Here is a 72089-nt window from a genome sequence, read left to right as displayed (position 1 = left end):
TCATCATAGAACGTCTACTCGTTATTAATAACAAGTCATACGATCATCATCCTCATAGTCATCGAACCAACCCTACTTAATTGTTCTTAGCACATGATCATCAGTATTAGGTAGGACCTAAATACCCTCTTTAAGGTAAAATAGCATAAAACAATATAGACCCTGACTCTCCATTATGGGGAATGGAGATCATCATGTCTCCAATTCTTGCGCTTCGCTTCCTTTTGCTTCCAAGAACCTCCTTACGACTGTCCATACATTTTTTCCATCCTTTGATTTTCATGTCTCCATTCCTTTTAGAAATCTGGTATGGACAGTTGAGATTCGTAGGATGACCTGGCTGTATGTTCAAAACATTAAGGCTACCTTTCCGATACATCAAATGAGGCACACAATTCTCTGGGATTATCTATTGAAAAACATAGTAATAACTTCATAGTTAGCAATGATGTACTAGTTTTAGAAGTATGCAAAAGATGCACGGATGTCGTAATAGTAAAAAAATCTTACCAGGGTATCTCCATGGTAGTTACCGTAGTTCAACACATGCACTAGTGGCACGTATTGACCATAATGTTGAGGAGTTTGATTGTAGATATTGTAATTCTCAATGTCAGTACAAAATCCGACCAGATGATTTTTCTCCTTGTAAGTTAATTCGGAGCCATCGGTGTAGTGGGTTTTGTCTACCATCTCCCGCACATTCTTTGAAGAATGAAAATAAGCTGTCAATGGAAATAAGCTGTCAACTATTTTGAAATAAACAATATAAATTAGCTAATAACTATGTTTGAGAAACTCACATAGCGGTAGAATTGGAGGCGTATCAACAAGGACCCAAATGTCCATATTGTCTTGCTTGATTTCAGGATTACCAAGATCCAGTGACAAGCATACCCTCATCAAAACCATACATCTTGCAAAGCGATTTCCATTTTTTGCAACAAAAATGGGTTACGCTCTCAGAATTGTACATCTTTACTTCATAATCCACATCATGATGTGTCCTTAGGTGAATTTTCTTTGTTTCGAAACTTTCATGGTCTTCAAAACCCATCCTCTCCAAGACATAGCGCCTTGCATGGCATGGGATAAGCTACTCGAATTGTAAAAGATGAAAATTACATGTTGAAATAGTTGTAGTCATGCTTAATTACGAAAAAAAACTTGTCGTCATTGCGTACCGTTTCAACATTGAAGGTCTCCTCGAGCTTAATGCTGAAGCGCCGATCATCATCCAGGTGAGGCCTGTCACGCAGACCTCGATCGTCATGGCACCAGCTGCACTCCCCTAGGAGACTTTCGTCGTCTAATGACGACATTTCCTACATTCATAATTCAAAGATTAAACTTGTACAATTAAATATATGTACTAAAAAAACTAAATTAGATCATTATTATTCATCACGGGTTGACTATCGGTCTGTCGAGTCTTTTCTCGAAAACGCTCAGCTCACGTGGTGTATATATTCGACTCTCGGTGATGGTCGCTCCTCACTTCGTCCCCGAGTGCATTACACCAAAATTTCTAGCACACGGGAACGAAGGAGAAGCGACCCCCACGATAACAGTCGGGATTCTTCGTCCTCTCATATATATATGGTGGAACTCTCCCTCACTGATTCCTCTCTGACATTTGCGACCGTCGGTGATGGTCGTCACTCCTTCTTCTAGTGCATAACAAAGGTCTAGCACCCGGAGAAAAAGGAGAAACGACCCCCACGACAACAGTCGGGATTCTTCGTCCTCTCATATATATATGGTGGAACTCTCCCTCACTGATTCCTCTCTGACATTTGCGACCGTCGGTGATGGTCGTTACTCCTTCTTCCCCTAGTGCATAACAAAGGTCTAGCACCCGAAGAAGAAGGAGAAACGACCCCCACGACAACAGTCGGGCTTCTTCGTCCTCTCATATATGGTGGAGACTCGACAGACTTAAAGTCAACCCGAAATATCATTTAATTATCTTTCTAAAAAAGGATTTGGTTGGTCTCACCTCGAGGTTGGAGGGGGTCGGTGATGGGGATGACGGCGGGGATGATGGAGGGGGGCTCCTAGATTTCTGCGAAAACAAAAACCCTATAAGCTATCAACTAATCATATGCATACGCTTTGCATAGTGCTCTCCAATTTTAGCATTCAAAGTAGGAGTAGTTTTCCAATTTGAGCATTCAATAAGCAAAATCAAATCGCAAAATAAAGTAGTATTCAAATTAGGATGCATTCAATTATAAGCAAAACTACATCATCTCTTGCGTCCGTACATCGTCGAATATTATCACTAATACACCTCGAATACTATCATACATATAACATCGCTAGTACAGCTAGAACCGTAGCGCCCGCCGGATATCGGCACGGGCGGTGGACACCCAAAGAGAAGGAACCATCATAGGATCACTCCAGTGAGATCCCTGAAGAACCTGCCAGGTATTGTCGAACCTGCCCTCCAACGCAACCATGTAGAGACGGACGTGCTTGTCCTCCTCACTGACACGGTGACATACCATCTCCGCGGTGTCCGGAAGCCTCGGCACCGTCACTGGCCCACGCGACCGCCACCAAACAAGGATCGGGTCAACGACGGGCTGGCTCCTCACCAACCTACGCCCCCTGGAAGGTAGCACATCCCAAAACCATCTCGGCGGAGCCCAGTCCCGGACATGGCCCCTCTGATCAAGCCGGCCTCCTCCGCCGAGTCGACGACGAGGATGCGGGATAGGCATCATCGACGTTGATGCGGGAATAATTGCTTGAACTAAAACATAAACTAGTTCTATTAATTTTCTTGATAAAAATAAACTACTTCCATAGTAAAATAAACTAGTTTTATTAAATCAAGTAGTTCAACTACTAGGCACTTACTATAAATATAATAAAGTAGTACTTACTAAAAATAAACTACTTCTATATATAGTAAAATAAAGTAGTTTTATTAAATCAACTAGTTCAACTACTAATTAATTAAGCACTTATTATAAATAAAATAGTTTTATTAAATCAACTAGTTCAACTACTAATTAAGCATTTACTATAAATAAACTAGTTTAACTAGTTCAACTACTAATTGACCACCTCCGCGGTGTCCGGAAGAAGAAAAAAAATACGAGAAGAAGAAATGATTAATAGAGGAGAAGATCAAAGACAAAAAAGAACAAAAAAGAGGAGAAGAAGAAAGGAATAGAGGAGAAGAAGGAAAAAAATAGAATATTCTATTTTTTCTTCTTCTCCTCTATTCCTATTCTATTTTTTCTTCTTCTCCTCTATTCCTTTCTTCTTCTCCTCTTTTTTCCTCTTCTTCTCCTTCTTCGTCTCCTTCTTCCTCTCCTGCTTCTTTTTCTTCTTCTTCTTCTTCCTTTTTTCCTTCTTCATCTTTTCTTCCTTTTCCTTATTTTACTTTTTCCTCTACACTAACCTAAAATGCACTAAACTAAAATCGATATGTACTAACAATCTAAATAAAAAAATTAATACATATATGAAAAAAGGGGGCTCACATTGGGGGCGACCGGCGAGGGCGACGACGGCAGGGGCGCGCGGAGGGCAATGATGATGGCGACGGGGGGCGGAGGGCGATGGCGGGGGCGGCGGAGGGCGACGGCGATGGTGGTGGGGGGCAGAGGGCGACGACGACGGCGACGGTGGGCCGCTCGGGGGGCGGCAGAGGGTGACGGCGACGACGGGCGGCTTGGGGGCGGCGGAGGGCGGGGGGCAACTGGTTGTGAAATTTTCACAAGACCAGCTTATATACCCAGAGCATTGGTTCTGGTTCGTGGCAACAACCGGGACCAATGCCCCCCTTTAGTCCCGGTTGGTGCCACGAACCGGGACCAAAGGTCAGTTTTCGGCAGCTCAAAAGGCGGGAAGCGGCGGCCTTTGGTCCCGGTTGGTGGCACCAACTGGTACCAAAGGGGGGCATTCATACCTGTTTGTGCCACAAACCGGTTCCAATGCCCCCCTTTAGTCCCGGTTGGTGGCAACAACCGGGACCAAAGGCCTCGTTCTGCCCGTGCCCAAATGTTTAGTCCCACCTCGCTAGCTGAGAGGGGCGCGCAGTGGTTTATAAGCCCCACTGCCGCACCCCTCTCGAGCTCCTCTCCGTTGCACGCTTTCTGGGCCTTATTGTCATTGGTATGCCTGATGGGCCTATTGGGCCTTCTGCGAGCCTAAATCCTGGCCCATGGATGGGTTTCTAGTCGTATTCAGGCCGTTGAGGCCCAGTAGGTGGCATATTTTTTATTTTTTCTCTGTTTTTTTGCTTTATTTATTTAATTTATTTCTACTTACAACAAAGAACTTATTTATTTTATTTTGTTTCTAATTACTTACTTATTATGTAATTTTGCTATTAAAGTTCCTAACAAAAGAATTTCTTTATGAAAATTCTTTTTGCTTTTCATGATTTTGAACAGAAAATACTTTGATAATTTTAGTTGCATCAATTTTATATGTAATTTTAGTTTCAATAATACAAGAGGTTGCTTATAATGTTTTGAACAGAAAATACTTTGATAATTTTAGTTTCATAAATTTTATTTATGTTATTAAAGTTTATTTTATTTTATTTTATTTTATTTTGTTTGTACTTATATATTTTATTAAAGTTTATATTATTTTGTTTCTAATTACTTATTTAATTTATTTTATGATAATTCTTTTTGCTATTAAAGTTTGTAACAAAAAAGTTCTTTATGAAAATTATGTGAATTCCTGACTTTTTGTGTGTTCAAAATGCACCATTGAGCTATAAGCCACATCATCAACAAAATTCTTTTTGCTTTTAATGTTTTGTACAGAAAATACTATGATAATTTTAGTTGCATAAATTCTATATAATTTTTAGTTTCAATAATACTAGAGGTTTGTAAAATGCAACATTCAAAGCATTTCAACAAAACATTCAAAGCATTTCAACAAAACGGACAATCTGTTTCGAGATATCAGGGTTTCATACGGAAACTCGTCTATTACAACATGCATTTCAAATGAACTAGGAAAAGGTTGAAATTTGGCATGGTATTATCATAATAGTTGTGGAGAGAAAGTCTTCACTTTTTCTTCGCTTATGTGCTTTGTTTATTGCACCATAACCATGGATAATCTTCATCATTTATCAGGATGCTTGGGTCAGCCTTGACTTTGAAGGGAGGAATTTCATGAAACTTTTCATAATCTTTGGACATGTCTGTCTTGCCCTCCACTCCCACGATGTCCCTTTTTCCTGAAAGAACTATGTGGCGCTTTGGCTCATCGTATGATGTATTCGCTTCCTTATCTTTTCTTTTTCTCGGTTTGGTAGACATGTACTTCACATAGATAACCTGTGCCACATCATTGGCTAGGACGAACGGTTCGTCAGTGTACCCAACATTGTTTAGATCCACTATTGTCATTCCGTACTGTGGTCTACCTATACGCCGCCTCCTGACAGATTGTCCCATTTGCACTTAAGCAAAGGGACCTTAAGAAGAGGGGTGTTCTATTTCTCAGTCCTTACGATATGCAAGAGGCAAAGAATCTATGAAAGAAAAAGGTATTAAAGCTGAAGATGTTAAGAATTTACCTCCTATTGAAGAAATACACGGTCTTAATTTACCGCCTGTTGAAGAAACATATGATCTTAATCCATTACCTATTGAAGAAGTACATGGTCTTGATAACCCGACACAGGTAGTAAAGGTAAATTCTCTCTATAGATATGATAAAGATGAAATCCCATTTACTAAGTTTGCTAGCCCATGCTTAGATGAGTTTGATAAATTTATGGCTAAGCAAGTAGATTTTAATGCTTATTTTGGTAGACAATTGAAATACAATTCAAATATGCCTGAACACTTGGTTGATTATATGGCTAATGTTAAAGGTGAACTTAAACTTATTAGCAAACATGATTCTATGGTTACCACTCAAGTAGAGCAAGTACTTAAAGCTCAAAATGATTTGCTCAATGAATTGAATAGTAAGTAATGATAATGTTGTTAGAATTATGACTAGAGGTGGTAGAATGACGAAGTAACCTTTGTATCCTGAAGGCCACCCTAAGAGAATTGAGCAAGATTCTCATAGAAATAATATAGATGCACCTAGTCCTTCTAAAAGGAAGAAAAAGAAAATGGATAGGACTTTGCATGCTTCTAGTGAACCTATTACTGAAACACCTGAGAATCCAAATGATATTTCTATTTCTGATGCTGAAACACAATCTGGTAATGAACCTGAAAATAGTGATAATGCTAATGATAATGTTCAGATGATGCTCAACCTAGTAATGATAATGATATAGAAATTGAACCTGCTGTTGATCTTGATAACCCACAATCAAAGAAAGAACGTTATGATAAGAAAGACTTTGTTGCTAGGAAACATGGTAAAGAAAGAGAACCATGGGTTAAAAAACCCACGCCTTTTCCTCCCAAACCATCCGAGAAAAAGGATGATGAGGATTTGAGAGCTTTGATGAAATGATTAGACCTATCTTTTTGCGTATGCGATTAACTGAAATGCTCAAAACCAATCCTTATGCTAAGTACATGAAAGATAGGTCTATCCTTTTGCGTATGCGATTAACTGATACCGGAAGCTGTCAATCGATTATATTTGGAGGTTTTGAATTTCCTCTTCCTACTGTCAAGAAGAAATATGATATTCTTATTATTGGGGATGTGCATATCCCCGTTGAGGTAACATAGTGTTATTCGAAATTTCTCCGGTTCCATGTGTATTCGGAATGAGTTCGTTAACAAGACTTGATCAACCTTATTAGTGGATTCCTTGTGATGATCATGAGATGGATGAAACTAGAAGGCACAACCTTCTGTACCCTCCTTTTACTTTCTGTTATTTATATTCAATAAAATAAAAATAAGTATTTTCCCGTCTATTATCTGATTATCCATGCAATATAAAAATACCCCAAAAATAAAAGTTCTCCAAATGGCCTAAAATTTAAATATGATTTTTTTCTAGAATATTTGAGAATATTTGGCACCAAGAACACAGCAAGGGGGTCGTCCACCTGGCCAGGGGGAGGGCGCGCCCCCTGCCTCATGGGCCCACGGTGGCCCCCTCCACTTATTCCTGCACCCACACACTTCTTCCTCCCACAAACACGAATATCCAGCTCAAGCACGAGTTCTAGCTCATTTTGCTGCCATTTTCGATCTCCTTGCTCAAAGCACCTCTCACAAAACTGCTTGGGGAGATTGTTCCTTGGTATGTGATACGTCTCCAACGTATCTATAATTTTTGATTGCTCCATGCTATATTATCTACTGTTTTGGACTATATTGGGCTTTATTTTCCACTTTTATATTATTTTCGGGACTAACATATTAACCGGAGGCCCAGCCCAAAATTGCTGTTTTTTTGCCTATTTCACTGTTTCGAAGAAACAGAATATCAAACGGAGTCCAAATGGAATGAAACCTTCGGGAACGTGATTTTCTCACCGAACGTGATCCAGGAGACTTGGACCCTACTCCAAGGATTCAAAGAGGCGGTCACAAGGGTGGGGGCGCCCCCCTAGGGCGCGCCCCCTGCCTCGTGGGCCCCTCAGAGCTCCACCGACGTACTCCTTCCTCCTATATATACCTACGTACCCCCAAACGATCAGAATAGGAGCCAAAAACCTAATTCCACTGCCGCAACTTTCTGTATCCACGAGATCCCATCTTGGGGCCTGTTCCAGAGCTCCGCCGGAGAGGGCCATCATCACGGAGGGCTTTTACATCATCATAGCCCCTCCGATGAAGTGTGAGTAGTTTACCTCAGACCTTCGGGTCCATAGTTATTAGCTAGATGGCTTCTTCTCTCTTTTTGGATCTCAATACAATGTTCTCCCCCTCTCTTGTGGAGATCTATTCGACGTAATCTTCTTTTTGTGGTGTGTTTGTTGAGAACGATGAATTGTGGGTTTATGATCAAGTCTATCTATGAACAATATTTGAATCTTCTCTGAATTCTTTTATGTTTGGTCTACTAGATTGGTTTTTCTTTCCATGGGAGAAGTGCTTAGCTTTGGGTTCAATCTTGCGGTGTCCTTTCCCAGTGACAGATGGGGCAGCAAGGCACGTATCGTATTGTTGCCATCGAGTATAACAAAGATGGGGTTTTTATCATATTGCATGAAACTATCCCTCTACATCATGTCATCTTGCTTAAGGCGTTACTCCGTTTTAACTTAATACTCTAGATGCATGCTAGATAGCGGTCGATGAGTGGAGTAATAGTAGTAGATGCAGGCAGGAGTCGGTCTACTTGTCTCAGACGTGATGCCTATATACATGATCATACCTAGATATTCTCATAATTATGCTCAATTCTTTCAATTGCTCAACTGTAATTTGTTCACCCACCGTAGAATACTTATGCTCTTGAGAGAAGCCACTAGTGAAACCTATGGCCCCCGGGTCTATTCTCATCATATCAATCTCCATCACTTTATTATTGCTTAGCTTTTTACTATGCTTTTTTACTTTTCACTTTGCATCTCTATATCAAAAATATTATCTATCATCTCTATCAGATCTCACTCTCGTAGGTGACCGTGAAGGGATTGACAACCCCTAATCGCGTTGGTTGCGAGGAGCTATTGTTTTTGTGTAGGTACAAGGGACATGCGTGCAGCCTCCTACTGGATTGATACCTTGGTTCTCAAAAAACTGAGGGAAATACTTACACTACTTTGCTGCATCATCCTCTCCTCTTCGGGGAAATCCAACGCAGTGCTCAAGAGGAGTATGTGACTCCTCCATTGGTCCAATTAGTTTTTGTTCTAGTACTTTATTCATTGCAAATTCTTGCTGCTTAGGTAACCCTGTTCTTGAGCTTGCATGTCAAATTTATATGGTCAAAATTAGTTTTGATTTATGATATAGGCTCTATGCACTTGTAGGAGTTGTTGCTATCAATATTATTGAGTTTGGTTTACTTTTACTTTGAAGTTACTAAAGTTTCAGAAATTTTTCAGAGAAAGAAACATATTTAGGAAAATATACCAAGGGGGGTCTTCAAGGAAGCAAGGACCCAGACTTGCAATGCGTGATGCTGATGAAGAGCCACCAAGGGATGCTCCAATGCGCCCTTGTGAATGGCCTTCATAAAATTTCATGGATCGAGTGGGGATTAAGGAAGAATTTAATGCATATTTGCATAACGCTGATCTTCTGAACTTCGAGGAAGAAAAGTGCAGCCTGTATCACTATCTCATTAACTCCTTTGTGAGGAGGCCAAAGGAAGATATATTATTACCAGAGAGGAGGCAGATGAGGACGAGAGGAGGGCGGAGGCCGCTCGTCGCCACACTGTAGCTCAGGAGGTGATAGCCGCTGCATCTCAGTACAACCCCAACTACTATTATGGATATCCGTCAGGCCAGCCGTGGCCATAGACCAACTTAGGCCTAAAGCCTATGCTTGGGGGAGTACATATTAATTTCGCACCGACATTATATTCATGCTCACACACTCATTGCTAGATGTCGGTGCTCATACTTTTTCATTGTATCATCCATGCTAGTTTATTTTCCTTTTTATGCTTTCTTCTTGTGTGTTTAATAAACCTTAAGAAAAACCAAAAAAATTAGTTGTAGCTTTTAATTGGTTTACTTTCCATGCTTGTAGTAGCAATTAAAAAGAGAACCCAAAAAGATTTCCTGTTTTTCTTTTGCTTGTTGGGAGCTTTCCTGTGTAAATAGTTTTATTTATTTTATTTTCTTTGGGGTCGATAGGAGAAGACCATAATTAAATTTTTGAAGAAGCTCTTATATGCATTATTGTTGATCTAACAAAAGAGCCCATATTGCCTTGTCTTCTCCTGTTTATTAAATGCTTGCAGATTCCAGCTTAGTCCAATGCGCGTGCACTATTATTATTATTCACATCGTTCGGTCGTGCAAGTGAAAGGCAATTATGACGATATATGATGGACTGACTGAGATGAGAAAAGCTGGTATGAACTCGATCTCTCTTATTTTTGTAAATATGATTAGTTCCTCGTTCCTGATTCAGCCTATTATAAATAAACATGTTTGCAATGACAACTAGAGATCATAGTTTCTTGTGCCATGCTTGTTTAGCTAGGAGCTTATAATGGTTTACCTTGCGTGCCAACATGCTTTTAAAATGGTTGTGATGTGGTATGATAGGGTGGTATCCTCCTCTGAATGATTTAAGTGACTTGACTTGGTGCATGTTCACGCATGTAGTTGAAACCAAATCAACATAGCCTTCACGATATTTATGTTCATGGTGGATTATATCCTACTCATGCTTGCATTCGGTGTTGATTAATTTCAACGCATGTTCATGACTGTTGTCGCTCTCTAGCTGGTCGCTACCCAGCCTTTTTCTAGCCTTCACCTGTACTAAACAGGAATACTGCTTGCGCATCCAACTCCATAAACCCCAAAGTTATTCCATATGAGTCCACCATACCTACCTATATACGGTATCTACCTGTCGTTCCAAGTAAATTTGTACACTACTAGGAAAAGGCCTGCTAGTGGAGCACCTGTTTTGGCTACTAATGGCGCACTATAGGTGCGCCACTAGCATCACGCCATTAGTAATTAATACTAATGGCGCACCAGATACTAATGGCGTCACCCATCCTCGCACTACTACAGCCCGAGCACGCTTAACTTCGCAGTTCTATCCAACCCCAGCACCAGCTCACTTCACAGGCACTTGTTGATATATCTATCATATCAATCCTATTAAACCTTGTTGATGTCTAGGACTTTGTTCATGTTCATGAGTGTGATGAAATTTTAAAAAAATATTTCAACCTTCCCGGTCATATTACGTATCATATTTTGAAAATAAAATCCAATTTTTTTTTTGAAACCAATTTTTTTCCTGTTACTAGTGGCGCACCTAGCAAATGGTGCGCCACTAGTAAGTTTGAATTTTAAAAGTACAGTGTATGTAACTTTTCGAGTAGATGATTTTTCATATAAAAAACTTTTTAATCCGAGTTCGTATGCAAAAGTTATGCCCATTTTACTAAATTCCAGAGAGATTTTACAAATAAAGTCGAAATTCATATTTGTAAATTTTCCCAACAACTTGACCACATATCACATGGGAAACGTATTTTCTTTTATTTTTTTTTGATATTTCCATCATTTTATTTTATTTATTTTAAAACTGAAAAGGCGGTCCAGGGGGGGTGCATTTAGCACCAGGGTTACTAATGGCACACCTGATGTGTGGTGCGCCATTAGTAGTTTTGAAAAAAAAAATTGTTAGTAATGGCGCACCAGTGGACAGTGCGCCAGTACTAGTTAAAACTAGTAATGGCGCACGATCCCGTCGTGCGCCATTACTAACAATTTTATTTTTAATTTTTTCAAAACTACTAATGGCGCACTATCCCATGGTGCGCCATTACTAACAAATTTTCTTTATTTTTTTTCAAAACTACTAATGGCGCACCACACACCAGGTGCGCCACTGCTATATAGCAGTGGCGCACCACATACACGGTGCACCATTAATGTCCATATCATCTATCGCCCTTTTCCTAGTAGTGGTATGTGCCAAACTCTAAACCTTCAAATAAATATCATGTTTTGTATGCTCGAATAGCTCATGTATCAACTAGGGCTGTCCATATCTTCCATGTTAGGCGGGTTATTCTCAAGAGGAGTGGACTCCGCTCCTCACTCATCAGAAAAATGGCTGGTCACCGGGATGCCCAGTCCCATGCTTTATGCAAACTAAATCAAAATAATTGCAAAAAAAACTCCCCCTGGGACTCTTGTTAGTTGGAGGCACTCGTTGTTTCGAGCAAGCCATGGATTGATGCTTGTTGGTGGAAGGGGGAGTATAAACTTTACCATTCTATTTGGGAACCGCCTATAATGTGTGTAGCATGGAAGATATTGCCATCTCTTTGTTGTTATATTGACAATGAAAGTATACCACTCAAAATATTATTCACCTCTATTTCAAAACCGAGCTCTGACACCTCTACAAATCCCTGCTTCCCTCTGCGAAGGGCCTATATATTTACTTTCATGCTGAGTCATCATCCTCTTATTAAAAAGCACCAGTTGGAGAGCACCGCTATCATTTGCATTCATTACTGTTAGTTTACATTGAGTATGACTTGACTGGATCTCTTTTACCATGAATTACAATGTCTAGTCAGTCCTTGATCTTTAAAGGTGCTCTGCATTTATGTTTTGCGGTCTCAGAAAGGGCTAGCGAGATACCATCCTTTTATATCATATAATGATTGTTTTGAGAAAGTGTTGTCATCCGAGATTTATTATTATTGCTCGCTAGTTGATTATGCTATTGATATGAGTAAACATGAGACCTATGCGTTATTGTGAATGTGGTTAGTCATAATCTTTGCTGAAAACTTGAATGCCAAGCTGGCTTTACATATTTACAACAACAAGAGCAAATAGAGTTTGTAAAAGTTTTTCTTTATCACTTTCAGTTTATCAACTGAATTGCTTGAGGACAAGCAAACGTTTAAGCTTGGGGGAGTTGATACGTCTCCGTCGTATCTACTTTTCCAAACACTTTTGCCCTTGTTTTGGACTCTAACTTGCATGCTTTGAATGGAACTAACCTGGACTGACGCTGTTTTCAGCAGAATTACCATGGTGTTATTTATGTGCAGAAACAAAAGTTCTCGAAATGACCTGAAACTTCACGGAACAACTTTTTAGAAATAATAAAAAATCCGCGCAAAAGATGAAGGCCAGGGGGCCCACCACCTGTCCACGAGGGTGGGGGGCGCGCCCCCTACCTCGTGGGCCCCCTGGATCTCCTTCGACTTCAACTCCAACTCTATATATTTGGTTTCGGGGAGAAAAAAATCAGAGAGAAGGATTCATTGCGTTTTACGATACGGAGCCGCCGCCAAGCCCTAAAACCTCTCGGGAGGGCTGATCTGGAGTCCGTTCTAGGCTCCAAAGAGGGGAATATGTCGCCACCGTCATCATCAACCATCCTCCATCACCAATTTCATGATGCTCACCGCCGTGCGTGAGTAATTCCATCATAGGCTTGCTAGACGGTGATGGGTTGGATGAGATTTATCATGTAATCGAGTTAGTTTTGTTAGGGTTTGATCCCTAGTATCCACTATGTTCTGAGATTGATGTTGCTATGACTTTGCTATGCTTAATGCTTGTCACTAGGGCCCGAATGCCATGATTTAAGATCTGAACCTATTATGTTTTCATCAATATATGAGAGTTCTTGATCCTACTTTGCAAGTCTATAGTCACCTATTATGTGTTATGATCCGTTAACCCCGAAGTGACAATAATCGGGATACTTACCGGTGATGACCATAGTTTGAGGAGTTCATGTATTCATTATGTTCTAATGCTTTGTTCCGGTACTCTATTAAAAGGAGGCCTTAATATCCCTTAGTTTTCATTAGGACCCCGCTGCCATGGGAGGGTAGGACAAAAGATGTCATGCAAGTTCTTTTCCATAAGCACGTATGACTATATTCGGAATACATGCCTACATTACATTGATGAATTGGAGCTAGTTCTGTGTCACCCTAAGTTATGACTGTTACATGATGAACCGCATCCGGCATAATTCTCCATCACCGATCCATTGCCTACGAGTTTTCCATATATTGTTCTTCGCTTATTTACTTTCCCGTTGCTATTGCTATCATCACTACAAAATACCAAAAACATTACTTTTGCTACCGTTACCTTTTGCTACCGTTACCACTACTATCGTATTACTTTGCTACTAAATACTTTGCTACAGATATTAAGTTTCCAGGTGTGGTTGAATTGCCAACTCAGCTGCTAATACTTGAGAATATTCTTTGGCTCCCCTTGTGTCGAATCAATAAATTTGGGTTGAATACTCTACCATCGAAAACTGTTGCGATCCCCTATACTTGTGGGTTATCAATGCCACCATGACGCCAGACAGCGTCTACCTCCTGCGTGAGTCCATCATCGCACATTAGACGCCTAATCTCCAGAGCGCCATGCCATCAAGATCTGACACAATCAATGTGTGTGATGAAACACCGCTCCTCCAGCCATCACCTGCTCCAAAACGATGTCCCCATGAGGGAAAGCGCTACTAAGAACGCCATCATCATCTGATCCGGGAGACCCAGACCTAGAGTTTCCCCTGGAGCACCCTGAGCCTAATGACGCCAACTGTAACAATGATGCCTCGACAAGGAAACGACATCAAAGATGCCGCCATCGTCCGCCATGACCGTAGTCGGCGCGATTTTCATCAACACTTGCGCCACCGGGCGTACGCCGCCGGCCTTGCTGGTTCCTTCGACCGTAGCAAACTCCAAAACAATGCCCTGAAGAGGGACTACGGCGCAAAAGCACTGCCATCGTTCGATCCCATGGAGATCTAGGGTTTCCCCCGGAGTTGCCCTAGTTGTCAAGGACCAGACAAAGATGGAATCCCGCAGGTCCGTCCAGCAGCCGACATGTCGCACTCGCCATCGTGCTGACCGTGACCCGGAGACCAAGCTCACGCCTGGGCCCAGATCCGGCCGCTGCCATCCCTGGCGACCGTGGTGCCCCAGATCTTGAAGCCGCCTGCCATGGGGAATGGGGTCGCCGGAGCGCTGCCAGCCCTCGTCGTGACGTCTGATACGTCTCCAACGTATCTATATTTTTTTGATTGCTCCATGCTATTATATATTTTTTTGGATGTTTAATGGGCTTTATTATACACTTTTATATTATTTTTGGGACTAACCTATTAACCCAAGGCCTAGTGCAAATTGCTGTTTTTTGCCTATTTTAGTGTTTCGCAGAAAAAGAATATCAAACGGAGTCCAAGAGGAATGAAACCTTCGGGAGAGTTATTTTTGGAACAAACGTGATCCGGAGGACTTGGACTGGACGTCAAGAAATCAACGAGGAGGCCACGAGGCAGGGAGGCGCGCCTGCCCCCTGGGCGCGCCCCCCACCCTCATGGGCCCCTCATGTCTCCACCGACCTACTTCTTCCTCCTATATATACCTACGTACCCCGAAACCATCCAGGAGCACCATGAAACCCTATTTCCACCGCCGCAACCTTCTGTACCCGCGAGATCCCATCTTGGGGCCTTTTCTGGCGCTCCGCTGGAGGGGGAATCGATCACGAAAGGCTTCTACATCAACACCATAGCCTCTCTGATGATGTGTGAGTAGTTTACCTCAGACCTTCAGGTCCATAGTTATTAGCTAGATGGCTTCTTCTCTCTCTTTGGATCTCAATACAAAGTTCTCCTTGATCTTCTTGGAGATCTATTCGATGTAACTCTTTTTGCAGTGTTTGTCGAGATCCGATGAATTGTGGGTTTATGATCAAGATTATCTATGAACAATATTTGAATCTTCTCTGAATTCTTTTATGTATGATTGGTTATCTTTGCAAGTCTATTCGAATTATCAGTTTGGTTTGGCCTACTAGATTGATCTTTCTTGCAATGGGAGAAGTGCTTAGCTTTGGGCTCAACCATGCGGTGCTCGATCCCAATGGCAGTAGGGGAAACGACACGTATTGTATTGTTGCCATCGAGGATAAAAAGATGGGGTTTATATCATATTGCTTGAGTTTATCCCTCTACATCATGTCATCTTGCCTAATGTGTTACTCTATTCTCATGAACTTAATACTCTAGATGCATGCTGGATAGTGGTCGATGTGTGGAGTAATAGTAGTAGATGCAGGCAGGAGTCGGTCTACTTGTTGCGGACGTGATGCCTATATACATGATCATGCCTAGATATTCTCATAATTATGCACTTTTCTATCAATTGCTCGACAGTAATTTGTTCACCCACCGTAATACTTATGCTATCTTGAGAGAAGCCACTAGTGAAACCTATGGCCCCCGGGTCTATTTTCCATCATATTAATCTTCCTTCAACTAGCTATTTTTGTCGCCGTTTATTTTGCAATCTTTACTTTTAATCTTTATCATCAAAATACAAAAAATATTATCTTATCATCTCTATCAGATCTCACTTTTGCAAGTGGCCGTGAAGGGACTGACAACCCCTTTATCGTGTAGGTTGCAAGGTTCTTATTCGTTTGTGTAGGTGCGAGGGACTTGCATGTGGCCTCCTACTGGATTGATATCTTGGTTCTCAAAAACTGAGGGAAATACTTACGCTACTTCGTTGGATCACCCTTTCCTCTTAAAGGGAAAACCAACGCATGCTCAAGAGGTAGCAAGAAGGATTTCTGGCGCTGTTGCCGAGGAGTCTACGCACAAGTCAAGACATACCAAGTACCCATCATAAACTCTCATCCCTCGCATTACATTATTTTCCATTTGCCTCTTGTTTTCCTCTCCCCCACTTCACCCTTGCCATTTTATCCTTCCTCTCTTTCCATTCGCCTTTTTTCGCTTGCTTCTTGTTTGCTTGTGTGTTGGATTGCTTGCTTGTCACGATGGCTCAAGATAATACTAAATGGTGTGACTTTGCCAATACCAACAACAATGATTTTGTTAGCACTCCAATTGCTGCTCTTACCGATGCTGAATCTTGTGAAATTAATTCTGCTTTGCGGAATATTGTCTTGAAAGATCAATTCGCCAACCTTCCTAGTGAAGATGCCGCTACCCATCTAAATAGCTTTGTTGATCTGTGTGATATGCAAAAGAAGAAAGATGTGGACAATGATATTGTTAAACTGAATCTATTCCCGTTTTCGCTTAGGGATCGTGCTAAAACTTGGTTTTCGTCTTTGCCTAAAAATAATATTGATTCTTGCAATAAGTGCAAAGATGCTTTTATCTTTAACTATTTTCCTCCCGCTAGGATCATCTCTCTTAGAAACGATATTGTGAATTTTAAGCAACTTAATCATGAACATGTTGCACAAGCTTGAGAGAGGATGAAATTAATGATACATAATTGCCCTACACATGGTTTGAATCTATGGATGATTATACAAAATTTTTATGCCGGATTGAATTTTACTTCTAGAAATCTTTTAGATTCGGCCACGGGAGGCACTTTTATGGAAATCACTTTAGGAGAAGCTACTAAACTCCTAGATAATATTATGGTTAATTATTCTCAATGGCACACTGAAAAATCTACTAGTAAAAAGGTGCATGCAATTGAAGAAATTAATGTTTTGAGTGGAAAGATGGATGAACTTATGATTTTTTTCGCTAATAAGAGTGTTTCTTCTGATCCCAATGATATGCCTTTGTCTACTTTGATTGAGAATAATAATGAATCTATGGATGTGAATTTTGTTGGTAGGAACAATTTTTTTAACAACGCTTATAGGGGAAACTTTAATCCTAGGCCGTATCCTAGTAATCCCTCTAATATTTATGGTAATTCCTACAACAACTCTTATGGAAATTTTAATAAGATGCCCTCTGATTTTGAGACTAGTGTTAAAGAATTTATGATTTCTCAAAAGAATTTCAATGCTTTGCTTGAAGAAAAATTGCCTAAGATTGATGAGTTGGCTAGGAATGTGGATAGAATTTCTTTTGACGTTGATTCTTTGAAATTTAGATCTATTCCACCTAAGCATGATATCAATGAGTCTCTCAAAGCCATGAGAATTTCCATTGATGAGTGCAAAGAAAGAACCGCTAGGATGCGTACTAAAAAGGATTGCTTTGTGAAAGCGTGTTCTTCTAGTTTTCATGATAATAAGGATGAAGATCTAAAAGTGATTGATGTGTCCCCTATCAAATCTTTGTTTTCCAATATGAATCTTGATAATGATGGGACTGGAGATGAGTCAACTTTAGTTAAAAGGCATCCCAATGATTCAGAGTTTTTATATCTTGATGCAAAATTTGGTAAAAGTGGGATGAAAGAGGTCAAAACTTTAGATAGCAATGAACCCACTATTTTGGATTTTAAGGAATTTAATTATGATAATTGTTCTTTAATAGATTGTATTTCCTTGTTGCAATCCGTGCTAAATTCTCCGCATGCTTATAGTCAAGATAAGGCTTTTACTAAACATATCGTTGATGCTTTAATGCAATCTTATGAATAAAAGCTTGAATTGGAAATTTCTATCCCTGGAAAACTTTATGATGAGTGGGAACCTACTATTAGAATTAAAATTAAAGATCATGAATGCTATGCTTTGTGTGATTTGGGTGCTAGTGTTTCCACGATTCCAAAAACTTTGTGTGATATGTTAGGTTTTCGTGAATTTGATGATTGTTCTTTAAACTTGCACCTTGCGGATTTCACCATTAAGAAACCTATGAGAAGAATTAATGATGTTCTTATTGTTGCAAATAGGAATTATGTGCCTGTAGATTTCATTGTCCTTGATATAGATTGCAATCCTTCATGTCCTATTATTCTTGGTAGATCTTTCCTTAGAACGATTGGTGTAATTATTGATATGAAGGAAGGAAATATTAGATTTCAATTTCCGTTAAGGGAAGGCATGGAACACTTTCCCAGAAAGAAAAATAAATTACCTTATGAATCTATTATGAGAGCTACTTATTAATTGCATCCCAAAGATAACAACACCTAGATCTATCCTTGCCTTTATGCCTAGCTAGGGGCGTTAAAGGATAGCGCTTGTTGGGAGGCAACCCAATTTTATTTTTGTTTTTTGCTTTTTGTTCCTGTTTAGTAATAAATATTTGATCTAGCCTTTGTTTAAATGTGGTTTTATGTTTGAATTAGTGTTTGTGCCAAGTAGAACCTTTAGAATAACCTACGATGATAGTTATTTGATTCTGCTGTAAAAAACAGAAACTTTGCGCGCACGAGATTAGTTTTCATAAATCATAGAAACGTGATTTTCAGTTGACTCTTTTTGCAGTAGGTTAATCACTCATCGACCCCGAGGACAACGACGACGACGACGCCTAGGGCGCGCTGGCCAGCGCGCCGCCTCATAGTTTAGTTTGTTTTAAATTTCTTTTAATGCTAATGTGGACACGTGGACTCTCGCCGGCCTTCCTGGCCAGCTTAATGTTTAATTAAGTTGTTTTCATTTGAAATATGCTTGCACCGTTTTTTTTCCAGCTCCGTCAAAATAGGTCGGGCGAGCGTTGGGCACATACGCATATCCAAACGCGGAAGTGGACGTCCGTGTCCGTCTGGCCAATCCAAACAGACAAAAAGCGGATGAAATCGTCGTCCATTTGGGTCGCCCGTTGGAGTTGCTATAACATATAAAAAAAAATCTGTGGCGAAGAACGAAGAATCTCAGGGGTCGGGGACGGAAGTGAAGCCATCAAGCTCACTGCTCCGGAGATGGACAAGGCACGGACGCCTTCAGAGGAGAGGAGGCCCCCCTCCGCTGTGTCCTTGGTCTGCTCTGCATTGCGGTGGCCGGAGCCCACCGCTAGCTCGCCTGTTCCTCCACACCGGCCGGCAGAAGGTGCGTAGCGTACGCTCCCCCATCTCATCTGACGGCCTTCACTGCGCTCCAGCGTGAGAGATTAAATTCATGGTCGGCCTCACATGGCCCTCCATCTGACGCGCCTTCAATGACTCCCCTCCCACAGCGCCAGCGATAGAGATTTATTAATTCCTCCTTCCTTTACCCCTTGCCGTCACTCCCACCCCAACCACTCTCTCTCTCTCTCTCTCTCTCTCTCTCTCTCTCTCTCTCTGGTCTCGGCCGTGACGGTCAGCTCACAAGAGGTGCTTCCTCCAACATTGCGCCGGGGCCGTAGAAGGTGAGGACCCCCTTCCTCTTCGTCCCAGCTACTGCCTCTTCCTCAGATCTGAAAAGAACCTCCAGTTTTGTTTTTTAGTCTCAAGCTTTGAATCTGATTTGTAAACTAGAAAGCTTTTATTCTGATTTGTGTACTAGAAAGTTTCTGAAGCTTTAATTTGCGTAGCATGGTAGAAAGGCTACGATTTCTGTAGTACAAAGCATGCACCTTTGTTTCTGCAACTAATTACTTTGTTCTCCGTTAACCACACCAACAGTGCACCGGGTGGCAAGTCCGCCTAGCTATTTCCAAACAAAGAATCAACACCAACAAGCCCAAGTTTGCGTAGGTACGAACTGATTTTCTTGGATGCTTCTCATGGTGGATTTATCTAAGCATCTATGTCCAATTCTGCTAGCTAAATTTTACCTGGTAATTTCCAAAACGCACACATTGTTTCCATGTACTAATTAGGATGGAGGAGGAATGCAATGTGCTGGAGAGTATACTTGACGGAAGCATGAAACCGACGGATCTACGGTTTTCCCTTCTCGAGAAGATTACAGCAAATTTTTCTGAGGAGCGAAGAATTGGTGTGGGTGGATTCGCAGTGGTGTACAAGGTAAACTTTACTTTTCAGAGAAAATTTGGTTTACACTTACATTTTTCTTTTGACGCAAGGAAAACAGTTTCTTTACTTTCACAAAATAGTAAAATAGTACTAGTATGTTTCTGTGGTATACTGCCAAGCCAAATTTTTTTGGTGGTATACAGTACCAAAGTTGGGCTGTAATCAAACTAGTACCAAGTTTTCTCACAAATTGTTTGTATATTCAAACATGCTCTAACATGATGCAGTTTTGAACAGGGTGTCCTCCAAAATGACGAAGTTGCTGTGAAGAGGATTATGAACAACATGACGATTGATGAGACACTATTTCGTCGGGAGGTCAATAGCCTGATGCAGGTCAACCATCAGAATATAGTCCGGTTTCTTGGCTTCTGCTCCAATACAACACATAAACAACTGAAATATGAAGGACGATACATTTACGCTGAGAGTAGAGAGAGATTACTATGCTTCGAGTACATAAAAAAGGGAAGCCTTGATAAATATATTACAGGTACCACAACATGGAATGTGATTGCAACTCTTCTCTCTTTTTTCACTTCTACTCTTCAATTAAGGTCCACAAATTGTGCGGATTAACAGTTACATCGTTTTGTATGAAGTTTCGCCTGCACAAATCAAGGGAAAGATGTCATGCTCCTTTTTTGTTTTTTGTTTTGTTTTGTTCCACAGATGAATTAAGGGGACTTGCATGGAATACACGGTATAATATAATCAAAGGAATATGCAAGGGACTGGAGTATCTTCACATGGATAGGCATATCGTTCATATGGACTTGAAACCAGCTAATATACTATTAGACAATGATATGATGGCCAAGATTACTGATTTTGGGTTATCGAGAATGGACGAAAGTTCAAGAACCACAAGTACAAACCGCTTTATTTCACCGTGAGAAAAATACCAAAAGAACAAACTACCTTTTTTGGTATCTTTCATTACGTTTCATTTTCTGTCTTTCATAATGCATCAAACAATCGCCATTTTGTCATGCAGGGGATACTGTGCTCCAGAATATCTACTCCATGGAAAAATATCAGTCAAGTCTGATGTGTATAGCCTCGGTGTTATAATAATCGAACTGGTGACAGGGCAGAGGCATATTTCTGATAAAAATAATGTGAGTTTGTTTTATACCGTTGTGCGGATGACCCCCTTATAAAGATTTGTGCAAAAGTATGTCTGTTCCATGATGACTGAAATTAGCTTTTACAATAATCAACAAAAGTATGCCTCTTTGCAAGAAACAAGTTTTATTACTCACCTGGGCCATTGCAGCCAAAGTTACACAAGTTTAAAAGACCGCCTGGTCCAGAACCTATCCAGACTGCCGTTCTAGGTTCAGTTTGACCAGAAGTCTCCATGGAATCACTAGCATTTTGTTGACTTCAACTAATATGAGTAATATGAATTACTTTGCTTTAAATATTTTGTCAATATTGTATATTGTAAATTGCAGGTACTTAGAAGATGGAGGCATAGATGGAATATATCAGGGCAAGAAACACCATGCATATATCAACAAGTAGCTAAAGTTATCGAAATTGGGCTACTCTGCAAGGAAAGTGACCCCTATAAGAGGCCCTTTATATCTGAGATAATATGTGATATAAATGAACTAGAAAGCACAGATAAGCAAATCAGCAACGCCGATGAATCTACTGTTGGGCAGGTAAGCTCATGTGCTCCTTTCAGGAGACCCATTCAGCTTTAGACTTGTACTCTTTCCTCTAGTGTGGATTTCTACACTCCCAAGTACTCAAGATCTGTGTTTTCTTAGTAATTCCTCTTATTTGTTTCTTCCAAACAAGAGAACATTTGACATTGAAACTTTGCAGGTCAATGCCACACAAGTACCACTCTATGAATACAATGTTTCCTATTCTTTTGATGCATAAAAATTTATCCAATTAAAAATTTCGAATGATCATTTTATATATTTCTGAGTTACTAAAAAAATCCGAACATAGTTCTGCGCATGGTAGTACTTATCTGATGTTGAGCAAATTCACAAAGTTTCAAGTTCAAATATTTTCTAGTTTAGGAGAAACAAAAAGGAGAAGTTTGTACGCATGAATCTTGATGCAAAAATGAATGGTCTAGATAAGAGGTGTAGGTACACGGCAGCACAACTACAACTTTCCCCTATAGGAAAGCTGGTTGTCTGTTAGCAATCTAATTCGGAAGGAAGAGAGAATTAAATGCCCACATTTACCAGATTTTTTTCGTACTTTATGTTTGGTATGTAAGTCATGATTTGGCAACAATATGCTGCCTCTTGATTTGAAGCCACTTTTACCCGGATTAATTTTTAAGTGGAAAAGGATACAATAACGCAAATATTAACGCCCACACGTGTGGCACGAAGCAACATGGCCCAAACGCCTCGGGTATCATTCATTCTGTCACATCAAAACAGATGACATCAGCGGAAATCTTTTTGCTTTTCGGCTTAAAAATGTTTTATCTCCTAATTAAAAAGTCCGATTAAAAATCCCTTTTCACCATTAAATCCGTCTCGATGAGATCTTCAAAACTAGATCCCATGTTGATATGTTTCGACAAATTTTTTCTTTTAACCAAAAGTTGCCATGATGTTTACACTGTAGTTGGCATAGTGTTACACTAAAGTAGTCATGTGGTAATTTTAGTTTATAGAGCATGGCAATTTTAGTATTTTGACCATGGCAATTCCATTACTTTGACCATGAAAATTATTTTTTTATGAACCATAGCAATTTTAAGTGCATGTATCATGGAAATTTATTTTATTTTTAATGGCAAGTCTAGTTTCTTAATTCCCTGTTTTCTAATACGTCAAAATTTACTTTTAAATATAAAAGAAAATAGCTGTAACATATCATGGCAACTTCCGTGTAAACACCATGGCAATTCATGTGCAATAGATATAGCAACTTTTAACCTAAAAAAAAGTTATCAAAACATATTAATATGAGATCTAGGTTCGAAAGATCTCGCCGTGATGGATTTAATGGTGAAAACGGATCGTCGATCAGATATTTCATTTAAGAGATAAAACATTTTAAGATTTTCACGTGCATGCATGCGATGACATGGCAATTTGTTTACTTTAAATACGTGTGGTGCGTCTCTCTTCCTGCCACACGTGTGGTAGTTATCGACGTTCTACAGTAAAATGTATAAATTCTTGTCAAGGCAGATGGAGCCTAAGAGAAGAACTGGGTAAAATGGTATAACGTCCTATCTATATGTAAATATTTCACAAGAGACAAACTAAGAAAGATGATGCTGCCTTGTAGGGGATGACCCTTGAACACATGCTCCCTAACGCAGATGCAGCCATATATACGAGAGCAAGTTGCATTATTTATACTAGCCAGTTGCAACGAACCAATGTTTAAGTGCCATCCACATATTCCTTGATTGCCCTAAAGGACACCAGTTTGCAGATACTCATGCGTGGTGCAAAAGACATTTTTTTTCTTCTTCTTTCAATGAAGCCTTTTTGGTTTCTACCTTATTAGAGCATCTCTAGCAGATCCTTCAAAAGGTATATTTAGCTTTTGAGGCGAAAAAAATTCGTTTTGAGGAATTAGACCCATCTAGCGGATCTCCTAAACCATTCGTGCATCAAGATTATATGACTTCACCCTAAAAACTTGCCCCATTTCCAAATTTTTAGTCCTAGAGGGACAAGTATCACTAAAAGTGAGGAGCCGCTTGTCTCCCACAGTAATGGCCGAGCGGCCGGCGCGCCGCCTTATTCGACCACCATCGAGTATAAATGTCAATGCCGCACCCCCAAACCCTAGTCCACACCTATTCCAACCCGTTTCCATCGCCACCGCCACCAATTGGGTATGTCGTCGCAGTCGGCATCAAGCGCGAGTTCGCTGCCGCATCCAACCTTGTGCCTCCTCCGCAAGCTCCCACCCCTCCTACTCGAGCTCCACGCGACCCTCCCCCCCCTCCCCCCGTTGTCGGCCCCAACTCATTTGTGTCGCTGTCTTCCCCGATCTCTTCACCTCCATGGTGTGCACAAAGATCACAACCTACAAGATGCTCACACGCGATCAGCATGCAAATATCGCCGCCAAGGAGCGCGTGCACGCATCGCCGCCGGCTAGCCTCTGAGCTCACAGCCAGGTTTGAGGTGGTTAATGCGGCGGCCGGGGGCAATGGCATCCGCCTCCTCTCTGTGACCGAGGCGGAGCAGCGCCACCGTCAGTCGAGGAAGCGAAGGAATAGCGTGGACGAGACCGGGGAGCACTGGTTGGGCTAATCCCCTGGTGACTAAGTTGTGGCCGCACTCAAGGCGACGAAGAGGTCATTGTGGAGAGCGTGCGCATGATCGAGCGCATTCGATGTGATGTCAAGTTTACAGGATTGTGCGAGCAAAGGCGAAATCACCGACGACAAGGAGGAGGACGCCGGGGTGTTTGCTCCCATGTCGTGGACTTGTCCTACCACCAATGATGACGAGGCCGGTCCCTCTGATACGAGGGTGATCAACATCTCCTCTTATGTGGAGTTTTTTTATCAATCTGTAGTGATGTTTTTGTTAGAGTAATCTTGATTGATTAGATGTATATAGGTGAGGTCCAAGTACTAGTACGTTAGCAAGGTTAGTTTGGCTGTTTGGGTCCGGCTGTGGTTAGGCTATAGGATAATTAGTATTAAGTAGTACTCCCTCCATTCCTAAATATAAATCTTTATAGAAATTCCACTATGGACCACATACGGATGTTTATACATACATTTTAGAGTGTAGATTCACTCATTTTGCTTCTTATGTAGTCCATAGTAAATTTTTTACAAAGACTTATATTCAAGAACAGAGGGAGTACTACAACTGCATGAGCATTGGTACATGTCCAAGTCATAGGAGAGTCCGGTCATGATTTGTATCATGTGTGTTCGTGTAGGTGTAGGACACGGTCTAGTAAGGCTGCGTTGGTTGTGTATATAAACATAGCCAAGCCATGACTTTTGTAACACCGGTGCAAGAAAATAGAAAATAAAAAGAGGGAAAAGAAAGGCACGACACGTGCCTTTGGCAAAAGTTTTTGCATGCGCGTGTTCATTGTGATTTGACGTGATCGATCCGTGGACGAAATCCCAACAATAGGTTAAGAACAGAAAATAAAAAGAGAAATTTAAGGATACGAGACGTGCCCTTGGCTATCAGTTTTTGTCTGCGCTCGTTCGTCGTGATTGAATGTGATTGATCCTGATGGCCGAGTTCCAACAATTGGTATCAGAGCTAGGTCAAGGCTTGGAAGCTGCGATTGCCCTGGGGTGGCGACCTACTAGCGCCTTGGGGCAGGCAATGTGGTCGCTGGGTGGTGCAGCGACGAGGAGGATCGGGCAATTGTCGTTTGGCGGAGCGACATGGAGGGAGACGGCGAGCTATCGTCGGCAAGGCGGTGAAGGAAGATTGTTGACGGGAGCGGTGGTGCTGAGGTGCGGTGCCGGAAAGTCGTCAAGATTATCGTTCGCAGGATAGATGAGTTGGGGAGTTGTGCGAGTTTGCGCGACGGGTCGTCGTTGTGTCAGTGAGACGTCGTCGTCATGTCCAAGTGCTCATCTCTGTGAGGATCAGTTGAAAATGAAGCGTGTCATGGTCGATGGGCTGTCTGATGTGGTATAGCACCAATGACGAAGACGTGAAGTGGAGATCAAGCTCAAGCGTATAGTGGGACGAGGACCAGTAAAGGGGGGCCTCTTCAATGAGGACCTGTCTCTACATGGGACCGTGTGTGATCCGTTGGCATGTATTCGTTAGATGTGGGTGGTGTAGTCCACATGGCAGCGTGAATGAGAGTCTGGATCATACGTTGAGATGAATCGTCAAGTCGTGGATCTACAACGAGCCAAGATCAGAAGGAGTACGAAGATATGACAAGTCAAGATTAAGGGGAGATTGTTAGGTAATCTTAAGTTGCAATCTGTTTAGTTTGGAGTTAGTTTCCTATACGTGTTTGTGTCTAGGTCACGTACATAGGTGAGTACTAGTAGTCCAGGTAAACGCCAAGGTAAAATCCGGCTAGGACTAATAGTCAGGTCGTGAGTACTAGTTTAGGCCAAGTTGAGTCCAAGTACGCATAGGTTTTCTATGGCCGGCTGCTCGTGTATATATACATGAGCAGGGCTAGAGATTTGTAACCACGTGGAGTTGAGAAAAACAGAAAATTAAAAGAGGAATTTAAGGGTACGAGACGTGTCCTTGGCTATTAGTTTTTGTGTGCGTTCGTATTGATTGGATGTGATCGATCCTGAGAGCCGAGTTCCAACAGTTTTAGCGAGTTCAGTGTCGATGTAGTAGTAATGTACTAGGTAACAAACTGTTCTATTATGCAAGATTTGATGTTAACCTAGTACTGTGGTTTAATTATGAAATGCTTGTTTCAAATGAATTTGTGTTCAATTTTTTTAGCGGATTAAGTTGGGGATCTGCTAGCTGAAGAAAAGTTTAATCCCTTAATTATTATTTCACTCCTTAGAGCTTACACACGAGTTTTTGGAGAAGTGTGTCTCATTGTGGCAATGCATCTTGTTATTCTTGCAGATAAGCCCCTACCCAGAGGATGACATGCTTGGAATTGAGTCGCTCGAGTTGCATTTTCCTTTTGAACTCAACAAGCAGACGTCATGCTCACTTCGACTGACGAATGAGACAAATTCTTATATTGCCTTCTCCATCCACACGACGAGCCCCCTTCCATATTGTATAGAACCAACCGAAGGCATTGTGGCACCACGATCCATTTATACTGTCAACATAACATTGCAACCACTAGACAAGGCACCACAAGATAAGCATCACACTGGCTATTTCGCTGTGCGGAGCACCAAATTGAATACATCTGAGAATATAACCGAAGATATGTTCAAGGAACAGAAGGGTAAATTGGTTGATGAGGTGAATCTGACGGTTACGCATGAGCCTCGTGAGCCCCACATGGATCTGCCACTTGAGATGCTAACAATTTCAGGTACAGGAAATCTAAAGAGTCTAGAGGCATCCAGTGCGTTAGCAGAGGCAAAATCCAAGGTTTGTTCAGTTACTAAATTAAGGATGCAAATAATTAAATTCTATCCTTAGGAGAAGAAAATTGTTTAAGTATTCGAAGCATGTTCAGCATTATTCTATGGTATAACAACATCACCTTTGAGAAAAAAAACTAATAATCAATTAACATGGAATTGTCCAAATATGTGTCCCCTTGTTTTTCCTGGTTAGCATTAGAAATCTACTCCTCAATGTGGGTTCTTTCATTTGATAATGTCAGCTACGAGTTTTATGCATTTTTTAAAATTTGTATAAATCAAGGTTCATCATTGAGCTGTAGATCAGCTAATCAATGTGGGTTCTTCCAAATTTTGTCACCTTGGTTTTCAACTAGTAACTAATCCTCAATGTGATGTATTTGATTTGATTATTCATTTGTAAGTTTTATGTATATCAGACTATGTTTGTAAGTAGATCAGCTAATCTAGCTGGTCATCTCTATGCAAGACATGATCTAGATGTCTAGTCATCTGTGTGTCTGGTTCATTGTGACACCTAGTTTCCTAGAAAGCTGCCATAGGTTGATTAACCCTACTGATATGTAAGACATGAAACTCCAGAGTCAAATATATGCGAAAAGATAGTTCTAGTGTAGTATTTGGGAATTTTTAGCCTCGTATCGCCGCAACACCTCCAACTTCGAGTGATGTCGACGGGCCGCCCAATCTGCACCACGCACAGCACGGGCCGAGCGCCTCTAGAACTGTCCTCCGGAGCCTCGGATCTGAACTGCAGGCGGTGTTAGGAATGATCTTGACATGCAGGATGGAGGCTCGTCGTCTGGCCGCATGAGTTGGCTGCGAGACTTGCGTCTGTGCCTTCGGTCAGTTGGCGCAGTGTTGGTGTGCTGGCCGAGAGCAGCGGCTGGGCCATGCATGGGTCAGTTAGTTGGCGTCCTCATGGAGTGATTCAAGGAGTTAGTTGCATGTTGTTAGTGCCAACGTGGTGGCCGGGTCATGTGGTAGTGGCTGGTGTAGCACATGCGTACGTGGGTTAGTGGTGTGTGTTGCCACTGGCCTGGTGTGAGTCCGGCTATATAAGCCATGTATTGGTATTGTGTAGAGGGTAGAGTAGCTAGGAGAGATGTAGTCTTGATAGGATATGGTAGGGGAAATCTCGATTACTAGCAGCAATTCCTCACAGAGGTTCGATTTAGTGGCGATTACACGGGCGATTACACGAATGTGGTAGCTAGGGTTCGTGGCGAGGAGGAAGGGGAAAGGGGATAAGAGCCGAGCCGCCGTTGCCGTGATCCACTGGATGCCCTTCCTCTCGGGCGCGTCTCCTTTAGTAGCTGCTGCTGGGTGCTTCAGTTGGCCCACTCTGGCCCATGGACTCTTGGGTTGGGCCGAGTGGGTCTTGGAGAAGCCTGGTGGGTGCGGTCGTAGCTGCCTTGTCGGTCCCCGTTGTCGGGGGTGCTGACATCCCCTCCTCCTTGGCAAGGGGCTTGCCCCCAAGCCTCTGCATGCGGGAACCGGGCCATTAAGCTTGCTTTATCTTCCCAAGTGATGCCCAGATTGGAAGCAGCTGACCATTGTATCTTCACTTGCTCATGGACGCCGTCTTTGTACTTGCGCCAGCGGGTCTGAAGAACAGCTTCCGGCACAGCGAGCTCATCCAGGCAGTGTGGAAGATGAGTTTCAGCAGTCGTACCAGGGAGGAGAGCTTGTCGGAGGAGTGAGACGTGGAACACAAGGTGAACTGTTGCTTGCGGAGGCAGTTGCAGCTTGTATGCCACTTCATTGATCTTGTCGATGATGGGGAAAGGCTCGTAGTACTTGTAAGCCAGTTTGTGATTTGCTCTTGGGGCGACAGAAGATTGTATGTATGGCTGCAGCTTGAGGTAAACCTTGTCACCCACTTCGAATGCTCGAAAGGAACGCTTCTTGACAGCTTGGTCCTTCATCAGCTGTTGCGCTCAGTTGAGGTGTTGCTGCAGTAGAGCTTGTACAATGGTGTGCTCATCAAGCCAAGATTGAAGTTCTGATACTAGGCATGTACCTTCTGCTGTGATTCCCTAGTGGCGAGGTTCATAGCCGAACATGGCTTTGAATGGTATCATCCCGATGACTGAGTGATGCGCGTTGTTGTACCAGAACTGTGCCAATGGTATCCAAAAGCTCCAGCATCGCAGGCATGCTTGTGTGAAGCAGCGCAGAAAGGTTTCAACACATTGATTGACTCTTTTCGTTTGCCCATCCGTTTGAGGATGGTTTGTAGTGCTTAGTCACAGTTCTGTTCCTGCCCCTTTGAAAAGTTCTTGCCAAAAGTGGCTTGTGAACACCAGATCTCTGTCAGACACAATTGCTGCTGGCAGACCGTGGATCTTAGACCTGGTGCAGGTAGAGTTGCGCGACTGATGCTGCCGTGTAGGGGTGAGCAAGAGGTAGAAAGTAGGCAAACTTAGTACGTTTGTCCACGATGACTGGCAGTCAATTGAACTTGCTGGACTGGGGGAGGCCGTCGACGAAATCCATTGATATCATCTCCCATGGCTGACTGGGCACTGGAAGCGGTTGGAGTAAGCCCAGTCTGGTTTGGCTTGTTGGCAGATTTGACAGCAGCGCACGTACTGCAGGATATGCGCCTTCATCTTGGGCCACGCAAACAAACGCCGGATGCGACGGTACGTCACAGGAAATCAGGAATGCCCCCCCCCCCCCATCGGGCTGTCGTGGAAAGCACCAATGATGCATTGTTGTATCTGCGTGCCTCCTCCCAGCCAAATTCTGCCACGGAAATGGATGATCCCTTTCTCCAGAGAAAAAACGGCCTTTCGGGTCCTTCTGAAGTGTCAGCTGTTCAAGGAGACGAGAGGCATGTGGATTGTTGTTGTAAATGTTGACGACATCTTCGAGCCAAGCTGGTATGCAATAAGTAATGATGTTCAGAGAATCAGTTGAGTTCGCCCTCGATAGAGCATCTGCTCCTGTGTTCTCGACGCCCTTCTTGTATCTGATGCGATATCGCAGGCCGAGGAGTTAGGTAAAAGCCTTCTGCTGTCATGGAGTGGTTAGCCTCTGTTCCTCCAGGTGAATCAGGCTTTTCTGATCGGTGAGAATGACGAACTCAGCATGCTGGAGGTAGGGATGCCATTGATCCACCGCTACTACTATAGCGAGATATTCCTTCTCATAAGTGGAAAGGCCTTGATACCGCTGGCTGAGTGCCTTGCTCGTGAATACTATAGGATGCCCTTGCTGTTGCAAAATTGCCCCAATGCCGCAGTCGCTAGCGTCTGTCTCAATGACGAATGGCTGTTTGAAATTGGGCAGTGCCAGGACCGGAGCTGAGATAAGTTGTTTCTTCATAACTTGGAAGGTTGTTTCCGTGGTAGATGTTCACTGGAATGGTACTCCCTTCTTCAGCAGGTTGAACAAGGGACGTGCGATGACACCAAAGTTTCTGACGAATCGCCTATAGTAGCCTGCGAGCCCTAAGAAGCTGTGAACTCCTTTGACATCTGTCGGTGCCTGCCAGTCCTTCACGGCTGCAATCTTGGAGGGGTCGGTGGACATGCCCTGTGCACTAATGGTGTGGCCCAGGTACAAGATTTGCCGTTGACCGAAGACACACTTGCTCATCTTAGCTTTCCAGCAGTCCTTTCTCAGCAGCGCCAGCACTTACCGCAGGTATTTAGCATGTTCCTCTAATGAGAAGCTGAAAACCAGGATGTCGTCGAAGAAGGACAATACGCAGACTCGGTTAACTGGCTTGAGTGTTGTGGTCACTGCTCCCAAGAATGTGGCTGGTGCGCCTGCGGGTCCGAATGAAACCATTCTGAATTCAAAGTGTCCTTGGTGCGTCTGAAACGCGGTCTTGCATTCCTCCCCTGGTGCCAGACGGATTTGGTGGTAACCTGCACGGAGATAAAATTTGGAGAACCACTTTGCGCCGTGAAATTCATCCAAGAGTTCCTCGATGATGGGCACGGGGTACTTGGCCCCACTGTAAGCGCATTGAGCTGTCTGTAATCGATACAGAGTCGCCACGTGCCATCTTTCTTTTTGACCAAAATGACTGGGGAAGAAAAGGGGCTGGTGCTTCGCTGAATAACTCCTGATCTCAGTAGTTCTTCCACTTGGTTTTAAATCTCCGTCTTGTGTTCTGGCTTGTGACGGTACGGCCGGATGTTAACAGGCTGGGCTCCAGGAATAAGAGGTATCTGGTGATCGCATGCACGTCTTGGAGGGAGGCCTCTTGGCTCGGTGAAAACATCTGGAAACTCATCGAGGACGCGCTGGATGCAATCAGGAACTGGTGTTGAAGATGCTGGCGCAGGCACGACCATGCACAGATGCACCACATGCGAGATAGCGCCTCGGCCGCAGAGTCCTTGCAGCTGAATTGCGTTGATTGACTCGCAAGTTGTTGCAGACGCGTCGTGGCCGGCCACGCGAAGTGGGCCGGCTGGTGTAGGAATCTCAATGAAGTGAGCGCGCTAGTCTACGACCATGGGACTGTGCTCCTCGAGCCAATCCATGCCCAAGATGGCATGGTCGGTACCCAAAGCGAGAACCTTCAAGTCGGTGAAGAACTCCTGGCCTTGAGAATACCAGGAGCAGTTGGGGACGAAAGCGGAGCAAGTGAGCTCGCTGCCATCTGCGACGTAGACGCGACCGGGCCTTGGTAGAGGTTGGACACCGGTGAGTGTCGCAGCCAGACGCTCGTCGACGAACGAGTTGGAGCTGCCGGAATCCACCAGGAGTAGCACTTCGTGCCCTTGAATCCATGCGCGTAGATGGAATGCCTTCGGGGACACCCCTCCTGTGATCGCAGATAGGGAGATGGCCATGTCGGAGTCGTCAGCATTGCTTGGTGGTGGCACTTGCGTGTCGATGATGTTGTCGAGGCCGAACAAGTCGAGCAGCTCCTCGACGACATGTAGCTGCACTGAAGTGGGGCATGTGTGGTCCTGGCCCCACCTCTCGCCGCACTTGAAGCAGAGGCCTTGGGCTCGCCTGTAATCCCGGAGTGTCTTCAGCTTGGATGCATCGGCACGGGTGGCGTCGATACCGCGGCGATCGGCCGCAGGTGCCGCTGGTACCGTGCGCGCTGGAGGTAGCGGCAGCGGCATAGGTGTGCCCGGCCTTGGTGTCGTGTCTGGTGGCCGCGGCAATGTGCTGAAAGCCCCGTCCACCACTTCTTCTTGCAGCAACGCCAGAGCACAAGCTATGTCTAGATCGGGGGGGCTCTGTACGAGCACCACCGCGTGGATATCCTTCCGCAAGCCCTCGACAAAACGAGTCAAAAAGTAGAATGGGTGAATAGTATCCGAATAAGATGAGAGGTGATTTATAATTAACTCAAATTGCTCAATGTAATTAGCGACTGTAAAAGTTTTGCGGATAGTGTAGAATTGTCGAATCAGCGTTTGATGCCGGTCACGCCCAAAGCAGGTACAAAGCAAACTGGTAAATGATTCCCAATTGAAATCAGCAAGTCGTTTTTGAATTGACTGTAACCACGCCGATGCTGAACCAGAAAAATTCAGCGCAGCCATCGGCACCCAAAAGGACTGTGAGATTACGAACATCTAAAAATACTACTCGCATAGTGTTTTCCACAGGTTCGGGTTGTCGCCCGTAAACTGCGGGAACGAGATGGATGGGTGGGTTTGCCCCAACCCGGAGAGAAGTTGACTGGCGTGCGCAAACGGAGACAGAGAAGAAGGGGACGCCGTCAAGGCGTTGTACTGACCCATTGCCGGGGTTGGCGGCGGGGTCTGGAAGGACGCCGCCGCGGACCCCCATGGAAGATGAAGCAGGCCGTGGCTCACTGGCCCGTGTGGAACATCGACTGCGCCAGATCCGGCCCCCATGTGGGCGCCGATCGTCGCAGGTGGGGCATGGTTCGGTGCGGCTGCCCGCGTCTCCTCGCCCTCCATGGTCGACGGCGACTGTGCCCGTTGAAGCACCGCCACCGCATCACCAAGATCGGCGACCCGCTTCTCCAGATTGGGCCGCCATGCGACAAGCTCGTCGATCTTGGCCGTCGAGAGCTGTATCTCCGCGATTGCCTTGGATTGGGCCTTCATGTTGGTGTCGACGTAGTCGAGGAATGCCTGGATCGATGGATCCATGGCAGTTAGTAGAGAACGCACTTGTTGCACGCGACGGGTTTCGATGAGCTGGTCCAGAGTGGAGCGGGGGGGGGGGGGGGGATTAGGGCTAGTCTCTGATACCAGATGATAAGATATGGTAGGGGAAATCTCGATTACTAGCAGCAATTCCTCACAGAAGTTCTATTTAGTGGCGATTGGGCGATTACACGAATGTGGTAGCTAGGGTTCGTGGCGAGGAGGAAGGGGAAAGGGGATAAGAGCCGAGCCGCCGTTGCCGTGATCCACTGGATGCCCTTCCTCTCGGGCGCATCTCCTTTAGTAGCTGCTGCTGGGTGCTTCAGTTGGCCCACTCTGGCCCATGGACTCTTGGGTTGGGCCGCCTGGGCCGAGTGGGTCTTGGAGAAGCCTGGTGGGTGCGGTCGTCGCTGCCTTGTGGGTCCCCGTTGTCGGGGGCGCTGACAAGTCTCGAGTAGTCTCTCGTGTGGGTGTGGTGCCGGTATGAGCCGAGTCACAGTATGCTGTCGGGTGTCGGTATGTGCCGAGCCCGGGTATGTGCCCAGAAAGATTAGGCCGTTCATGCGGCCGAGGCGCCGTTTGTGCGGCGAGGCGTTTGTGTGCTGGAATTTATTTTTGTCTTCTCCTTCCAGCTTCGTCCGAGGGAGGGAGGGAGGGAGGGAGGGAGGGAGGGAGGGAGGGAGGGAGAGAGAGAGAGAGAGAGAGAGAGAGAGAGAGAGAGAGAGAGAGAGAGAGAGAGAGAGAGAGAGAGAGAGAGCGCTATCCGGGTTTTGTCGCAACGTTGGAGCTCCATCCAACAAATGCACACGACACTGCTGCCCGCGCATGAACGGCGATCGCTGCCGCTAGTGACATAAATGAGCAATGGGGGCAAGTCCTTGCGTTACCTTGTTGCTCGCTGCACCTAACTTCCCTGCTGCACAGATGAGGGAGCCTCCACAAGATCGGTTGTCCAGGGTTGTCGCCCAGCTTCCGCCATCGGTCCCGCGAGCAGGCCGTGTCGGACATGGCCATTGCTCCGCTGGCACTGTTGGTAGCAATGAAGAGAGAGAGAGATCTTGCCCTCAGGGCGTGTGGAGAGAGAGAGAGAGAGAGAGAGAGAGAGAGAGAGAGAGAGATCTTGCCCTCAGGGTTTGTGGGTTTGGACTCCCACGCCACACCATGCATTTTTTATCTTCTAACATTGATGTACGTGGTCTGGTTTTGCCTTCCTAAATTGGTTTTGGCGTTATTCAATCAAATAAACGAGTTTATGGCCTAAATCTGACCATTTCCCCACTTTGTCGTCTAAAGGATGTAGTAATAATGGACTAAAGGTACATTTCACTTATTTATTTCAGCAGGACCCAAATGTTGAAGATGTGCTCTCATGCATGTTTCTACATATACGAGTAATCCATATTTATGCTCATTTTGCAGATAAGGTCGCAGACCTTAGATGAGCTTATCCAGTTTGATCCCCCTGAGATCGGATTCCCTTTCTTGCCAAACAAGACCCTGATGTCCTCTGTTTCTATAGTCAACATTACGGATTCCTACGTTGCTTTCAATGCCAGCATATGTGATAAAGTGGTGTATAGTATGCAACCAGACAAAGGAATTCTGTCACCACGGTCCAGTAAAAAATTATTGGTGGTAAGGTCGCCAATGGAAATGGAACAACAAGACATGCAGTGCAATGACAAGCTCTTTATGTGGAACCGCGTGGTGACTGAAGGTGTCGAAGCCAGCGACATTGTTGATTACTTAGGTGATGATGAACGTAAAAAGTTGCCCATTGTTCTTAACAAGGTGAACTCCCTAACCATGCAACGCATAATTTTTAATTTTTATTACCTTTTTCTTTGTCTTACTCAACAATCTACAACTAAAAACGGGTCACATCCTGAACCATGTGGTTGCCAAGGAAATGGAATCTTATTATTTTTGCTCCCCTTTGGAGATCCGTGCGCCTGTTTCTAAATATTAGTGTGTTTAGCCTCTTATGTTTTCTTCAAAATAATACTCCCCCCGTTTCGGTTTATAAGGCTTAGTTCAAAAATCTCACAAAGGTAGATGATGAGTGGTGGAATATTTTTTGTAGTTTGCAAAAGTACTCAATTAATACCCTCATTTTGCTCAAAAATTTATGTTTATTAATGCATTAATTGCAATGCATGACCCAAATCTTTTGAATGCATTGGCGAGTTTTCTCTTAATCCTTGCATGCACCGATTTAATGCACCTTGAAATCTGAAGGTGTGATGGAGAGCGATGAAAATGAGACTCGTAAAACAAAAAAACCTTTTATTTGAGATAAGCCCCATAAACTGGAAGAGATGGAGTACTATTACATTTATTGATTTATAGGATCCAATGCACTTAACTTAATTTCTCTAGCCTTTATTAAATTTATCGCTTGGAGCATGACCATTAATATTACTGCCATTGGCCATAGTCCTACGTACTTTATACACATCCCCGGTTAGTAGCTTAGTGCGAAAGCAAAACAAGATGGTAGACCATCATTTGAGTCAACAAATCAGCCATGATCCATTTCTTTTGTCATGATTGTTATATGATAAACTAATAATATACTCCACTTTGCACCATAATCAATAATTAATAATATAATATATGGCAGTGGGCATCACACGATGCGTAGGCCAAGGGATTTTCCCTCTTTTTTAAGAAAACTTTGCTCCATCATGATCGGTTTATTCAAGTACAAGTGAAGTGAGGACGATGTTTTGCCTTAACATATTAATGCATGTACCCGTGTGCTCATTTTTTTGGCAGACAAGCCCACCATGTACCTCAGAGGAGCTGATCCGATTTGACCCACCTGAGCTTTGCTTCCCATTCATGCCAAACAAGACAATGGTGTGCTCCATTAATATGGTCAACAATACAGAGTACTCTGTCGGTTTTGGTAATTATATCAACAAAGAAACTTTGGCATCATACTACACAAAACCGCAGAGAGGAATCATGCCACCAAGATCTACTCAAAGACTTGTAGTAAGAAGGGTACTAAAGAAAAATGAACTAGGAGAAGCTATACAGGGGGAAGACAAGTTCTTTATTGGGAACATGATTGTGACAAAAGGCGCCGAAGCCAGTGACCTCACTGATTTAGTGTTTGATAAAGGCAATACGCAGTTGCCCATAGTCTTTGAAAAGGCAAGTACCTGAATTATGTAGTACAACGGTTCAAAATTTGTGTATTATATATTGTGCAAACACTAGATTACGGCCGCTCGAAGAATTTATTTCTCTTTTTTTTTGTAGATAAGCTCATTAAGCACCTTCGACGAATTGATTCAGTTCGATCCTCCCCAACTCCGCTTCCCGTTCATGCCAACCAAGAGGGTGCTTATGATGTGCTCAATTAAAATAATCAATGTTACTGATCACCGTGTAGGTTTCAACAATTGGTACCGGAAGAGCAATTCAGCATGCTACATCACAACTCCAATCCGAGGAATCCTGGCACCACGCTCCACACAAGAACTCAAGGTAATAAGGGTACCAAAGGAAAATGAATCACATGACATGTCGTGCACAGATGTGGTTGGTGTGTGGAATGGCGTTGTGACTGAAGGCATCGAGGAGACAGATCTATATGGTTATATAAGTGATGAAGAGAGTCAGCAGTTTCCCATAGTTTATACGAAGGTGAGTTTACTAAATATATAATTTACAAGGGTTTCCCTCCCAACCCATTCGAACACATCTGAAGATATATCAAGAGTTTGATCCTATTCTTAATCACGATGGTTCTAGCAGTGGAATTGCCTATCAATTAATAGACGTACACAGGCAAGACAACAGATTAATGAGTACTAGATCATGATAGGTGCACGTTGCCGCGCCCGTCCATTTTGACAAAATATTGGTAGGAGTATTTCAAAAATATTTACATTCAAGCATCACCCCTCAAATCATGTGAGAATTATTACAAACAAGCTCAAGGTAATAAAATTTGTGTAAGCTGCATAAAAAAGAATAATGACGAGAAGAAGAAACACTATGTGCATGTAAAGTCTTAGTTCTTAGAGCCAACATAAAGTAATAATTATAAAAGGAAAAATTCCAGTTCGATAAACCTAAGAGTCCAGGAATTTAGGATGAATGGTGCAGGTATAGCTTCAAGTATTAGTACTAAGTAAAACCACTATGCCCAGCATAGTAGCAATACTTCACTACTAGGGAAAAGCCTAGCAGTAGTGCGGGTCTAAGGGCTATCAGTAGCGCGGGGCACCGTGCTATAGATACGGCGCTACAGCTAACATTTGGCAGTAGCGCGGTTTGACACGCGCTATTTCTGTACTATTAAGTGCTTTTTCGTGTCCAGCGCTAAAGAGCGCTAGTACTATATTTTTTCATATGTTTTTTTTGCTGCGTATTTGCAATGTTTTTGCACAGGTTTATACAGTATTCTAATCATATCATAAACATGCAATATGCTCATCATATCATACACATAATAGTCTCCTCATATCATCCAACACAAATCATGTTGTCACATCATAATCACGATATAGCTATAGAAGTTACATGACATGTCCCATCATACATAATATAGTACTTCTTGATGCGTCGGTTCGTATCCCTCTCTTATCCCTCTCTCGCACTAGTGTGAACCTAAACTAACTACAGGTTGTCGCTCGGAAACCGGTACAGCTGGGCCTGACACTCCGGCCACTTGTCGTATACTCCTGGCATAGCACTTCTTCGTCATCGATGATCTATGCACCTGCATCATCACATGAGTCGATGATATGCAACATATATAGTTGAGCAACAGAAAGAGACAGACTTGGCAAAAATAGAATCAACATATCATAAGCATAAATAACAAAGTTCATCATACACAAAATACCGGGCACTCGATATTTCCTAGTTATTTATAGCACAAGTCATGCCGAAATTCACGGAAAATTTCGACATGACATTTGCTACAAATTGGACAAATAGGGCGCCTAAAATTTGCCAGAACGAAAATGAATCAATACTCCGGCAAAACATAGGCCACTCGGAATCATTCCCTGCAAACAACAAAAGGCCACTTGGACACAATCGGACCACTTCAATGTTGCATATAATAGGACCACTTAAGAACCTGTACATAAGCAACTACAACAATAGATATACATGAGCAAACACTATTGAGGAATTTGCATATAACCTGACCACTTCAAATTTGCATCTCCTAGTGTTTGACACTTCAAGAAAATCTACACAAATCTCATGCTCTCTCAAACTCAATTCAAAAACAAATATAGATGGATGAACCCTAGAAACCTAGAACATTTACATATTTCTTTCCTAAATTGTTGTCCTAATAAAAATTATGTCCTAATATAAATTATGAACCCTAGAACTCAATTTCTATTCTAAATTTCACATTATGAACACAAGAACTCAATTCAAATTATGTCCTAAATTTCTGTCTAATAAAAAATCAATACAAATTAAGAACCTACTGGAGTTGCAACACTAATAGAAATTTATATTTTCATATATTTTTTTTTCTCTAAACTAAACACTACTGCCCTAATTAACATCTAATTCAAAAATAAGTTAAAGAAAATTCAGTTAACTACTAATAGAACAAAATTCAGTTAACTTTAGTGCTCTATAATGATGAAATGAAAAAAATAGTTAACTACTAATTACATTCATTTAGGTCATTCATTTAACTTTACCTAATTAACCTAATGTACCACTACTACTAGCAGCACTACTAACCTAATTAACCTAGTGAAACCCTATAGCCCTTACTAAAAAAACAGCTAATTAACATCTACTGGTACCACTCCTGCCCTAACCTAATTAACATCTACTAGTACCACTAAATTTTTGCTCTAACCTAGTCAACCTAGTTTCCCTAACTAGTTAACCTAATGAACCAAATTAACATAGCTACTTCACTTAGTTACTTAACCTACCTAGTTAACCAACTTAACCTAGCTAAGTCCTAGGGTTCATAACTAAATTCACCTAAGTAAATTAACCTAGAAAGGAGGGGTGGGGGTTCACAGAGAGGGTGCTCGGGGGAACGGTTGCGGGGAGGTGCTTGGGGGAGACGGTGGCGCGGAGGGCGTCGAGGGTGGCTCCGGTGGCGTCTACGGCGGCTCCGGTGACGGCGAGGGATGCAGGGGCGTCGAAGGAGGCAGGGCGGCGAGAAGCAGACGAGGGTGACTCCGGGGGCGTCGAGGGCGTGCGGCTCCGGTGGCGGCATCGGTGACGGCGACAGAGGCAGGGACGGGGAGGGACGGCGAGGGAGCAGGGGCGGCGAGGGAAGAAAGGGTGGCGAGGGAGAGGTAGGGGATACGCGAGAAGAATGGGAAATTGGGGGAAGGAGGAACGCCCGCATAGGGGCAAGTCAAACTTAGTAGTAGAGCTTTTTCCCGACAAGCGCTATAGCTGCTATAGATAAGTTAGCCATAGCGCTTGTTCGTGAAAACGCGCTATAGCTAAAGCGCTTCGGTGAAAACACGCTACTGCTGTTGCTTGCATTTTTTTCCTTTTCTTCAATTTCCTTTTCTTTTTTTCTTTCCTTTTTTTCTTTTCTTTTCCTTTTCTTAGTTGCAGCACTGTCACCTTAAAACATGCTACTACTATTTTGTTAGCAGTAGCGCGTTCCTTAGAAGGGCGCTAGTACTATACCAAGTCTGGCGGCAACTGTGTAACAGTTATAGTAGTAGCGCTTTTTATGAAGGACGTGCTACTACTATTTATGTAGCAGTAGTGTGACTTTTCAGGCCACGCTACTGTCAGATAGCAGTAGCGCGGTGTTTTAACCAGCGCTACTGATAAGTATCTGTATATAAGCTTTTCCCTAGTAGTGCTTGCAGTTGGCTGAAAAAAGACTCGTTAAGTTGAGAAACAACCATAGATTTATCTGAAAATGATGGATATATAAACATTTAATGAAATTTGAAATTGCAATGCCTCAATAGAGGTGGCATGGTCTATTTATATGAAATTATAACTGATCCACTACCATAAATATTTTATTTCTTCACATATTCTAACAACACGAAACATATTTTTCCAAAAGGGTGCTACAATCACAGAGCTGGATTCTAAATCATCTCTTCTCTCAAGCTGTGTAAATATGCCATATCGGCATTGGAAAAGCGCTTTAAAAATCATTGGAGAAGCCAAAATCCTGTACTTCAGCGCTTTGCGAAGGAAGCACATAGAAAGTGTCATAACAACTAAAAATTCATAAGGTGAATACGGTGTCAAATTACCTGAATACACAATTTTCACAAATTTGTAAAGAAAATACCATTATGAAGGTCATGTGCTTATCCTCCTTTGTAAGCCATGAACATCAGTAGCACTGCTAATCAAATTCGTAAGACATTCATGGCAACCCAGAGACCATCAGGATCAAAACCATCTAAATAGGATTTTCTAGCACTAACATGAGCATGTAGTGAGAGAAAACAAAATAGCTTCATTAGAAGTTAATTGCACAATTAGCATCAAATTAATGTGATGGACCATAACTTGTAATTAACATCAAGCCATAACATAGATAAAAGTCTTATGAGAGTTGGGAATCTGCCATAACTTATTCAATTCGACTTACCTGGCCACGCAGGGTTGGTTTCATCAGTTGCGAGCCTTCCATCTTTAGTGGTACCAACTGGAGTCAGGACTCAGGAGGCTCACGAGAGAGACAATAATGTTTCAAGTCAACCGCATGACCTCTCAAAAGATATTTGATATACATGTGGCTCAAAGTAACTATTGAAATATATATATGTATACAAACCTCACATGGAAGGACAATGACTCATCTTATAATGGAGAAAGATTTGTCCAACTGATCATGGATAAATTATCTACCTAGCTGCCCCTTTGAATGCATTAATCAAAACTACCCTTTTCCCACTAAATCAAGTCATACATAGGTACCATGAGTATATAAGTGAACAACACTTCAACAAACTAGCAAATTCAAGAAATCACATCATTACTTATTCCAAATTGTAAGCATACAAACAATTACCAGGAGATGAGGCATAATAGATTAGATAATAAAAGTAACCCAACCACCACCAGATTGATTAAGCCCATGTCACCTATGTTAGCTTTTCATGGAGTGCCGTGAGGCTGGAGGTGTCCATCCACAAGTAGCTCTAGTTGAAAACATACTTTTGTCGCAATTTAGAGTCGGACGGGTTGGTCCTGGGGTGTGGAGGAACATGAGACTTGCCGACTCGTTCCACCCTGTACACAATGTATCTAATACATTCCTCTAACACACTAAAAACATGTATAATCCAATCAAACTACTTATTGCATCCGCCGAGATCTAAGTTCAACAAAGAAGTAAGAAAAAATTATGCAATGTGGTTGGTGGCAATTGGGAGGCCCCCAGAGGCCTACAAGCTTTGGACATGGGTGGAGGCGGGCGAAGGAGCGGCTTGTCGGCGTTGCGAGGTACTGGATGCCATGGAGTTGGGTCGGAGTAGCACCGATGCTGTGGCGTGGTTAGGCATGAGGAGTTGGGTGGAGGAGCACAGGGAGGACCTCGGCAATGGACTGAGATGACGCCGGTAGACGAGGAGGTAGACCTCGATGGTGGGGACCTTGGTGGCGGCAGACGTCGGCCCAATCTGCTCCTTCGGGCCGACAACGAACTTCGGCTTAGCGTAGCGTGCTACACATGGAAAAGTAGCTGCGATGTGGAGAGGAGCACTCGGGGAGGGGCGCAGGATCGCCATGATGTAGAGGAATGGGGATGGCGGGGCGGCAGTGTGTCTAGGTTTAACATAGCGAGCGAGAGAATGGATGGTCACCCCTCAGCCACCGTTCGCGGTAGCTCGCCCCTCTCTCACAATGATGGCTCCTCCGGCCTCTCTCAGTGACACGGGTGAACCGTGCGGACCGTGCGGACAGTTAGCTAATTGGGCTGAGAAATGCCCTCTTGGCCTAATGGCTACGTTTTAGTCCCCACCGTTGATTCAATTAAGGGGGGAGGGATCCCACAAGTGCAGAAAAACCTAGCTATGGCGTGGAAAAACGGCCTTGCTGGCGTGGACACCCGGCGCCACCAATATGTCACCATTATTAAGAAATGGTGGCGGCATTGGAGTCCACCTCAGCAGTATTTTAGATACCGATGGCGTTAGATATAGTTGCACGACAGCAGTATAATATGTGCCTACAGCGTTTCGAATTTTCCCTATGCCATAAATAACCTTGGAGGCGTTGCATTTCCTCCGCATGCCATTATTTATTTTGAAAGTATCGGAAAAAACGCTACCACGACAGCGGAAAAATGGTGTCGTGGCCCGTGACAGCGTTTTTTCTGATCAAATATATTGTAGAGCGACGTTGGCATGCCAGAATAAGGAAACATATAACATTAGTTAAAACACATCCACGATAATTATGTATAGCACTTAATTAAGATGGATAGGGAAAGTTTTGAAGTACGATAAGACAGAACTACATGTAGTTGATCAAGTAGTGTACAGAACCACAACAACATATAGCTAGATGTCACTATCCTATTACATTAATTAATATGTAATATGATCAGAATAAGGATCATTAACGTATTTCTCTGACTGATCCGCAAGAGAACAGATGTACTGAAGTTGTGGCTAGCCGTTTTTCCACTAGTATGTACTGAAGCACAAGTGTAAATTGAAATGTCTGATGGAGGTCCATATATACAACAGATATGATGGCCAGAAACATCCAATCAGTAAAACGGATGGCCAGAAACGTAGAGGACGTGAGAGGTTTGGGATTAGGTGCAGTTTTACTGTCCTAAATAAGTTTAGCATTTCATATTTCGTTCTAAACATGGATATAGGTGCAACTATTACACAAAAGCTACACTTTAGAAACAGAGGGAATATTATTTTACTTTATCTTTTTGTTCCGAGTGATCTCACTTTAAATTCACGGGAACTCATTGCAATATGCCCTACTGAATTACATTCTACTTGACTACTCGGTACATGTGATGTGTGTAATTGCAGTTCCTTGGACGCAACTTTTTCCAATGTAATTCTGTTTTTCAATGATTTTGAGCTACGGGACCACTGGCTAGTCAGCTTAACTGCACTTAGCATCACAATTTAGCTTCGCTCATCTATACCAATTTTATCGCAGACAAGGTTATTGTGTCCTATGGATCATCAATGTTCCAAAGATGAAGCATTTTTTGGAGCATGGTATAAACAATATGGGTCTAAAAGACATTGCTTAAGAGTATAGTTTTGTTACATTTTTAATATAAATCATGTTTGTTTGTTTAAGTTACTAGTACGCAATATCTTGACCTGAGCAATTAAGAATAAGAAAAATTTGGACTGTACATATATCCTTCTTAATGCAAACCGATCTTTCCTTTATCCAGAAAAAGAGAGCAAAAGTAACGGCACTACCAAACCCCAACTTCACACTTCACATCCACGGTTTGTGCAAAAGCAAAATAAGATGGCAAACCATCATTTGAGTCCAAAAATCAGGCATGATCCAAGTCTCGCACCATAATTGTTGTGTGGTGAACTAAAAATTTAGTCCACTAGTGTTGATGATGATGTTGTATGATCCCATGGTTTACCCGACCAAATTAAACACCGACTTGTTCATTTTTTGGCAGACAAGCCCACCATATACCTCAGAGGAGCTGATCCGATTTGACCCACCTGAGCTCAGCTTCCCCTACAAGCCAAACAAAACGATGGTGTCCTCTGTTAATATGGTCAACAATACAGATTACTCCGTCGGTTTTAACAATCATATCGACAAAGGAACTTTGGTGTCCTACTACACAAAACCGCAGAGAGGAATTATGCCACCAAGATCCACTCAAAGGCTTGTAGTAAGAAGGGAACTAAGGAAAAAGGAACAAGCAGAAGACATCCAGGGGGAAGGCAAGTTCTTTATGGGGAACATGATTGTGGTAGAAGGCATCGAAGCCAGTGACCTCACTCGCTTGGTGCCTGATAAAGAAAATACAATGTTGCCCATTGTCTTTCAGAAGGTAAGTATCTGAATTATATAGTACAACGGAAATTTCTGTATTATATATTTCGGACCAGAGTATTGTGCAAACACTATATTTCGGGCTCCTCGAACAAATGTGTCTCTTCTTTTTTTGCAGACAAGCTTACTAAGCACCTCAGACGAGTTGATCCAGTTTGATCCTCCCCAACTCCGCTTCCCCTTCTTGCCCAACAAGAGAGTGTGTATGGTGTGCTCAATTAAAATAGTCAATGTGACAGATCACTATGTTGGTTTCAACAATTGGTACAGGAAGAGCAATTCAGCGAGGTACAATGCAACTCCGGTCCGAGGAATCCTGCCACCACGGTCCACACAAGAACTCAAGGTAATAAGGGTACCAAAAGAAAATGAATCACAGGACATGCCGTGCAAAGATGTCTTTGGTGTATGGAATGGCGTTGTGATGGAAGGCATCGAAGCTACAGATCTATATAATTACATGAATGTTGAAGATAGTAAGCAGTTGCCCATAGTTTATACAAAGGTGAGTTTCCTAAACTATCTAATTTAGAAGGTTTTACCTCCTAAAACACTTCGAACATATCTGAATATGTATCCAGAGTTTGGTCCTGTTCTTGATCACGATGGTTCTGGCAATGGAACTGCTCATCAATTAATAACCGTAAACCGGCAAGGTTACAGTTTCGTGAGTATAAGTTTAGCATTTGACTGTTTGATTCTAAACATGAATGCATGTGCATAAATTACACTAAATTATTTTACTTAATCGTTTGTTCCAAGTGAGCTCACTTTAAACTCACGGAACTCATTGCAATATATCCTGCAGAATGACATTCTGTGTGGTTTGTTTAATTGCAGTTCCTTGGACGCAACTTTTTCCGAAAGTTATACTGTATTTTCAATGATTTTGACCTACGGGACAACTAGCTAGTCAGCTTAGCTGCACATAGCATCACAATGTAGCTTCCTGATCTATACCAATTATATTGCGGACAAGGTCAGTGTGTCCTATGGATCATCATTGTCCCAAAGATGAAATATTTTCTGAAACATGGTATAAATAATACAGGTTGAAAAGTGATTTCTTAAAAGTATAGAATCGTGATAGTTGTAATATAAATGGTGGTTTGTTTGTTTAAGTATTTAGTCCGTAATATCTTGATCTGAGCAATTAATAATAAGAAAAACTTGCACTGTACGTATGTCCTGCTTAATGCAAATCGATCATTCCTTTTTTGAGAAAAAAAGAGAGAGCAAGGGTAACGACAAACCAAACCCCAAATTCACATTTCACATCCTCTATTCGTGCGAAAGGAAAAAAAGATGGCAGACCATCATTTGAGTCAAAAGGAAAACATTTCACAACCCCGCCTTCTGTCATGATGGTTGTGTGATGAACTAACAATATACTCACTTGTGTTGATGATGATGTTGTATGATCCCATTGTTCACCTGACCAAATTAAAGCACCGATGTGTTCATTTGTTTTGGCAGACAAGCCCACCATCTACCTCAGAGGAGCTAATCCGATTTGACCCACCTGAGCTCAGCTTCCCCTTTCAGCCAAACAAGACAATGGTTGCATCCGTTAATATGGTCAACAATACAGATTACTCAATAGGTTTTAATAATCATATCGACAAAGGGACTTTGGCGTCGTACTACACAAAACCGCAGAGAGGAATTATGCCACCAAGATCCATTCAAAGACTTGTAGTAAGAAGGGTACTAAAGAAAAAGGAACAAGCAGAAGACATCCAGGGGGAAGACAAGTTCTTTATGGGGAACGTGATTGTGACAAAAGGTGTCGAAGCCAGCGACCTCAGTGATTTAGTGCCTGATAAAGACAATGCCCGGTTGCCCATTGTCTTTGAGAAGGTAAGTTCTCGAATTGTGGACGGCAAATTTTAATTACAATATATTCTTGCCCTGTCCAACAATTTTTTTTTGCAGACAAGCTTGTTATGCACCTCGGATGAGTTGATCCGATTTGATCCTCCTGAACTCTGCTTTCCCTTCTTGCCAAACAAGAGGGCGCCTGTATTGTACTCAGTTAAAATATTCAATGTTACAGATTACTGTGTTGGTTTCAACACATGGGTCTACCCGCGCAATTCTGCAAGATACCGCATAATTCCCTCTAAAGGAATCCTGCCACCACGGTCCACACAAACAGTCAAGATCAAAGGGGTGCCAAAAGAAAAGGCACCAGAAGACACACGATGCAAAGACGTGATTGGTGTGTGGAATTCCATTGTGACTAAAGGTGTCAAAGCTAGCGATTTCATTAATTACATGGATGTAAATGAGAGTAAGCAATTGCCCATTGTTCTTAAAAAGGTAAGTTTCCCAAGTATTATCTACATTATCGTTCTTAAATTTGCATTTTCATACCATTGTTCTTTCCCTCACAGACCCTTCAAATGTATTCGAATATCTATCCTAACTATTGATCCTATTCTTCCGTATCGAAATATTTAATCCTTTTCTTAATCATGATGGTTCTGGCGATGGAATTGCCCATCAATTAATAGATGTGCACCAGCATGATTACAATTTAGTGAGAATAAGCTTAGGGTTTGATTGTCTTCATGGTAAACCTGCACACATGAGTAACTATTACGCTAACTGTGCCATTATTTAGAAACGAGGGAATATTGATTCCACAGCCACATTCTTTCTCTTGTTTTTTTGTAGACAACCTTATTATGCGCCTCAGCTGATTTGATCCAGTTTGATCCTCCTGAGCTTCGCTTCCCCTTCTTGCCAAACAAGAGGGTGCCCATGGCGTGCTTTATTAAAATAGTGAACACTACAGATCATTGCATCGGTTTCAATTCATGGAATTACAAGAGCAATTCAGCCTTGTACCGCATGACTCCAGTCCAAGGAATCCTGCCGCCAGGTTCCACAGAGGTACTCAAGATAAAAAGGGTAGCACGGGAAAATGAATCAGGAGACATGCAGTGCAAAAACGTCGTCTTTCATGTGTGGCAAGGCATTGTGACTAAAGGTGTCGAAGCTACAGATTTAACTGCTTACATGGATGCTGGAGAGACTATACAGTTGCCCATAGTTTTTACAAATGTAAGTTTCCTAACGATCTAATTTATTGGTTTAAATTTTCATTTACGTACCATTGTTCTTTCTCTCACAAACCCTTCTAACATAACTGAACATATACGAGTATGTTTAAGACAATGCAATTGCCCATCAAGTAATGGATGTTCACCAGCAAGATTACAGTTCATAAGTATAAGTGTAGATTTTCACTTTTTTCCATTGTAAACCTGGATACATGTGAAACTACTATTACACTAAATGTGCCACTATTTAGAAACGAGGGAATATTGATCCATACTTGTATTATTTCTCTCTCTTTTTTTTTGGCAGACAGACTTATTATGCACCTCAGACTATTTGATCCAGTTTGATCCTCCTGAGCTCTGCTTCCCCTTCTTACCAAACAAGAGGGTTCCCATGGTGTGCTTTATTAAAATAGTGAACGCTACAGATCATTGGGTCGGTTTCAATTCATGGACCTATGAGAGCAATTCAGCATCATACTACATGACTCCGGACTCAACAATTCTGCCACCAGGTTCCACACAGGTACTCATGATAAAAAGGATAGCAAATGAAAATGAATCAGAAGACATGTGGCGGAAAGACGACTATTTTTTCTTGTGGAATAGTATTGTCAATGAAGATATTGAAGCTAGCGATTTAATTGACTGCATGGATGTTGAAGAGAGTAAGCGGTTGCCCGTAGTTTTTACGAATGTAAGTTTCCTAACAATCTAATTTATCCGTCTAAATTTTCATTTATATACCTTTTCCTTTTCCCTCCCAAACCTGTCTAACATGACTGGATATATATCACTATGGTTTGGCAACGAAATTGCCAATCAATTAATAGTCGTACACCAGCAAGATGACAATTTCATGAGTGTAAGTTTAGGTTTTGGCTGTCTTGATTGTAAACATGTATACAGGCGTAACTGCTATTACGGTAAATGTGCCACTATTTCAAAACGGCGGAATATTGATTCCACAGCCGCATTCCTTTCTTGTTTTTTTTGCAGACAACCTTATCATGCACCTCAGCTGATTTGGTCCAGTTTGATCCTCCTGAGCTTCGCTTCCCCTTCTTGCCAAACAAAAGGGTACCCATGGTATGCTTTATTAAAATAGTGAACTCTACAGATCATTGTGTCGGCTTCAATTCATGGACCTACGAGGGTACTTCAGCATCGTACCAAATGACTCCGGATCCAGGAATCCTGACACCAGGTTCCACAGAGGTACTCATGATAAAAAGGGTAGCAAATGAAAATGAATCCGAAGACATGCAATGCAAAGACGAATTTTACTTGTGGAATTGTATTGTCAATGAAGACATCGAAGCTAGCGATTTAATTGACTGTGAGGATGAAGAAGATAGTAAGCGTTTGCCCATAGTTTTTACAAATGTAAGTCTCCTTAGTCTAAATACCTTTTTTCTTTCCCTCGGAAACCCTTCTAACATAGCTGAATAAATATCAGTATGGTTCTGGCAAGGAAATTGCCCATCAATTTACAGAAGTACACCAGCAAGGTTACAATTTCGTGATTATTTAGTTTAGGTGTTGGCTGTCTTCATTGAAAACCTAGATATAGGTGTAACTACTATTAAGCTAAATATGCCACTATTTTGAAACGAGCGAATATTGATTCCACAGCCGCATTCTTTCTCTAATTTGTTTTCTTTGCAGACAAGCTTATTATGCACCTCAGACGATTGGTTACAGTTTGATCCTCCAGAGCTCCACTTCCCCTTCTTGACAAACAAGAAGGTGCCCATGGTGTTCTTTATTAAAATAGTGAACGCTACAAATCATTGTGTCGGTTTCAATTCATGGACCTACGAGAGTACTTCGGTGTCGTACCACATGACCCCGGACCCAGGAATCCTGTCTCCAGGTTCCACACAAGTACTCATGATAAAAATGATAGCAAATGAAAATGAATCAGAAGACATGCAGTGCAAAGATAACTTCCTTTACTTGTGGAATAGTATTGTGAATGAAGATATCGAAGCTAGTAATTTGATTGACTGCGAGGATGAAGAAGATAGTAAGCGGTTGCCCATAGTTTTTACAAATGTAAGTTTCGTAATTATCTAATTTATCTATCTATATTTTCATTAATTTCATGTTCTTTCCCTCCCAAATCCTTTTATCGTAACTGAATATATATCAGTATGGTTCTGGAAAGGAAATTGCCAATAAATTAGTAGAGGTACACCAGCAAGATTATGATTTCGCAAGTATAAGTTTAGGTTTTGACTGTCTCATTGTAAACCTAGATACAAGTGTAACTACTATTACGCTAAATGTGCCACTATCCAGAAACGAGGGAATATTGATTCCATGGCTTCATCATTTCTCTTTTTTTATAGGCAAGCTTATTATGCACCTCAGAGAATTTGATCCAGTTTGATCCTCCCGAACTCCGGTTCACCTTGTCAAACAACAGGGTGTCAAAATTGTGCTCAGTTGAAATAGTTAATGCTACAGATCACTGCATTGGTTTTAACGCATGGGGCAATGATAGCAATTCATCCCGGTACGACACAACTCCCGGGCAAGGAATCCTGCCACCACGGTCCACACAAGTACTCAATGTAAGAAGGGAACTGAAGGAAAAGGAATCAAAAGACATGCTGTGCAAAGACGATGTGTATAGTGTGTGGTATGGCATTGTTTCAGAAGGTATCAAAGCTACAGATTTAAGTGTTTACGACGATGCTGAAGAGAGTAAGCAGCTACCCATAGTTTTCACAGAGGTGAGTTTCTTAACTAGCATCTAATATATATTACAAAAAGTCCGTCGCAAATAATAATTTTTCAACAAAATTCGTATTGGGATATCTTAGAATATTTAATGAAGTATATTGAGAATGATAAAAAGGTATAATCGATGCGTATACGAGGTATATATTGAAGGTGGGAGTACATAATTCCAGGAGACTGAAAAGTAGTCCTATATATATATATATATATATATATATATATATATATATATATATATATATATATATATATATATATATATATGAAAAATCCATCTCCACCCGGGGTACTTACCCCACATGTCTCATATACTACCATGTGATACTATATATATATATATATATATATATATATATATATATATATATATTATTCATATATTATATATAAGACAATCCAATGTGGGTAACATGAAAAAATTGCAAGTTGGCCCATGATTTTTATTATATTTGTAAAATATGTATATATTTGTACGTAAAATGGAGCATACTAAAAATACGATGCATACTACCTAAAAAATACTATATATATATACTATCTAAACATTCTTATATAATGGGTACTATGTAGTATATAAGAATATTTAGGTATTATATATATACTATTTTTAGGTAATATGTCTCATTTTTTGCGTATACTCCTTTCTATGTACAAATATGTACGTATTTCACAAATATATTAAAACCATGGGCCAACTTGCAAGTTTTTCATCTAACTTACTTTGAAGTATCTTATATATAGTATATGAACATACTTACAATGATAAAAACTTATATATACTACTATATGATAGTATATGAGACATAAGCGTACCGCCCCGTAACACCCGGTGGTATATCGGTTTTGAATTTCCATTTGCGTGCCCTTCTTTCCCTCCCAAACCCTTCCAACATATCTTAATATACATCCAAACGACTGACCCTTACTCTTAATCAATAGTTTCTAGCAATGGAATTGCCCATCAATTAATAGACACACACTATCAAGACTATAATGTTTCGACTGCCTTCAATTGTAAACCTGGATACAGGTGCAACTATTACGCTAAATGATAACTTTACAACTGACCATGGGCTTTCTACGTTTGCAGCCTGGTGAAAGCAGTTCAGCTTAGGCTTGGGTTGGTCAAATTTTTTGGATGTAAAAGCTTGAGAAGGTAATACCTTTTTCTTATTACAACTATACTTCGGTGCGGATTTTTGGGACATGGTGGCATGCGAGGATGTAATCTAGGCCGTCAGCCCATGCATTTAGATTGATGCTTATTATAGCCATTAATGTTAGAGATAAGGTAGTGGGAATTCAAAGACTGCTCACAAGATACGGCTGGTGTCAGACCCAGTAAATGCATTGTACCATCTCACGCCCTAGTTAGCCGTTTGTCTCTCGTGGTAACTAACACAATTATTGATATTTACGAGTGGCGGGGATGCATGCAGGAACTTGTGTTAATGAATTATTTGACCGTTTGCTGTTTGGTGTGTCCAAGATAAATTGTATGCGGTTAACATTAAGTGCAATTCATCCAGGGGTGAGTTTAAATCACGGAATGATTACTGATTGCAGGTGCTAACCGCTGCCGTTTTACATTGGAAAGTTATTGGTTACTGCTAATAGACTATGAGATGCATATCTACCTAGAAAAAAAAATCTCATGTTTCAGTAGGGACTAATTTCTTTTTGACGGGACTTCCTACATAGACCATCTTATTGATAGATAAGACTAAATTAACAGACGAGCAGAATTACCAAATAGGGTTTTAACAATTATAAACTGTTTGTTTGTATTATAGGGAAGTGTTTATATTACTAGTTTGCTGCCCTTGTCCCCTTTAGTATGACGTGGGTCATCTTGTTTATGTAGGCTCGTCGTCATGGGACCCATGGCGTGACAAGATAGAAATCAACAAGTCTTGCGCAAAATATAACAATAGCCTTACAACTGTTGGTTCTCCAGGATCCTGATCATCTGCAGGAACCATGCAGGCCGTGGTCACCTTTTGAATCTATATTTCGTTAGTTTAAATATAAATTGCATTCAAAAGAATAGGTTCAATACATTTGTAGCCATGTTGGCCACAGTACGCGCTGTCAAGCCTCGGTTAATATATTTGTACCAAGAAAACCTCTGCTCCTCCCTCCTGTGAATTAAGTATGTCAAACATCTGCAACACTGCACTAAAATGGAAATGACCATCGATACTCCCTCCACTTACTTATATAAGACCACTATGAAAAATACATATTGCATCTATACAAGGCCACTAATACAAAACGAGGCAAAAATTAATGAGGTTTTCTCATACAAGCAAACATGTTTAATACTACATGCATGCAGTGATAATTACGCTTGCTACTTCCTCACTCCCCAGAGTCTCCTATTCGTTTGCTATTTATCTCTTGAGAGGTGTGAGTGAGTTGGCTTTCCGTGGGAGGGCGCGAGAAAAAAACACATGCAGAGTATTGATTTCTTTTGCATGCAGTGTATTAAATATCCCGTAAACGAAAGACAGCCTAGCTTGTAAAGTAGGCATTACATTCTACCTTGCTACCTATAATCTGAGTTTGTGGCCTTGTATACAACAATGAAGAGAGTATTGTAGTTTACAGTCGAGAATATACCGAAATTGCACTCCGGCAGCAAATGGCCTAATTGCAGCTTGCAACTGCGGAATAAAATGGTATTGTGTTGTGCGACGCAACTTCTATACACATCGTATTTATTCTATGTGATTTCTCTGAAAGAGAAGAGGCAAAAATGTGACGCGGCCATGCTCACACGGTCAAAGGACCTAATGAGACGTCGCATAACTACAAGTCCTCCACATGAAATATTTGTTAGCTTCTCTTGTCAGCAGATTGAGCCCATCACTGTGTTAGTAAATGCGCCATGTGTATCCTTAGTATTTTTTTTGTTTATCCTACTACCTCTGTCCTGGTTTATTGGTCCCCTTAGTATTTTGTGTTAAATTTTAATTATGGATTTAATTAACAAAATGTTAATGCATATCACAAAAAATAGTATCATTAGAAACTACATTCAAATACAAATCTAACATATAATTTTTATGACATGTGTTAACAATTTTCAAGTTAAATTATGGTCAAATTTTGGCACAAAATACGAAGTGGACCAATAAACGAGGACAGAGGTTGTAGTTAGCAGTCCTATATTTATCATCATGTTGAGGTCTAATAATGTGTACAATGCAAACGGAGTCTCACTGACCCATATTCATGCAAACATAATGTAGTATACTTGACATACAATTCTCAATGTAAAGTTACAAATACACTGCACAGACTACTATAGAAAACCTAGATTAGTTTAAACAACATATATTTATAAGACATAAGCAACATTTGCCCCAAGGTAAAGAATAAATATGAATTTAAAATATCAAGCAAGAATATTACCCGTTGCCAAATCAACACTATTTTTTATTACTCCACCATTTGTTTTCTGTTAAAAATCATGAAAATCTGCAGTGTCTGCATCCCCTATTCCTATTTGCCACTGCCACCGAGTTGTGGTGTTTGTGTCCTCTTCGTGGGCAAACGTTGCCAAAACCTCCCATATTTTCATTTGCCGAATTGTGGTGTTTGTGTCTTCTTAGGCGACCAAATTGTGACGACAGCTTTGCTTACGTCATGGGTGCAGCAGCAACGGTGGCGTCAAGACATACTTGAATCTTCTTTAGAAAAGTAGCACAAAAGGCATTGTCTGTCTCACACCAGCAGTGGCAGGTTCATCTCTTCATACAAATGGGTTGAAAATTGTACAGAATCCGATGTGGTTAATTGTACAGGCAAGTAACCAGATGAGGGAACAAATACCTCGTCCTCAAGCGGCAAGAGGACAAATCTGAAAATCTAAGCACAATCCATTCATATCAATTAAACCGACCCACTACCCAGCTGCTATCAAAAGTTCCAACTCACTTGTAATGTTGTTGTTTCATAGTCCATCATTCAGGAGAAACCACTAATTCCACAGCAATGGTCTCCTCCCACGGCCACGGTACATAAGATACGATTCAGATTAAACCTGAACATGCTAAAATAAAACTGAGCACACCTCCAGATCACATCCAGTCAATCAAATAAATTAATATCCAAATAAGCTTGTAGAGTAGTCATGCGCATACAGCAAAATTTTTGAAGTTGCATCTTCTATAAAGTAATGGGGAAAACATCAACCGGTCCTTTTTCGATATCTAGTAGCCTACCTTGACGAACATAATTACCTTAATCATGGGTGGCATCGAGCTGCTGAGGCGACGGCGATGTCCAGATCCCAGGGATGATCTCATTCATTGGTAATTAGGTATTAATGGCTATGATTAGATCACTAAATGTGTTGTTTATTGCTATCTTTATTTTCACTATTAGAAAGGATCTGCAGTTGTTGTCGTCGTCATGGCTCGAACGGAATTTTCTATTGGACGCACATTGCTAGAAGATGTCGAGGTTTCGCACAGGGAAGTTCGAGGGATCGTTCCAACTGGGCCAGCCCGTTTAAGCGTTTCAATGTCCTCGGTTTTGGGAACCTTCTAGGGCGTGTTTAGTTTGTGTCGCCGGGTCGAATGTAATCGGTCGGTTCCGTCCCTAGGACCCATTCCTGTGTTTAGTTGGTCAAAGGAACTGGAACCCATCCGTTCCAGAGAACGGCATATTCCCTGTTTATGCCGAACCAGTTCCTCGAAAACGAGCGAACGACGCAGAACCACCTATGTCGTGCGCCTCTCCCTCTCAGCGCCCCCCCCCCCCCCCCCCCACTCAGTGTCGCTCCCTTCCTCGATCTAAGCCGCCGCCGTCGCCCAAACCACCTCTCTCGCGCTTCGGTGCCGACTAGCAACGGGCGGCATGCTAGCAGCCAGCGGAGCAACATCATCAGAGAGCGGGACGCGGTTGCCGCTGTTCCTGTTCCTCTCGTCATCGCTGGTCGCCGCATCGTCTCGACATGCTGGTGGATCTTCTTCTCCTGTGCCTTGTTCCTATCATCGCTGCCGTTGGTGCCTGTCGATTTCCGTGAGCAGCAACCTTGATACTAATTATTACTAGTTGATTGATTTTCCTAAATTGATACGAGTACTTCTGAATTTGACGGCGAGAGCATCACATTCCTTGCATCCTTCCACCCAGATTGATACGAATTATTACTAGTTGATGATGCGCCACTGTTGGTGCTTAGTACCATTACTGGTTGATACAAATTTAATAGTTGCTAAACGATGTTTACCACTCGTACTAGCAGTTGGGAAATGATAATTAGTGACACATATTACATCCTGCTCCTCTAACAAAACACTGAGATGGAACCATTCCATTTCATCTCATTAGCTCTATCAAACACGAAGACAGAACCATTCCATTCCAGTGGAATGGAACCATTACATTCCATTCCACTTGGTTCTACAACCAAACACACTCCTAGAGTCTCCCAACCGGTTTTTTCTGGTTTTGGGAAACTTCTAGAAGGTTCCATATCCGGGTTTTTTCCTTGTTCTATTTTTTTTTATTTTCCTGTTTTTTCTCTTTTTCCCTTTTCAGATTATTTTTCTTTTGTTTCTATTTCGTTTTATTCTTCTCTTTCCTTTCTTTTTAGTTTTCTATTTTAAAATTTACTTTTGTTTCTTCAATTTTATTTTTATTTTTTAAAATCGTTGTGTTTTATTGTTTGCTCATAAATCCGAATTTTTTCATGATTTTCAATTTGTTGGTACTTTTGCAATAAATGTTCAAAATTTCGAAAAATAGTTCCCATTAAACATAATTGTTCACAAATTAAAAAAATCGTGTATCAAAAATTGTCCACAAAATCTCCATTTTGCAGGAGTTCAAAAATTGTTCACAATTTTTAAAAATGATCATTTTTCTAATTTTGTTTGGTACGTTATTCTTCTAAATGTTCACAACTTTGTGGAATATTGTTCGGAATTTCAAAAAATGTTCCTGATTTCCAAAAAATGTTCATGTCTCCATTTTTTCAGGAGTTCAAAATTTTGTTTCATAATTTTCAAAAAATGATCGTGTTTTCTAATTTTGTTAGTGTTTTTAAAAAATTGTGTGGAATGTTAGTTATAAATTACTCAGATCCTCATAAAATGTTCCCATTTTCAAAAATTGTTTACAATTTTTTAATAAATTCAAATTTTGAAATAATTGTTCGTAATTTTCAGAAATGTTCTTTTTTAAAATATTTTTCTCTTTTGAAAAAATGGTTGCATTTTTTACAAATATGTTCTTAATTTTGAAAAATGTTGTCGTTAACAATTTCTTCCGTTTTTCTTGCAAGAAAATGTCTGAGAAGCCCAAATAATGTTCGTGTTTTCATGAAATGCTTGATGTTTTAAAATTTTGTTCACAATATTGAAAATGTTCTCGTTTAAAAAAATATTCACTTTTCCCATAAAAAATCATGTTCGAAACTTCAAAAATGCTTAAATTGGTTGCATCTTACAGTTCATATACATCGGGCTGAAATTTTATACACAAATTCCCAGGAATTATAGTGGCTAGCAAACTGGTTCCCTATCCGGAGGAGGTGCTTGTTTTGATCCCTCAGGGGAACTTTAGTTTTTGGGAGTTTTTTAGTAAATTAAGTTTTATTACTGTTGTCTGTTTCTTTTACATTTGCACTGCACATTTAGCGCAATACATAGTTGGTTGCTGTCGCTAGGGCAGCGCGCGCAACACCGTGAAGTTCTTGGTTCAAATGATCAAATCCCAGCGCGAGTGTATTTCTTTTTTCTCGTTTTTCATCTCGCGAAAGTCAAATGGGGCGGCCCAGGTGTGCTACGCCTATGTGAACCCTTACTCTTCGACTTCGACGCAAGCAGCGTCACACTGGAGTGGTCCTATTGGACGCTCGTGAGCGGCAAACATCACAGCAAACACTGAAGAGCACGCAAAATGGGCCGGCCCATTTGTTGGTGCTGAATGTAAAAACTCACAAAAATTAAGCAAGATCCTTGAATGGAACTCCCGCCCACACGCTGCAAACTACAGTTGCTAACCAGTCGAGCTAGCAATTCTACTTGGTCAAAAGCAGCGCAAACTTTTAAGTAATAGCTACAGAAGCGGACCCGCTTTTAAAAAGTTTCACTTGGGAAAATGTGTGAACAAATTTCCTTAAAAAAAGCCAATAATGTTTGACACGTGGAAGAAAAATCTAAACTCGAACAACTTCTAAAACACGAATTTTGAAAAAAAGTGAACAAAAATTGAAAACATGAACAATTTTTTTATATAGGCTGAACAATTTTTAAAGATACATTGAGCATTTTTGTAATATACATTGAACAATTTGTAAAAACGCACTGAACATTTCGGTGATATACGCTGAACAATTTGTAAAAATGCACTGAACATTTCTGTGATATACGCTGAACAAGTTTTCCAAATACATAATGATCATTTCGTAGTATACGTTGAACAAAAATCATGATATGCGATGAACAAGTTTAAAATACAGGGTGAACAATTTCTTAATATACGATGAACAGTTTCTTAATAATATAAGCTGAATACATTTTTAATATACAATGAACATTTTTATATAGTAAAAAAATGTAAAACAGAGAAAAGAAATAGCAAAAAAGAAAGAAAGAAATAAGTAGAGGAAAAGAAAAAGAAGAAGAAAACTTGAAAACAGAATAAAACCTAGTAAAACCAAAACAGGAAAAACAGATGTAGGGAAGCTTCTAGAAAGTTCCCAAAACCGGCCAGGAAACTTCACGAAGGTTCCCAGGATCCCGCAACAAAGAAACAGGAACCACCGCAACGAAGAAACAGGTGCGAAGCTGAATCATGGGCCGGCCCAAGTGGAAGCGACAGGTCTCGCTCTCAGCGAAGCTATGAGGATTTGACGCTAACGAGCGTCATATAGGAATCACCGTCACACAGGAGGTCCCTAGCTCGAGCACGTCCCCACGTCCTCCCGACATTTCCTATTTAGCGCTGCAGGCGCCGGTTTGTACTTATTTTCGCTAACCGGCGGCTGCAGCAACTACTCGTGGGCCGGCCCATATTTAATCACCGTCACACAGGAGGTCCTTGGCTCGAGCGCATCCCCATTTCCTCCCAACATTTCCTATCTAGCATTGCAGGCGCCGGTTAGCAGCAACTACTCGTGGGCCGGTCCATATTTATTTTTTCTCTCGTTTTCTAAACACTGAAGAAAACTGCAAAAATTCTATGCCAGCTAGGATTCTAGCCCCGCGTCGCGGGTTACCAGCGACCGACGTCTAACCAACCCGTCCACCTCACTAGGTGTGATGACATACACGTTTTTCATCCATTTCTCCATTTCTGTTTTTCCTTTTTTCCTTTTTCACTGTCCTTTTCTTAATTTTCTTTTTCCAAATCCGTACTTGTTTTCTTCAAATAGATGAACTTCTTTTTAAAATTCCATGAACTGATTTTTTTGAAACTCATGAACGTTTAAAAAAAATTATGAACGTTTTTCAAAATTGATTAACTTATTTTTCAAATTGTAACCCAAGTTAGTTGCTTCCGTCCAGAGCATAGACAGAGCCCCAGAAGAAACCTGAACTTAATTTGATTGCACTGATTGAAGAAACTACAGATAGCTAGAACATGCAGTCAGCAGGTCATCATGGTGATCTCACCAACATTTGTTTGGTCCCAGTATACATCACTCTGATTCTGAATTCCTATGACATACAGTTACAATTCAGCAGCCGGGAGCTTGAATAAACTCCACTTTCTGACAGTCATTTGTGTTGTTGCAGTACAAATCCGAAGCTGAAATACCAGTATACTATTGATTGATCTATCGAAAAAAGCATAGTATTTCAGAGAACCAACACAAGACACCCGCGAAAAAAGAAAAAAAAAACGCAGCTGCTTCAGAGAAACGTGCAACCTGAGCTGCTTTCGGAGAAGGACATCCTTGCCAATCTCACCAGCTAGACGTTTGCCATGAAATTTACATCTCTGAATCTCTGCAGGTAAGTTTATATGGCATTATGGCTGATGCTTTCCTCATAGCCCTGCATTGCTGGATCATCATATAAAGCATGAGATTCGAATGGTCATGGCACTAGGTAAGAATACTCAAAACTAGAAGTTGTAACGGCCAGGGGCGGACCCAGAATAAAAATGTCCCGGTGTCCATATGTGTACTATTTAAAATATTTGACGGTAAAAATGCTTAGCAAAATGAAGTGTTCCATGTTGTGAAGCTTTTACTCCTTTGTTTTACTCATGTTGTATGGTCGAGAAATAATTCAAATGGACGATATTAAGGAAAATATGCAAGTCATGGCAATCCAATTTTCCTGTAATACCCATATAATTTGGAAAACGTGAATTAGAGATGTAACAAATTAAAATACATACGCGTTAAAAAAATTGATATACATACGAGTACTTATAATTCAGAGAGATTGGTGACCTTGCAAAGTGTTGTATATTTGTGAACCAACCTGTAGGGTTAAAATCCTGTGCTCGCATAGGGTTGGATAGTTTCAGAATTTCTGGTCATGCGCGTTCAGTGTGAGGATACGTTCTCATCGACTAAAGATATCTTAGGTGATTTCGTCAATGTCAAGATGATATACCGGCTTAGTCTTTCGAAGGTGCTCGTATGGATAGGTGTGCATGTATATTAATAGTGATGAGTGTATGCATGTATATGTGAACGCATGTGTATGTACTGTGTTAAAAAAATGTTGTATATTTTCCTTTGAATTACCCACCGACCTGCATGTGGATGAGACCGTTAGGAGGATTCTAGCGTGAGGAGACAAACGAACAGACTAACACGAACAGGCGCACCTACAGAGGATCGGTCCAATCGATCAATAATAACGGCAAGGGGGATGGCACACGCCTCACTAGCCAAATGGGCTGCTACCAGGCCCTCACTAGCCAAATAGGCCACGCCTGGTGGGTGCTTCGTCGCTCGCTCGCTTTCAGTCCTACGATTCAGCCGGTGTCCATGTCTTGAATTTACCGGTGTCCTAGCCGTAACATGCGGATCATATACAAGGGCGAGTCAAATTTACCCGGTGTCCAGTGACACCGGGTGGTTCAACGTGGGTTCGCCCCTGGTAACGGCAGACGTACATATATCCTTGCATCATATGGTCCTTTCATCCTAGTCCTCTTCTTCCACCAATCGGTCCTGGCAAGCAAAACAAAACAGTGGGAGATACATTCAGCTATCCTATATCATACTGATGAAAATAGATATGCATGGAACAGACAACATTAAGGAAGAATATTATTTTTAGCTAGATTGAAAGAGAGAGAGAGACACCAAAGTATTACCCGATGAATATTTGTCTGTATGTTGCACGATTCAGATGTGTAGAGCATGTACCATTTCTTCTCATCTTCTCCATCCGTTGCATAAGCCTCGACTTGCTTGATATGACTGAACTTGTCCCACTCGGAGCTAGATTCACCCTCAGCCATGGAAGTGAGTACTGCTAGGTTGCAGGTCAGCAGCAAATGACTTGGCTTTACAGTTTGCAGGTAGACTGGAAGTTGATTTTCCCAGCGAGAAACTCTCACATGGAGTCTCCGGAGTGCATCCATGTCCTTCAGTGTCTTGAGCTTTCTGCAGTAACTGATTCCAAGCTTTTGTAATTTTGGAAGATTGGATATCATGGCCAGTTCGGGTATGTTTGCCAAGTCGAGCTCAACTACAGAAACAAAGTTCTCTAGGGAGTGGAGACGTTGGACATTCCATATTTCTAACTTCTTCAAAGCCACTGCATGAGACATAAGACCGGGAGGCATACCATTGATGCGAAGTACGTCCAATAAGGGCATAGCTTTCACTTCCGTCTCCCAAACCCACTCCTCCCATTCCTCCATTCCGTGAAGTTCCAACTTCTGGAGTCTGGGAGACGTAGCAGCCAACTGAGATGAAGAATGGTGACGCTGATTGTACTGTTGGACGAATTCAGGACCGACACACTTGATTGCTGGAGCCTCGTCCACTTTTAGCCACTTTTAGCCAACTCCATCTCGCCATCTGGGAGTTGGGTGCAGCAAGGCAGGTGTTCGAGGACTAGAATCCTCAAGCTCTCCTGAGGCACCATAGCTGTGGATGCCATCCATCCTGGGAGCCGACGACCAAAATAATTTTCTATGAAGATATGTTCTATGCAAGGCTGAGAACATAACACATCAAACACCGCCTCAATTATTTGCTCCTCCTCCTTAGACTCAGAGACTCCTCCTTGGACCAACCCATCTCCCACTCTACCACCACATTTTACAGCAAGTTTAGTAAGATGTTTCTTTGCATTTACCATTGCCTTTGTAGCCAACATCGCACTAGATACACTTTCTACATTTTGCAGTGAAAGTTCCTTGAGTTGGGAAAGGGGCCCCAACTCTTCCAAACTACACCAGTCACCATCAGTATAGGCTGGGAATACATATAGTGCACTCAAATTTGTAAGAGCTCGGAAACCCCTAGGAATACTATTTACAAGAGTGTCATCCATATCAAGGAACCTCAACCCTTGCAGCTTGATAATGCTATCAGGAAGTTTCATAAAACTTTTACATCCTTGAAGGTTAATATGATGTAGGAATTTCATCTCATGGATGTTCTCTGGTAGTCTACACATATCAGTCCTCTTTAATGCCAAATATCTCAAGTGCTTGAGTTGGTAAATACATTCAACTAGTGCAGCAATATTTGCAGATTCTATATGCAGAAGACGTAGACTTGGGAAGTGAGTCAATGAATCCCCGGGCTGAATTTTGAGGTTTCCATTGAATATTAATGTCCTAAGCAATTTCTGCTCTTTTAAATATCTCCACTCAATTTCATCTGATCCCACTCCTTTGGTTTCTATAGACAATCTAAGAAAATTGGAGGATGTAAGGTTTTCTCTAGCAGTATCTCCATTGTGAGCTACTAGTATTTCATCCCTAGCCATAAATTGACCAAAGGAGTGAATGATATCATGCATGTTGCAGATTAGTTGGCTAGGAAATGTTGGATCGACCTCTATAAGGTTCCTTAATATTAGCTCTTTATAGTTCTTTTTACCTTCTTCTTCCAAGCTATTTGAACCTCCTTGAACCAATCCTTTACAAATCCACATGGACACAGTTTCATTGACCTCTAGCACTACCTTTTTGGGTTAAGGGAGAAGTACAGGAAGCATTGTTTCAAGTAATGGGGCAAATGCCGGTAGCTAAAATAAATTGCATAGTTCAGTTCATCTGATGTTGGAGATACTGACCATATGTCATCATTCAGGACATCTTCCCATGCAAACCGTGATTTATCCTTGCTGCATAGAAGTCCCCCCACTACTTTTATAGCGAGTGGTAAACCGTCACATTTTTGAATAATTTGCAACCCAATTTCCTTTAGCACATCAACCTCATGTCCGTTCTCCTCTGCAGTGAGTACCTACAAGCAGTTTAAATGTATAGATTGAATAAGGGGAACATAACATTTGGAAGTGGTGATCAGCTTATCTAGTTCCTTCATTTACTAATAATATGTTAGTTCAGCGAACAAACCAAACTAATACTCCTTCTGACCATAAATGTATTATTTTGTACTAGCTTTAGTTTTCATGGTGAAACAAGCTTTCTCAATCCAATTCTACAAAAAAAATTGTTGCTTCAAAAGAAAGTAATACTACACTATGAAAGTACATTGCACATTGATATAGTAGTGTTAATTTCATGTTATCAACGTGGGTAAAATATCTACAGTTTAATATGTAATATTTGTCTGACCCAAGTCCAAAGATAACCTATATTCATAAGGAATAAAAGTTATGCACCACCAAAAAGAAATGGTAGTAGAGAAATTTAAAGCCATTCGCTAATTATTATCTACTAAAGCAGACATCATGCACATGCATATTATTCATTTATTTAATATGTAACTCGTACGTTGTCTTGTTTATTATCATGATTAACAGAGGCTGAAGCACACACACATACAACTTGAATACTTCATCAGTTCCTGAATATAGTTTTTTTAGGATTTGACACGGTCCTGGTGTTGATACATTGATCATGAAGTTATGTGCATGTTAGTTGCCTCACATTACTTTATAAAATTACGTTTTATGATGAATATAATTGATGTTTCAGATGATAGTATTTTCTTTATAGATGGTCAAAATTAGAGACACTTGGCTCATAAAATTCTAATATGGACCAAGATTTTGGATCATAGGTACTACCAGTTTATTACACCATTCGTCGCAAAAATAAGTGACTCAACTTTGTAGTAACTTTTTACTAAAGCTAGTACAAAATTGAGTCACTTATTTTGGAATGGAGGGAGTACTATTTATACAAACAAGTAAATATATGTGAATGATATTTAGGTGAACTCGTGTTAAGACTGAAACTTATGGCCAGGGCGTTATATGTGGATAAGCTGTTCTATGACTTTCACACGGCGGTCGAGACTACTCTCGATGAATGAAATGATGGAAAGGCTGTTATAATGTGTCTAATGTCCTATTTAAATGAGTTCTAAGTTTTGAAGGAGGAGAAAATGTAAAGTAATAAATCAAAATGTTATAAAAAAACTACTGAAAATAATGTGACTCCTACATATATAAGTTGTTGTAGGATTGTCAAATGGCGGCATAGACAACTTTGAAACAAGAAATGAAGCAAGCCTTCTATCACTTGTCGATAATGCTATTTAAATAAGTTTTCAGTTTCACAAAAATAGAAAATCTACCATGATGGGTCAAAACGGTTAATAATGTACCAAATTATCAGATTTCTATAAGTAAGTTGCTATCTGAGGTGCATATAGATGCATGGACTACCCTCGAAGCATGAAATGGTGGAAACGATTTCGGGAGATGTCGATGACGCTTAATTAATAAGTTTTCAGTTTTGAACAAAGTGAAAATCTATAGTGATGGATCAAAAGGGAACAAAATTGGTGATGAAATTATATACTTACTAGTTATAAGTTGTTATACGAGATCCATATGGTCGACCATACTACTTCCGAAGCTTGAAAGGAATAAATGCTGGTGCAATGTCTAAATGATGCTATCTAAATAAGTTTTCTATTTAGCGAATAAAAAATCATCGATAATGAATAAAAAATTTAGGAAAAGGTGCCAAACATGAATAATCTATGTGGATAAGGTGTTCTATTACTTCCACATGGCGGTCGAGACTACTCTCGAAGAATGGAATGATGGAAACACTGTTATAATTTGTCTAATGTCCTATTTAAATGAGTTCTAAGTATCGAAGGAGGAGAAAATGTAAAGTAATAAATCAAATGTTATAAAAAACTACTGAAAATAATGTGACTCCTACATATATGAGTTGTTGTAGGATTTTCAAATGGCGGCATAGACAACTTCGAAACAATAAACAAAGCAAGGCTTCTATCACATGTTGATAATGCTATTTAAACAAGTTTTCAGTTTCACAAAAATAGAAAATCTACTATGATGGGTCAAAACGGTTAATAATGTACCAAATTATCAGATTTCTATAGGTAAGTTGCTATCTGAGGTGCATATAGATGCATGGACTACCCTCGAAGCATTAAATGGTGAAAACGATTTCGGGAGATGTCGATGACGCTTAATTAATAAGTTTTCAGTTTTAAACGAAGTGAAAATCTATAGTAATTGATCAAAAGGGAACAAAATTGGTGATGAAATTATATGCTTACTAGTTATAAGTTGTTATACGAGATCCATATGGTCGAACATACTACTTCCGAAGCTTGAAAGGAAGAAATGCTGGTGCAATGTCTAAATGATGCTATTTAAGTAAGTTTTCTGTTTAGCGAATAAAAAATCGTCGGTAACGGATCAAAAGTTTATGTAAAGGTGCCAAACATGAATAATCTATGTGGATAAGCTGTTCTATGACTTCCACATGGCGGTCGAGACTACTCTCGAAGAATGGAATGATGGAAACACTGTTATAATTTGTCTAATGTCCTATTTAAATGAGTTCTAAGTATCGAAGGAGGAGAAAATGTAAAGTAATAAATCAAAATGTTATAAAAAACTACTGAAAATAATGTGACTCCTACATATATGAGTTGTTGTAGGATTTTCAAATGGCGGCATAGACAACTTCGAAACAATAAACGAAGCAAGGCTTCTATCACATGTCGATAATGCTATTTAAACAAGTTTTCAGTTTCACAAAAATAGAAAATCTACCATGATGGGTCAAAACGGTTAATAATGTACCAAATTATCAGATTTCTATAAGTAAGTTGCTATCTGAGGTGCATATAGATGCATGGACTACCCTCGAAGCATTAAATGGTGAAAACGATTTCGGGAGATGTCGATGACGCTTAATTAATAAGTTTTCAGTTTGAACGAAGTGAAAATCTATAGTGATGGATCAAAAGGGAACAAAATTGGTGATGAAATTATATGCTTACTAGTTATAAGTTGTTATACGAGATCCATATGGTCACACATACCACTTCCGAAGCATGAAAGGAAGAAATGCTGGTGCAATGTCTAAATGATGCTATTTAAGTAAGTTTTCTGTTTAGCGAATAAAAAATCATCGGTAACGGATCAAAAGTTTATGTAAAGGTGCCAAACATGAATAATCTATGTGGATAAGCTGTTCTATGACTTCCACATGACGGTCGAGACTACTCTCGAAGAATGAAATGATGGGAAGGCTGTTATAATGTGTCTAATGTCCTATTTAAATGAGTTCTATGTTTCGAAGGAGGAGAAAATAAAAAGTAATAAATCAAAATGTTATAAAAAACTACTGAAAATAATGTGACTCCAACATATATAAGTTGTTGTAGGATTTTCAAATGGCAGCATAGACAACTTCAAAACAAGAAACGAAGCAAGGCTTCTATCACTTGTCGATAATGCTATTTAAACAAGTTTTCAGTTTCGCAAAAATAGAAAATCTACCATGATGGGTCAAAATGGTTAGTAATGTATCAAATTATCAGATTCTATAGTTAAGTTGCTATCTGAGGTGCATATAGATGCATGGACTACCCTCGAAGCATGAAATGGTGGAAACGATTTCGGGAGATGTCGATGACGCTTAATTAATAAGTTTTCAGTTTTGAACGAAGTGAAAATCTATAGTATCGATGGATCAAAAGGGAACAAAATTGGTGATGAAATGATATGCTTACTAGTTATAAGTTGTTATATGAGATCCATATGGTCGAACATACTACTTCTGAAGCTTGAAAGGAAGAAATGCTGGTGCAATGTCTAAATGATGCTATTTAAGTAAGTTTTCTGTTTAGCGAATAAAAACTCGTTGGTAACGGATAAAAAGTTTATGTAAAGGCGCCAAACATGAATAATCTATATGGATAAGCTGTTCTATGACTTCCACATGGCTGTCGAGACAACTCTCGAAAAATGGAATGATGGAAAGGCTGTTATAATGTGTCTAATGTCCTATTTAAATGAGTTCTAAGTTTCGAAGGAGGAGAAAATCTAAAGTAATAAATCAAAATGTTATAAAAAACTACTGAAAATAATGTGACTCCTACATATATGAGTTGTTGTAGGATTTTCAAATGGCGGCATAGACAAGTTCGAAATAATAAACGAAGCAAGGCTTCTATCACTTGTCGATAATGCTATTTAAACAAGTTTTCAGTTTCGCAAAAATAGAAAATCTACCATGATGGGTCAAAACGGTTAATAATGTACCAAATTATTAGATTTCTATAGGTAAGTTACTATCTGAGGTGCATATAGATGCATGGACTACCCTCGAAGCATGAAATGGTGGAAACGATTTCGGGAGATGTCGATGACGCTTAATTAATAAGTTTTCAGTTTGAACGAAGTGAAAATCTATAGTGATGGATCAAAAGGGAACAAAATTGGTGATGAAATTATATGCTTACTAGTTATAAGTTGTTATACGAGATCCATATGGTCAAACATACAACTTCCGAAGCATGAAAGGAAGAAATGCTGGTGCAATGTCTAAATGATGCTATTTAAGTAAGTTTTCTGTTTAGTGAATAAAAAATCATCGGTAACGGATCAAAAGTTTATGTAAAGGTGCCAAACATGAATAATCTATGTGGATAAGCTGTTCTATGACTTCCACATGGCGGTCGAGACAACCCTCGAAGAATGAAATGATGGAAAGGCTGTTATAATGTGTCTAATGTCCTATTTAAATGAGTTCTATGCTTCGAAGGAGGAGAAAATATAAAGTAAAAAATCAAATTGTTATAAAAAACTACTGAAAATAATGTGACTCCCACATATATAAGTTGTTGTAGGATTTTCAAATGGCGGCATAGACAACTTCGAAACAATAAACGAAGCAAGGCTTCTATCACTTGTCGATAATGCTATTTAAACAAGTTTTCAGTTTCGCAAAAATAGAAAATCTACCATGTTGGGTCAAAACGGTTAATAATGTACCAAATTATCAGATTTCTATAGGTAAGTTGCTATCTGAGGTGCATATAGATGCATGGACTACCCTCGAAGCATGGAATGGTGGAAACGATTTCAGGAGATATCGATGACGCTTAAATAATAAGTTTTCAGTTTTGAACGAAGTGAAAATCTATAGTATCGATGGATCAAAAGGGAACAAAATTGGTGATGAAATTATATGCTTACTAGTTATAAGTTGTTATACGAGATCCATATGGTCAAATATACAACTTCCGAAGCATGAAAGGAAGAAATGCCGGTGCAATGTCTAAATGATGCTATTTAAGTAAGTTTTCTGTTTAGCGAATAAAAAATCATCGGTAACGGATCAAAAGTTTATGTAAAGGTGCCAAACATGAATAATCTATGTGGATAAGATGTTCTATGACTTCCACACGGCGGTCGAGACAACCCTCGAAGAATGAAATGATGGAAAGGCTGTTATAATGTGTCTAATGTCCTATTTAAATGAGTTCTATGCTTCTAAGGAGGAGAAAATATAAAGTAAAAAATCAAATTGTTATAAAAAACTACTGAAAATAATGTGACTCGTACATATATAAGTTGTTGTAGGATTTTCAAATGGCGGCATAGACAACTTCGAAACAATAAACGAAGTAAGGCTTCTATCACTTGTCGATAATGCTATTTAAACAAGTTTTCAGTTTCGCAAAAATAAAAAATCTACCATGATGGGTCAAAACGGTTAATAATGTACCAAATTATCAGATTTCTATATGTAAGTTGCTATCTGAGGTGCATATAGATGCATGGACTACCCTCGAAGCATTAAATGGTGAAAACGATTTCGGGAGATGTCGATGACGCTTAATTGATAAGTTTTCAGTTTTGAACGAAGTGAAAATCTATAGTAATTGATCAAAAGGGAATTAAATTGGTGATGAAATTATATGCTTACTAGTTATAAGTTGTTATACGAGATCCATATGGTCGAACATACTACTTCCGAAGCTTGAAAGGAAGAAATGCTGGTGCAATGTCTAAATGATGCTATTTAAGTAAGTTTTCTGTTTAGCAAATAAAAAATCGTCGGTAATGGATAAAAAGTTTATGTAAAGGCGCCAAACATGAATAATCTATATGGATAAGCTGTTCTATGACTTCCACATGGCGTTCCAGACTACTCTCGAAGAATGAAATGATGGAAAAGTTGTTATAATGTGTCTAATGTCCTATTTAAATGAATTCTATATTTCGAAGGAGGAGAAAATATAAAGTAATAAATCAAAATGTTATAAAAAACTACTGAAAATAATGTGACTCCTACATATATAAGTTGTTGTAGGATTTTCAAATGGCGGCATAGACAACTTCGAAACAAGAAACGAAGCAAGGCTTCTATCACTTGTCGATAATGGTATTTAAACAAGTTTTCAGTTTCGCAAAAATAGAAAATCTACCATGATGGGTCAAAACGGTTAATAATGTACCAAATTATCAGATTTCTATAGGTAAGTTGCTATCTGAGGTACATACAGATGCATGGACTACCCTCGAAGCATTAAATGGTGAAAACGATTTCGGGAGATGTCGATGACGCTTAATTGATAAGTTTTCAGTTTTGAACGAAGTGAAAATCTATAGTAATTGATCAAAAGGGAACAAAATTGGTGATGAAATTATATGCTTACTAGTTATAAGTTGTTATACGAGATCCATATGGTCGAACATACTACTTACGAAGCTTGAAACGAAGAAAAGCTAGTGCAATGTCTAAATGATGCTATTTAAGTAAGTTTTCTGTTTAGCGAATAAAAAATCGTCGGTAACGGATAAAAAGTTTATGTAAAGGCGCCAAACATGAATAATCTATATGGATAAGCTGTTCTATGACTTCCACATGGCGGTCCAGACTACTCTCGAAGAATGAAATGATGGAAAAGTTGTTATAATGTGTCTAATGTCCTATTTAAATGAGTTCTATATTTCGAAGGAGGAGAAAATATAAAGTAATAAATCAAAATGTTATAAAAAACTACTGAAAATAATGTGACTCCTACATATATAAGTTGTTGTAGGATTTTCAAATGGCGTCATAGACAACTTCGAAACAAGAAGCGAAGCAAGGCTTCTATCACTTGTCGATAATGATATTCAAACAAGTTTTCAGTTTCGCAAAAATAGAAAATCTACCATGATGGGTCAAAACGGTTAGTAATGTACCAAATTATCAGATTTCTATAGGTAAGTTGCTATCTGAGGTGCATATAGATGCATGGACTACCCTCGAAGCATGAAATGGTGGAAACGATTTCGGGAGATGTCGATGACGCTTAATTAATAAGTTTTCAATTTTGAACGAAATGAAAATCTATTGTGATGGATCAAAAGGGAACAAAATTGGTGATGAAATTATATGCTTACTAGTTATAAGTTGTTATACGAGATCCATATGGTCGAACATACTACTTCTGAAGCTTGAAAGGAAGAAATGCTGGTGCAATGTCTAAATGATGCTATTTAAGTAAGTTTTCTGTTTAGCGAATAAAAAATCGTCGCTAACGGATAAAAAGTTTATGTAAAGGCGCCAAACATGAATAATCTATATGGATAAGCTGTTCTATGACTTCCACATGGCTGTCGAGACTACTCTCAAAGAATGGAATGATGGAAAGACTGTCATAATGTGTCTAATGTCCTATTTAAATGAGTTCTAAGTTTCGAAGGAGGAGAAAATGTAAAGTAATAAATCAAAATGTTATAAAAAACTACTGAAAATAATGTGACTCCTACATATATGAGTTGTTGTAGGATTTTCAAATGGCGGCATAGACAACTTCGAAACAATAAACGAAGCAAGGCTTCTATCACTTATCGATAATGCTATTTAAACAAGTTTTCAGTTTCGCAAAAATAGAAAATCTACCATGATGGGTCAAAACGGTTAATAATGTACCAAATTATTAGATTTCTATAGGTAAGTTGCTATCTGAGGTGCATATAGATGCATGGACTACCCTCGAAGCATGAAATGGTGGAAACGATTTCGGGAGATGTCGATGACGCTTAATTAATAAGTTTTCAGTTTCGAACGAAGTGAAAATCTATAGTGATGGATCAAAAGGGAACAAAATTGGTGATGAAATTATATGCTTACTAGTTATAAGTTGTTATACGAGATCCATATGGTCAGACATACAACTTCCGAAGCATGAAAGGAAGAAATGCTGGTGCAATGTCTAAATGATGATATTTAAGTAAGTTTTCTGTTTAGCGAATAAAAAATCATCGGTAACGGATCAAAAGTTTATGTAAAGGTGCCCAACATGAATAATCTATGTGGATAAGCTGTTCTATGACTTCCACATGGCGGTCGAGACAACTCTCGAAGAATGAAATGATGGAAAGGCTGTTATACACTAGTAGAAAAGGGGGCTTTGGTCCAGGCCGGATAACCCCATTAGTCCCGGCTCAGTCCAGAACCGGGACCAATGGGGGCATCGGTTCCGGTTCGTGAGCCCAGGGGGCCGGCCGGGCCATGTGGGCCATTGGTCCCGGTTCATCTGGACCTTTTGGTCCCGGTTGGTGGGATGAACCGGGACCAATGGGCCTCGCTCCTGGCCCACAACCATTGGTCCCGGTTCGTGCCTCAAACCGGGACTAAAGATTAGACCTTTAGTCCCGGTTTGAGGCACGAACCGGGACTAATGGGGATGAGACCTTTAGTCCCGGTTCGTGCCACGAACCGGTACTAAAGGTCCCATTTTCAAACTCTACCCCCCCCCCTCCGTAGATCGCCTTTTCAGTTTTTAAAAAAATAAAAGAAAATAATGGAAATGTCAAAAAAATAAAAGAAAATAAGTTTCTCATGTGATATGTGGTCTAGTTGTTGGGAAAATTTGCAAATGTGAATTTTGACTTTATTTGCAAAATCTCTCTGAAATTTGTAAAAATGGGCATAACTTTTGCATACTAACTCGGATGAAAAAGTTTTTTATATGAAAAATCATCTACTCGAAAAGTTACATCCGAATTTAACCGGGGAACCTCGTTAAACATTTGCAAAATCCTCAAAAACCTAATAGAAAAAAGTTACGGGGCTTTTAAGATCTAGAGTGAAAAAAATTGAAAAATATTCAAACAGTGGGCAAACTGTGGTCAAACAATGGTCAAACTAATTATTCTAGAATATTAGTGTTACTAAATAATTATTATAGTTATTTCAATTTTGGTCAAATCTGGTCAAACTATGGTCAAACAATGGTCAAACTAATTATTCAAGAAATATTAGTGTTACTAAATAATTATTGTTTTTTAAAACAGTAGTTTCAAACTCAAACAGTGAAATGTGTCACTTCATGCTCAAGCAAAATTCCTGAAGGTTAATAGGATTGATATCTTACTATTGTCAGGAAAACAACAAGTGCAGACTTGGAGCGAGGGAGAATAGAACCCGAAAGTTAAGCGTGCTCAG

At 40.7% G+C, this 72089-nt stretch overlaps 1 protein-coding gene across 5 annotated transcripts; it reads left to right on the top strand.

Annotated features, from left to right (window-relative positions):
- Positions 1–19439: 19439 nt before the first annotated feature.
- LOC123087414 (uncharacterized) lies at positions 19440–52422 on the top strand. Of its 5 annotated transcripts, XM_044509418.1 has the most exons (22): positions 19440–19658; positions 19915–19986; positions 20112–20259; positions 20506–20761; positions 20941–21160; positions 21266–21389; positions 21729–21941; positions 26820–27305; positions 34822–35193; positions 36181–36564; positions 36673–37059; positions 44027–44410; positions 44531–44917; positions 45889–46272; positions 46348–46734; positions 47092–47481; positions 47788–48177; positions 48480–48866; positions 49149–49538; positions 49835–50221; positions 51319–51384; positions 52093–52419. In XM_044509418.1, the coding sequence occupies exons 3-21, from the start codon at positions 20113–20115 to the stop codon at positions 51340–51342; spliced, it is 6099 nt and encodes a 2032-aa protein (XP_044365353.1). In that variant the 5' UTR covers positions 19440–19658; positions 19915–19986; position 20112; the 3' UTR covers positions 51343–51384; positions 52093–52419. The 5 variants fall into 5 exon arrangements, with proteins under 5 accessions (XP_044365353.1, XP_044365352.1, XP_044365354.1 ...); XM_044509417.1 differs by lacking the exon at positions 52093–52419 and having other exon boundaries at positions 19521–19658; positions 51319–51700; XM_044509419.1 differs by lacking the exons at positions 47788–48177; positions 48480–48866 and having other exon boundaries at positions 19521–19658; positions 52093–52421.
- The last annotated feature ends 19667 nt before the right edge of the window (positions 52423–72089 follow it).

Source organism: Triticum aestivum, chromosome 4A (assembly GCF_018294505.1).
Source record: "Triticum aestivum cultivar Chinese Spring chromosome 4A, IWGSC CS RefSeq v2.1, whole genome shotgun sequence".
In the NCBI taxonomy this organism is placed as follows: domain Eukaryota; kingdom Viridiplantae; phylum Streptophyta; class Magnoliopsida; order Poales; family Poaceae; genus Triticum; species Triticum aestivum.
Note: the sequence above shows the minus strand (reverse complement) of the source record. Positions and strands in the feature narration are given on the sequence as shown.

What these genes read in the sequence shown, in the direction of transcription:
- LOC123087414 (XM_044509418.1), top strand. Translation starts at nt 20,113, where the DNA reads ATGGAGGAGGAATGCAATGTGCTGGAGAGTATACTTGACGGAAGCATG. An exon ending in TGCCCATTGTCTTTGAGAAG is followed by an intron (nt 46,273 to 46,347) that starts GTAAGTTCTCGA and finishes TTTTTTTTGCAG; the next exon opens with ACAAGCTTGTTATGCACCTC. An exon ending in TGCCCATAGTTTTTACAAAT is followed by an intron (nt 47,482 to 47,787) that starts GTAAGTTTCCTA and finishes TTTTTTTGGCAG; the next exon opens with ACAGACTTATTATGCACCTC.